The sequence below is a fragment of the Globicephala melas genome, chromosome 6 (assembly GCF_963455315.2).
Source record: "Globicephala melas chromosome 6, mGloMel1.2, whole genome shotgun sequence".
In the NCBI taxonomy this organism is placed as follows: Eukaryota; Metazoa; Chordata; class Mammalia; order Artiodactyla; family Delphinidae; genus Globicephala; species Globicephala melas.
In genome coordinates, this window is record NC_083319.1 from 37,643,807 (window position 1) to 37,710,196 (window position 66,390).

The 66,390-nt window shown below is 49.9% G+C and overlaps 6 protein-coding genes across 15 annotated transcripts; 5 read left to right on the plus strand and 1 right to left on the minus strand.

The window, feature by feature from the left end:
• The first annotated feature begins 6,795 nt into the window (after positions 1-6,795).
• ATOSB (atos homolog B) lies at positions 6,796-18,354 on the plus strand. Of its 2 annotated transcripts, none has more exons than XM_030884166.3 (9): positions 6,796-6,922; positions 14,253-14,396; positions 14,648-15,617; positions 15,777-15,835; positions 16,027-16,132; positions 16,258-16,416; positions 16,743-16,811; positions 16,895-17,070; positions 17,188-18,354. In XM_030884166.3, the coding sequence occupies exons 3-9, from the start codon at positions 14,724-14,726 to the stop codon at positions 17,339-17,341; spliced, it is 1,617 nt and encodes a 538-aa protein (XP_030740026.1). In that variant the 5' UTR covers positions 6,796-6,922; positions 14,253-14,396; positions 14,648-14,723; the 3' UTR covers positions 17,342-18,354. The 2 variants fall into 2 exon arrangements, with proteins under 2 accessions (XP_030740026.1, XP_030740027.1); XM_030884167.3 differs by lacking the exon at positions 6,796-6,922 and adding an exon at positions 11,009-11,281.
• Positions 18,355-19,343: 989 nt separating this feature from the next.
• On the plus strand, positions 19,344-22,664 carry STOML2 (stomatin like 2). 2 transcript variants are annotated; one of them, XM_030884169.2, is made up of 10 exons: positions 19,344-19,501; positions 19,741-19,946; positions 20,348-20,447; positions 20,565-20,623; positions 20,715-20,816; positions 20,962-21,096; positions 21,256-21,400; positions 21,521-21,600; positions 21,840-21,968; positions 22,390-22,664. In XM_030884169.2, the coding sequence occupies exons 4-10, from the start codon at positions 20,609-20,611 to the stop codon at positions 22,525-22,527; spliced, it is 744 nt and encodes a 247-aa protein (XP_030740029.1). In that variant the 5' UTR covers positions 19,344-19,501; positions 19,741-19,946; positions 20,348-20,447; positions 20,565-20,608; the 3' UTR covers positions 22,528-22,664. The 2 variants fall into 2 exon arrangements, with proteins under 2 accessions (XP_030740029.1, XP_030740028.2); XM_030884168.2 differs by having other exon boundaries at positions 19,741-19,878.
• A 3,930-nt stretch (positions 22,665-26,594) lies between these two features.
• On the plus strand, positions 26,595-35,280 carry PIGO (phosphatidylinositol glycan anchor biosynthesis class O). Of its 4 annotated transcripts, none has more exons than XM_030884159.2 (11): positions 26,595-26,655; positions 27,402-27,942; positions 28,548-28,691; positions 28,877-29,000; positions 29,661-29,820; positions 30,033-30,212; positions 30,439-31,963; positions 32,528-32,731; positions 32,949-33,163; positions 33,774-33,844; positions 33,998-35,280. In XM_030884159.2, the coding sequence occupies exons 2-11, from the start codon at positions 27,432-27,434 to the stop codon at positions 34,257-34,259; spliced, it is 3,396 nt and encodes a 1,131-aa protein (XP_030740019.1). In that variant the 5' UTR covers positions 26,595-26,655; positions 27,402-27,431; the 3' UTR covers positions 34,260-35,280. The 4 variants fall into 4 exon arrangements, with proteins under 4 accessions (XP_030740019.1, XP_060156776.1, XP_060156777.1 ...); XM_060300793.1 differs by having other exon boundaries at positions 26,615-26,655; positions 27,431-27,942; XM_060300794.1 differs by lacking the exon at positions 26,595-26,655 and having other exon boundaries at positions 26,662-27,942; positions 28,548-28,664.
• A 140-nt stretch (positions 35,281-35,420) lies between these two features.
• On the plus strand, positions 35,421-42,669 carry FANCG (FA complementation group G). Of its 4 annotated transcripts, XM_030884162.2 has the most exons (15): positions 35,421-35,980; positions 36,123-36,229; positions 36,415-36,505; positions 36,903-37,034; positions 37,266-37,468; positions 37,975-38,110; positions 38,288-38,418; positions 38,519-38,665; positions 38,800-38,951; positions 39,324-39,390; positions 39,650-39,939; positions 40,092-40,138; positions 40,313-40,468; positions 40,928-41,051; positions 41,181-42,669. In XM_030884162.2, exons 2-15 carry the CDS (start codon positions 36,134-36,136, stop codon positions 41,287-41,289), a joined length of 1,881 nt encoding a protein of 626 aa, XP_030740022.1. In that variant the 5' UTR covers positions 35,421-35,980; positions 36,123-36,133; the 3' UTR covers positions 41,290-42,669. The 4 variants fall into 4 exon arrangements, 3 of the variants coding, with proteins under 3 accessions (XP_030740022.1, XP_030740024.1, XP_030740025.1); XR_004045282.2 differs by having other exon boundaries at positions 35,421-36,229; positions 40,960-41,051; XM_030884164.2 differs by having other exon boundaries at positions 35,421-36,229; positions 39,884-39,939; positions 41,181-41,922.
• Positions 42,670-42,896: 227 nt separating this feature from the next.
• VCP (valosin containing protein) lies at positions 42,897-56,727 on the plus strand. Of its 2 annotated transcripts, none has more exons than XM_030884160.2 (17): positions 42,897-43,067; positions 46,261-46,372; positions 46,558-46,730; positions 47,829-47,971; positions 48,541-48,671; positions 49,381-49,512; positions 50,461-50,563; positions 51,216-51,349; positions 51,428-51,563; positions 51,922-52,034; positions 52,443-52,607; positions 52,697-52,819; positions 53,080-53,292; positions 53,480-53,788; positions 54,069-54,224; positions 55,754-55,908; positions 56,059-56,727. In XM_030884160.2, exons 1-17 carry the CDS (start codon positions 43,051-43,053, stop codon positions 56,162-56,164), a joined length of 2,421 nt encoding a protein of 806 aa, XP_030740020.1. In that variant the 5' UTR covers positions 42,897-43,050; the 3' UTR covers positions 56,165-56,727. The 2 variants fall into 2 exon arrangements, with proteins under 2 accessions (XP_030740020.1, XP_060156780.1); XM_060300797.2 differs by lacking the exon at positions 42,897-43,067 and adding an exon at positions 43,519-43,673.
• A 4,963-nt stretch (positions 56,728-61,690) lies between these two features.
• Positions 61,691-65,420, minus strand: SPATA31G1 (SPATA31 subfamily G member 1). Its single transcript, XM_060301393.1, has 3 exons — positions 65,377-65,420; positions 64,867-64,997; positions 61,691-63,207 (listed from the first exon to the last, which is right to left on the minus strand). Exons 1-3 carry the CDS (start codon positions 65,418-65,420, stop codon positions 61,691-61,693), a joined length of 1,692 nt encoding a protein of 563 aa, XP_060157376.1.
• Positions 65,421-66,390: the final 970 nt, after the last annotated feature.

A 66,390-nucleotide genomic window follows, 5' to 3' on the forward strand; every position in this document is an offset into this window, starting at 1 on the left:
CCAACCAAAAGACACAGGCTTGCTGAATGGATACAAAAACAAGACCCATATATATGCTGTCTACAAGAGACCCACTTCAGACCTAGGGACACATACAGACTGAAAGTGAGGGGATGGAAAAAGATATTCCATGCAAATGGAAGTCAAAAGAATGCTGGAGTAGCTATACCCATATCAGATAAAATAGACTTTAAAATAAAGAACGTGACAAGAGACAAGGAAGAACACTACATAATGATCAAGGGATCAATCCAAGAAGAAGATATAACAATTATAAATATATATGTACCCAACACAGGAGCACCTCAATATATAAGGCAACTGCTAACAGCTATAAAAGAGGAAATCGACAGTAACACAATAATAGTAGGGGACTTTAAACCTCACTTAACACCAGTGGACAGATCATCCAAAATGAAAATAAATAAGGAAACAGAAGCTTTAAATGACACAATAGACCACATAGATTTAATTGATATTTATAGGACATTCCATCCGAAAACAACAGATTACACTTTCTTCTCAAGTGCTCATGGAACATTCTCCAGGATAGATCACATCTTGGGTCACAAATCAAGCCTCAGTAAATTTAAGAAAATTGAAATCATATCAAGCATCTTTTCTGACCACAACGCTATGAGATTAGAAATGAATTACAGGGAAGAAAACGTAACAAACACAAACACATGGAGGCTAAACAATACATTACTAAATAACCAAGAGATCACTGAAGAAATCAAAGAGGAAATCAAAAAATACCTAGAGACAATGACAATGAAAACACGGTGATCCAAAACCTATGGGATGCAGCAAAAGCAGTTCTAAGAGGGAAGTTTATAGCTATACAAACCTACCTCAAGAAACAAGAAAAATCTCAAATAAACAATGTAACCTTACACCTAAAGGAACTAGAGAAAGAAGAATAAACAAAACCCAAAGTTAGTAGAAGGAAAGAAATCATAAATATCAGAGCAGAAATAAATGAAATAGAAACAAAGAAAACAATAGTAAAGATCAATAAAACTAAAAGCTGGTTCTTTGAGAAGATAAGCAAAATTGATGAACCTTTAGCCAGACTCATCAGGAAAAAGAGGGAGAGGATTCAAATCAATAAAACTAGAAATGAAGAAGGAGAAGTTACAACAGACACCGCACAAATACAAAGCATCCTAAGAGACTACTACAAGCAACTGTATGGCAATAAAATGGAAAACCTGGAAGAAATGGACAAATTCTTCGAAAGGTATAACCTTCCAAGATTGAACCAGGAAGAAATAGAAAATATGAACAGACAAATCACAATTAATGGAATTGAAACTGTGATTAAAAATCTTCCAACAAACAAAAGCCCAGGACCAGATGGCTTCACAGGTGAATTCTATCAAACATTTATAAAAGAGCTAACACCCATACTTCTCAAACTCTTCCAAAAAATTGCAGAGGAAGGAACACTCCCAAACTCATTCTATGAGGCCATCATCACCCTGATAGCAAAACCAGACAAAGATACTACAAAAAAAGAAAATTACAGACCAATATCACTGATGAATATAGATGAAAAAATCCTCAACAAAATACTAGCAAACAGAATCCAACAGCACATTAAAAGGATCATACACCATGATCAAGTGGGATTTATCCCAGGGATGCAAGGATTCTTCAATATACACAAATCAATCAATGTGATACACCATATTAACAAACTGAAGAATAAAAACCGTATGATCATCTCAATAGATGCAGAAAAAGCTTTGACAAAATTCAACACCCGTTTATGATAAAAACTCTCCAGAAAGTGGGCATAGAGGGAACCTACCTCAACATAATAAAGGACATATATGACAAACCCACAGCAAACATCATTCTCAATGGTGAAAAACTGAAAGCATTTCCTCTAAGATCAGGAAAAAGACAAGGTTGTCCACTCTCACCACTATTATTCAACATAGTTTTGGAAGTCCTAGCCACAGCAATCAGAGAAGAAAAAGAAATAAAAGGAATACAAATTGGAAAAGAACAAGTAAAACTGTCACTGTCTGCAGATGACATGATACTATACATAGAGAATCCTAAAGATGCCACCAGAAAACTACTAGAGCTAATTAATGAATTTCGTAAAGTTGCAGGATACAAAATTAATGAACAGAAATCTCTCGCATTCCTATACATTAATGATGAAAAATCTGAAAGATAAATTAAGGAAACACTCCCATTTGCCATTGCAACAAAAACAATAAAATACCTAGGAATAAACCTACCTAGGGAGACAAAAGACCTGTATGCAGAAAACTATAAGACACTGATGAAAGAAATTAAAGATGATACCAACAGATCAAGAGATATACCATGTTCCTGGATTGGAAGAATCAATATTGTGAAAATGACTATACTACCCAAAGCAATCTACAGATTCAATGCAATCCCTATCAAATTACCAATGGGCATTTTTCACAGAACTAGAACAAAAAATCTTCAAATTTGTATGGAGACACAAAAGACCCAGAATAGAAAAAGCAGTCTTGAGGGAAAAAAATGGAGCTGGAGGAATCAGACTCCTTGACTTCAGACTATACTACAAAGCTACAATAATCAAGACAATATGGTACTGGCACAAAAACAGAAATATAGATCAATGGAACAGGATAGAAAGCCCAGAAATAAAACCACACACCTATGGTCAACTAATCTATGACAAAGGAGGCAAGGATATACAATGGAGAAAAGACAGTCTCTTCAATAAGTGGTGCTGGGAAAACTGGATAGCTACATGTAAAAGAATGAAATTAGAACACTCTCTAATACCATACACAAAAATAAACTCAAAATGGATTAGAGACCTAAATGTAAGACTGGATGCTATAAAACTCTTAGAGGAAAACATAGGAAGATCACTCTTTGACATAAATCACAGCAAGATCTTTTTTGATCCACCTCCTAGGGTAATGGAAATAAAAACAAAAATAAGCAAATGGGAACTAATGAAACTTAAGAGCTTTTGCCAAGCAAAGGAAACTACAAGCAAGACAAAAAGACAACCCTCCGAGTGGAAGAAAATATTTGCAAATGAATCAACAGGCAAAAGATTAACCTTCAACATATATAAACAGCTCATGCAGCTCAATATTAAAAAAACAAACAACCCAATCCAAAAATGGGCAAAAGACCTAAATTGACATTTCTCCAAAGAAGACATACAGATGGCCAAGAAGCACATGAAAAGCTGGTCAACATCACTAATTTTTACAGAAATGCAAATCAAAATGACAATGATATATCACCTCACACCAGTTAGAATGGGCATCATCAGAAAATCTACAAACAACAAATGCTGGAGAGGGTGTGGAAAAAAGGGAACCCTCTTGCACTGTTGGTGGGAATGTAAATTGATACAGCCACTATGGAGAACAGTATGGAGGTTCCTTAAAAAACTAAAAACAGAACTACCATATGACCCAGCAATCCCACTACTGGACATATACCCAGAGAAAACCATTATTCAAAAAGACACATGCATCCCAATGTTCATTGCAGCACTATTTACAATAGCCAGGTCATGGAAGCAACCTAAATGCCCATCAAGAGACAAATGGCTAAAGAAGATGTGGTACATATATACAATGGAATATTACTCTTCCATAAAAAGGAACAAAATTAGGTCATTTGTAGAGACGTGGACGGATGTAGAGACTGTCATACAGAGTGAAAAGTCAGAAAGAGAAAAACAAATATCGTATATTAACGCATATATGTGGAACCTAGAAAAATGGTACAGATGAACCGGTTTGCAGGGCAGAAATAGAGACACAGATGTAGAGAACAAACATATGGACATCAGGGGGAAATGTGGCTGGGTGGGGGTGTGTGATGAGTTGGGAGTTTGGGATTGACATATATACACTAATATGTATAAAATGGATAAATAATAGGAACCTGCTGTATAAAAAATAAATAAAATAAAATTTTTAAAAAAATTGACAACCTCAAGTGTTGGCAAGGATGTAGAGAAACTAGACCTTGTTGTGGGAATGTGAACTGTTAGAATCTCTTTGGAAAAAAATGTTAGTGATGCCTACTAAAGCTGAACATAAACATGCCCTATGACTGGGCAGTTCTACTCCGAGGTATATACCCAATAGAAATTCATGTACATCAGTCAATAAATTTATTCTTAAAATTGCAGAGGAAAAATAAACACCAATTCAAGATACTGGTTACTTCTGGGAAGAGAAGATAAAGAACAAGGGAGAAACAGGAATGAGATTAGGAAGAAGTATATATAAGCTCAACTTTATCTGAAATATTAATTTCCTTAAAAGAGAATTTGAAGCAAATGTGGTGGTAAAATACTAAGATCTGATAAAGCTGTGTGAAAAGAATGTGGGTTTGTTACAGTATTCTTTACAACTTTCTGAATGCCTAAAATATTTCATAAAGAAATTTTTTAAATCTTGTAGAAGAATAAAGATTCAGAGAATGTTTACGAGCCACTAGTTTAAAAAAAAAAAAGACTGTAATAGGAAAATACAGTATAAGGCCAATGTTGTATATGTAAACATACCATAGATACATATTCACATACAGATACTAAGTGATGAAACTGACACTTTATCTCTGGGATCTTCCTCCCAGAAACCCATAACCCCAGTCTAATCATGAGAAAATCATCAGACAAATTCCAACTGAAAGACATTCTACAAAACACCTGATCAGTACTCTATAAAACTGTCAAGGTCGGGCTTCCCTGGTGGCGCAGTGGTTGAGAGTCCGCCTGCCGATGCAGGGGACACGGGTTCGTGCCCCGGTCCGAGAAGATCCCACATGCCGCGGAGCTGCTAGGCCCGTGAGCCATGGCCGCTGAGCCTGCGCGTCCAGAGCCTGTACTCCGCAACGGGAGAGGCCACAACAGTGAGAGGCCCGCGTACCGCAAACAAACAAACAAACAAAAAACAAACTGTCAAGGTCATCAAAAACAAGGAAGTCTGAGAAACTGGCACAGTCAAGAGGAGTTTAAGGAGACATGACAACTAAATGTAATGTGCTATCCTGGATGGGATCCTGGAATAGAAAAAGGACTTGAGGTAAAAACTAAGGAAATCTGAATAAAGTATGGATTTTAGTTAATAATAATGTATCAATATTATATTGATTAATTGTAGCACACAAACCATACTAATGTAAGATGTTAATGAGGGCAAATTGGGTGTGGGGTATATGGAAACTTTCTGTACTATCTTCACAAATTTTTTGTACATCTAAAATTAAAAGTTTATTTTTAAAAAGTCAAGTAATTTACCGAAATTCATACAGCTAGTAAATACTCCTTACCCAAAGTTCAGAGACCAAACCAAATGACTTCAAACTTTGAGCTTTTTCCACTACACAAAACCCTTCCAACTTTACTCTCTTGGATTATAGAGGTATTTGTATGACAATCGGAACAAGTTCCATAAGGGAAGAAAAATTTTTTTTTCTTTGTCTCTTTTTTCATTTTGCCTAGCACACCACTGGTGTTCAGTAAAGCCGCTTAAGTTAACTACTCACAGAAAGAAAGTCACAGAGATCTAAAGAATCTGAGACTTTGAGAGAACTTTAACATGTCCAGTCCATCACACAGCCATCAATACCGCTGGCTCCAGAGAGAAGCCCGCCAGGCCCCGAGCTCAGAGCCACTGAGTTCTGCAAGGGTCCTGTGCTGCCATCTACCGGTAGCTCGTAAAGCGTCGACTTCCCCTGCTGTATCTCGGGAACCCGTGGGGCTGGGGGTAGTTGGAGAGAAGATTCAAGCGCTAATTAATATACAGAATATATGTAACTGTCACATAGTTCAATCGACACTTGTACAAGGCAAAGGCTCTTCTTTTCTCCGGCGATTGCAGGCTCCCATAACTCCGTATTAATACTTAGGCTCATAAATTCACAGACTTCTTGCTGACCTACCTCCACAGGTACAGATCTGACTCGTACTGCCAGTCTCTCAAAATTCAGAATCTCCCGCAAAGCGTAGGCTGCGGAAACTGCTCATCCTCACAGTCTTGAGACCCCGCCAATCAGATTCCCGCATTTTCACAGAATCCTGAGACTCATGGCACTACTTTGCAAACCCCACAGACCTCCCCCATTAGGGCAAATAAGCGCGCTAACGCAGACGGCTTCACTAAGAGGTTCAAGTTTCGCAGGCAGCTCACACCAGCTCGAAAGCCTAGGAGGGCCCCACTCAGGCTTGGCGCCCGCAGGCTGACGCTTTGGCGCTGGTTCTGGCTCCCCACCTCTGGCTGGATCCGGTCAGCCTAGGCCGCCGACTGCGGGCCGAGGTCCCGCCCCTCTAGACCTGTCATCACAGCAGCCGCACGTGGCCGGGGTGGGACCTCAGGCGACCTGCAACCATCACTTTGTCTCCTCCGCCATCCATTGGGGCCGCCGCAGCCAATCAGAGCCAGCGGTTCCGGGCTGGAGCGCCAGCTCCAGCGTGAGGCAAGCGGGAGAAGGGGAGAGGGGGAGGAGAGGCTCCGAGATGGGAGGGGGCTAGCAGGGGAAGGGAGCCTGGCACGGGTTCTGCCAGCCTGGAATCCGAGGGGGCGGGTCCTAGTGAAAGGCGGAGAGACCAAAAGGGGGCGGGGATCAGGGGTGGGACGAGGGACAAGCAGAAATTCAATGGGGAGACGCCGAAAGGAGAAGGGGCGGAGCCAGGGAGGGGCGGGACCTGGATTACAGGGGAGGAGCCCCAGGATTAAAGAAACTGGGAGAGGGGAGGAGCCAGGGGAAGGTGGGAGGTGGGACAAGGGGGAGGGTGGGTCCCGTCGTTGCGGGGGCGGGGCTCGGACCAAAGGGGTGAGGTTTGCAGGCCGAGGCTGCAGCTAGGGCTGCTGTGTAACTGCCCCAATCCATTACCTCCCCAGGTGCAACGGGACTCGCGGAACTACAGGTGTGTGGCGGGGTGTATGTGGAAGAAGGGACAGGGACGGGGGTGCGCTTGGGCAGACATGAGGAGGTGGGGATCACGTTAGAGAAGGAGAGGATCTAGAGAAATGCTGGGTGGGGGTGGAGTGAAACAGTTGGGGGAGGAGTTGGGGGCTCAGTGTAGGGGCTAGGAGGTGCATTCTCCAGTAGCCCTTGCGGGGGCGGGGCGGGAGTGCTTTGTGAGGTGGGAAGTACAATGTGAGGGGGTCAGGTCGCTATCAGAAGAGGAGGGTTCAGACGACACTTGAGGGGGAGGGGATCTGAAGCGCTTTAAGGGAAAGGGGAGGTGTCGTGTGATGGAGACGGGCTGGTGGTCCGGAGTGTGGGAGGGGCTGTGTGGAGGAAGAAGGGATGGGACTGTGGGCACTGTGTGAGGGGAAGGGGTTGCAGGTCCCATCTGGGGAGGGAAGAACCCGTAGTGCTTTGAGAAAGTCTGGGGGCATTGTAGAGACTCCGAGAAGATGTTTGTGTACTGTGTTTCAGGAATGAGGGTGTTGGAATTAGGGGGGTGAAGAAGCCAGTCTGTGGTGTTCCCGGCTCGTCAGCTCCTAACTCCACCTTCAGGCCTGAGCACTCTCAGAGAGGATCCAGGCCCTACTTGCCACTAGGGCTTGTGTGACTCTCTCAGTCGGCTTTGGATCTGTCTGGCTGAGACAGGTTTTTTCCCCTTAGCTGGTGTCCCTGGGGACCCTTCCCCTGCTTCGGTTCCTGTTATCCCCCCACTCTAGTTCCTGTTCCTCCTAGAAGCTTGCCTTGGTCCCTGTCTTCCCCCTCCTCCCCCACTTTGCCCTGCCCTTATGCTCTGGGTGTGCTCATTTCCCACTTCCTTCCTCACCCTGGGGCCTGGCCTGGTCCTTGCCTGTCTAGGAGCTGTGCCCTGCCCCAGACTTCGTACTCCGTGGCCAGAGACCTAAGTAACCAGCAGCAAGGCCCAGACCTCGCCCTCACTACTGCAGAGGTCTCTCCCAACAGCCCTCAAGTGAATGGTAGACACCTTTTTACCACTTGCCACAAACTGATTTCCCCACACTTTTCCTTCTCCTGGGTAGGGAACCCTAGGCCCCTCGAAAATTCTGGGCTTCTGTGGGAAGGGGAAATGGTGAGAAGTGCTGAAGTTCTATGAGGCATGTTTTGAGAGGTGGGCCACTATTGTCGGCTGAACTTGGGAAGGGATGTGAGGTTCCAGTCTCTGCTGGGGGAGGGAGAGGGAATGGCTCCCCACCCTCCTGGCTTGGAAGCTATCAGAACTGAGACTAGGGCCTAGTCCTTGTGGCGGCTCCTCTGGTTCCCTGAGGGGACTTGATGTAGTGCCAGAGCTCTTTTTGCCCCTGGGCAGGCTGGGAGAGGGTGAGAAAGCCCTGTTTTCCACACAGTGGCTGAATGAGTATGACAGTGTTGCTGAAAGGGGCCCCAAGCCAGTCTCCTCTGGCTGAGAGACGGGCTGGGGAGGGAGGGGGTGCTGAAGCCAGACAAAGCCGTGGGGTAGGGTGGCGTAAAGGAGGGCAGGCTGAAACCTTTGAGGAGGAGCTGATTGCTATGGCAACACAGCTTCCCAGACTGTCTCTCTGAGAGGCGGGCTTAGGGCGGACTCACTCCAGCTTCCTCAAGACTGAGGCATTTGTGTGAGTGGGTGGAGCGTGAAGAGAAAGGGCATCAGTTTGCTGTGCAGAGACTGGAGTATATAGACTTTCTGCTTTGGTACAGGCAGCAGTGCATTCAGATGCTTGGATCCATCCTCTGAAAATGGATATGAGTGAACAGCAGCCATTAGAATTATAGCAGTATAAGGTCCGAATTGTAGAGGCCCTCAATGTCTATACAAACGCTCATTTTTACAGATTTGGAAATTAACAAAGAGACTGAGATTTTCTCCAGGTCTCACAGTGAAAGAGCAGGTGTTAGGATCCAGGTCTCCTGATTGCTCTTTACTCAGCCCAGGGCTCATTGTTTCTTTCAGCCAGTGTTTATTGAGCACCTATTATGTGCCAGGCACTGATGCTGATTCTGGGAATACCAGCATGAACAAAATGGACAAAGTTGCTGTTCTCATGGAGCTTCCATTCTAATAGGGGGAGAAATAAATGTGTGTGTGGCTGGGAAGGGAGAGAAAGGGGGGAGAGGAAGGGGGAAGGGGAAAGAGGGAGAAGTGTCAGCTGGTGATAACTGTTATGAAAAAAATAAAGCAGGGTAAGAATTTAAGGCAGCTAGGTAAAGCCTCTTGATTGTACCATGCTGCTTGCTTTCCCAGTACACACTGAGGCCTAGAACATCTTTGATCCTTCCCCCTGAACTTCTGCCCCCTGACTTTTGCAAATAACTAAGGCCTGGGCCTATGGTAGTGGCAGTTAGATAGAACAAGGTGGGGTCACCAAGGAATTACTCCTTTCCTACAGTGTTCTTTGTCTACCTGTCTTCCCAGTAAGCTTTTGCTAAGGCAAGTGGGCTTTTACGTTGGTACTCTGCAATTTTGTTCAGGGTGTTGAAAATTTCCTAAATCCCGTTCCTTAGCATTAGGGAACCAGCAAGGAAGTCAGTCCACGGCAACTGGGTTCTTTTTCAGCGTTTTTCCCCTGGTCTGAGGTAAGGAGAAAGGAGGCTAGAGGAACTGTTACTTGGTTGTCCTTCCTAAGTCTAGGGCACAGGGAGGAAGTAGGGGAGGAGAGCCTCATTTTACTGTCCAGTGACAACCTCAGGGCCCTTAGGGCCCACCACTACAAGCAAGGTAGAAACAAGGACCTTGGGGCTTCTGTGGCTTCTGAACTATAAAAGAATGCACTCCCGCTCTTCTGGAGGCACAGCCAGGGAGCCTGCCCTGGCTGATGCTAATTCTCTAGGGTCTCAGTTTGAGTCTTTCCTCTTTTGGCTCTGGTGTTTGCCTCTTGTTTTGTGGAAGACCTGAGTCTTAGAAACCTCTTAAGCTCCAAACTGTCTGAGGGAAAGGTAGGCAGGACTGTTTATTTTCTTAGCTTGCCCGTAGATCAGCCCCTCTAAAAAGTGTCTTTTAATGTCTAATCCTTGCAAAGGTTTCCATCCTGGTCATTTAAAGGATACGAGAATAAGAATTAGGAATGCTGGTTCTGCTGCCACTTAATTTGGTTGGGTCTGGGCTGGGCTTGGGGCCCAGTGACTCAGGGGGAGGGTGGGGAGTTTCGAGGGAGCTGTGAGTCATGGGGGTGAGCTCTGTCAGAAGAGTTGGGCATATTTCCCCCTACTCTGGGCAGGAGCCTTCCTATCCCACTTCTTCCCCTGGGTGCTCTGCCTCCTTGAACAGGGGCTGATGAATAGAAAGAGTGCAGAAGGGCTGAAGCAGCCTGATCTCAGAATGGAAGTTTAGAGGCACAAAGGATGATGTCTAGTTCCTGAATTAAAAGGTATCCCTATCTCGGGAGCCCTTGGGGCCCCTCTAATGAAGGCAAAAGAACATCAATATAGAGTAAGAGAGGAACAATACTATTTCTCAGTGGAAAGAGATGAGATCCCACTTCAAGACCTTTTCATCTACCCTGGCACGAAGGAAGCTTCCTGGGATTCAACAGCCCTCTGGTCTCTGGACCTCTGGTTTGCAAGGCACGGAGAGATGAACGGGAGTGGGGATATTTGGGATCTGGTGTTGAAAGAGCAAGCTGACTTTGGGGATTGTCGAACTTTGTCTGTGAACGCCCTAGGTCGTCCGACTGACCCGCCTCTGAAGAGGAAGGGAGGGGTGAAAAGTGGGAGGCCTACGTCTTTCAAAGTGTTAAAAGGCAAGGCTGAGAGCTGCTTTGGACTCCTGCAGCTGAGGGGTTAAGGAGATGGGCGGGGCGACCCTATGTAGGCCGGCCCCCCCTTGTGGACCAATGGGCTCGCGTCTCTTGGAGGGGGCGTGCCTCACGCTTGAGGTCGTGGGGAGGCTGGCCTCCTTTAGGCCAATTAGCATGGTCGCTGCCCATGGGGGCGGAGTTTGAGGGGGGCGTGGCGGCCGCGGCTGCAGCGGTGGGGGAGTGGGGGCGCTGGGCGGGGCGGGCTGCCCCATCAGCTGGTAGGAAATGGCCTGTGAGTCAGAGGGGCAGCGGAGTCGGCAGTGCGGAGCCCGGGCGCCCGCGGGGAGGGACAGTCGCGGGGAGGGGCGAGGCAGCGGCTTGGGGGCTGCGGGCGCCAGGGCCCGCTAGTGTTGCACACGAAGCTGAACAGAGAAGATCCTAGCAGAGCAGGGCTCAGGCTGAGCCACCCTTTGTCTGGGTTGGGGGCCCGTGGTGGGGAGGATCGGGCATTCGAGGGGAGGGACCGGGACGGGACGGAAGGGCCTGGAGCAGTGGCGCCGCGGCGGAGCCAGTCTGGGAACGGGGTGAGTTTGTGCTAGGGGGACATAGCAAATCTCCGCAGCTCCAGTAGGGAATGGGGCCTGTCCCAGGCTGTGGGGAGGAGGGAGGAGAGAAAGGACCTGGGAGGCTAAGGAGGGGATGGGGGGGATCGGTCAGAACAAGGAGTCCTGGAGCCGGGGTGCTGGGGTGAGTCTACTGGGCTCATTTTGGAGGAGGTGCTAAGATTTGCTTCCTCTCCACGGAGGGTGGAGGGCTCTAGGCCAGAGCGAGGCAAGGGGTTGGTGAGAGGGCAGAGGTTAACCTTTCTACCCACAGTAGTGGTCCATGGGAACAGCCCCCGTAGCTAGTGTAGACGTGTGCAGGTACAAAATGTAGAGCAGCTGGCAGCAGTTCCTTCTGAATGGCGTGAAGGTGAAAAGCACATGGAGAGGAATTCTCCTTCCGGCCACCTTCCTTGATCAGGGTAGAAATGGATATCTTTAATACTGAAGGGGAGAGTGAGCCTGGCAGCTCAACATCCACCTACCCCACCTCCCAGGCCTAGCAGGTGTCTGAGGGTACAGACCCCGTGGTATTCTGGGACTTGTTGTTTTTGCTGGCCTTGCTCCCTTGGTATGTTGGGAGCTGTAGTCCTTGCCAGCCACAGCCTGGCACAGCTGTTTGACGCCAGCTGCTGCCCACCCCCTGCACAGAGTGAGATTTGGCCTACCCTGCCCCTCCCCTGCCAAGTCCTGCCCCATGAGTCAGCTTGAAGCCATGGTCTAGAGCCAGACTGGCTGGGTGGCAGGAAAGTGAGTCTTAGAGATTTTCATTGACAGGGCAGGAACTGAGAGGGCTCTGGGGTAATGAGCAGGTGCCAGCCATGCTGGGGTCAAGTAGGGCATCATGTCATCACCTGGCTTCCCCAGGGCAAGGGCTCAAGAGGTCAACTGGGATGATGGGATGACTTAGGGGTGGGAGTGCTAAGGAAAAGGCCCTTCCTGAATCTGTATAGCATGGGTAGAGGAAAGGAGGAAAGAGATTAGTACAGGTCGTACCCTCTGACAATGCTGCCATTGGCGTTCTGCCCTTTCCAGACACCCCACCCACCACAGGGAACCAGAATTTTCTTAGGGCTTCCAGTTCTAATGAGAACGTGGTGAAATAGGATAGTGTAGGATAGTGCAGTGGTGGGAACTTGGTGTAGGAGAGTTTTCCAGTCCCTGGATGCAAAGCTCCCCTTTCTCCCTGTGTCCCACCCCCATCTTTAATTTATTTTATTTATTTATTTTTGGCGGCGCTGGGTCTTCATTGCTGCACGTGGGCTTTCTCTAGTTGCGTTGAGCGGAGGCTCGGGCTTCTCATTGCAGTGGCTTCTCTTGTTGCGGAGCACAGGCTCTAGGCACGTGGGCTTTGGTAGTTGTGGCACACGGGCTCAGTAGTTGTGGCTCGCGGGCTCTAGAGCGCAGGCTCAGTAGTTGTGGCGCACGGGCTTAGTTGCTCCGCGGCATGTGGGATCTTCCCAGACCAGGGCATGAACCTGTGTCCCTCGCATTGGTGGGCAGATTCTTAACCACTGTGCCACCAGGGAAGCCCCCCACCCCCATCTTTGTTGTTGCTGATTTTCCCTATACAGTTAATCTCCCTGCTTCTCTCATATTCTGGGAGTTTTTCTCTGCACTGTCAGGACTGCTGCCCAGATCTCTGGGACTTGCATTTTACTTTTTTGAGCCCTGCTATGTGCTTACCCCTGTGCTTGGAGTTGGGCAGAGGAGTGAAGTACAAACCTATCCTCAAGAACCCTATGGTCAGTCTACGAGATGTCTTACCCACAGGAGCAAACAAAGCTGTCACTGGGCTACAGGAGATAGTGGTACTGCTATAGGTGAGGTCTCAGAAGAGACAGACATTTATGGTCCAGGGTGGCCGTAGTAGGCTTTATGGAGAGGATGGCATTTGGCCTAGCCAAGGAAGGTTAAGACTCCAGTAGGCATAAGGGGACATTCCTTGAATGAGAAAGGGTTTTGTGGATAGCAGGCAGCACAGGCTACTGACCAAAGGATAAGCTTGATCCTGGGGGAAATGTTTTCTCCCATGAAGGAAGATGGCCTTCAACTGGACATCCCCTCACCCAATATGGACTCCTGAGGGTGGACTAGTCAGTGAAGACCATCTTGTACCCTGACAGAAAAGCAGTGGTTTTGGTTTTTGGGTGTTGGATGTGTTGGGGAGGAGTGGCGAGGTACTCCTGCTCTCTGACTGTCACTGTCTTATCACTAGTTTGCAGGGCCTAGGTAGGGGGAGGGGGAGGCCCTGGAAAGTGCCTTCTAGCAGTGCTTGCTCCCCCACCCTGCCCCCTCTAGACTTGTTTTTGGTTAGATTTGTTGCTTCCTGTTAAAGGGACAGACTGCTGGGGCCAATTGGGAGTTTAATGCTGAAGGGCCCACTTTGAGCTGACCTGAAGTTTGTACTTCTAAGGAGCGCTGTTGGGGATGTAAGTTTGAGCTGACCTGAAGTTTGTACTTCTAAGGAGCGCTGTTGGGGATGTAAGTTTCTGTAAGGCTTCTGCCCTTAGGGTTATGGGATGGCACTTGTCCCTTTAGAGATAGGTATGTGGGAAGGAGTTGTGCAACTCAGTGGCCTTGACTAGGAGAGTTGAATTCTTGCTTTGGCCACCTCTCAGTTGGCATGGTCTCTTGGATCTTGGGGTATCTCATCCCCCCTCTCATTCAGGGCAGGAGTCCCCTAGCTGGTGGCCCTGATAAGTAGTTATCCTGCCTCAACTTACTTGTCACATCCTTATTACAATGAGCTAAGACCTGCCTCTCTGTGACTCCTTGTGTAGCCCAGTTCTGCCCTCTGGGCCCTGGATCCCAAGACTGCCCCTTCTGTTTCTGAAGAGCTCCTCATACTGGAGGAGGATGTCCTGGCGTATACTCTGTTAGCTGACAGTTGGAGAGCAGCCTTACTGCTGGCTCCAGAGATCCTGGCTTATGTCTGTTTTTCTCTCCTCAGGGTCTAGCTGAGCCTAGGAGCTGCACGGAATGGTGGCAGTCACCTCGCCAGTGCAGCAGGCATGGACCAGACTGCAAGCTAGGAGAGCAAGGCATCAGTCAGGAAGAGGGAACACACAGCTAGGCTTAAGGCCTCTTTATCGGGGTGAGTGCCAAGGAGAGGGAGGGGGAGCAGGTACAGTTAGAAACCTGAGCTAAATGTGTCACCTTCTCAGAAGTTTTGCGAGTGGCCTTTATATTCCATTAGTCCATCTGAAGGTATTAGATTGGGACACCTTCACCCCCAGGAACCTCACAAGCTCACCTCTTCAGTCCAGGGGAGGATCTGAAATTCACCTGGGAGGGAGATGATTCACTGATTGCCCTGACCATCTTTTCTTCTCTTCTCTTGCACAGATGTCCCCAGGCCCCCCAGCCCAGGCCCAGCATAAAGGCTCTGGGGGGGGTCCCCCCTGACCCAAGGCGGGGCTTCATGCGCCACGTGCAGGCGGAGCCGTCTCCATCCTCAGAGCCAGAGGCTGGCCCTTCACAGCCTGCAGTCAGGCAGGGGGCCCTCCAGGGTGGCCTGCTCATGGGCTACAGCCCGGCGGGGGGGGCAACATCCCCCGGGGTCTACCAGGTATCCATCTTTTCCCCTCCAGCTGGTGCCTCCGAGCCTCATAGGGCCCTGAAACGGCCAGCCCCACCCACTGAGGGTCCCCGGGAGCTGAAGAGAGGCCCTGGGCTGGGGGCCAGAGAGGGACTACCCCCTGAAGAACCACCTACTCTGGGGCTATTGGGCCCAGAGGGACTGGGGCTGGGACTAGGCGTGGCCAGCCAACATTTCTGCCATCATGGCCTCTGTGTTGTGGAACAGGGAGGTAGTTCCACCTCACCTTGGACTTCAGGGGCCCCGAGTCCCCCCTGGCCCCCATCAAATGCTTCCTGCAGTACTTTGCACACCAGAGACTGGGTTTCCCCACATCCTGGGGGACAGGGGTCCCTGGGGGAGTCCCCAGGGCCAGCCCCTCCGGGCCAGCTGCACACACTTGACACTGATTTGCACAGTCTTGCACAAATAGGGGGTAAGAGCCTAGTGGCTGGGGTGGGCAATGGGGGCAGCCCCTGGCCTAGGGAGTCCCCTGGCACTGCCAATGGGCACAGCCCCGAGCACACACCCCCTGGCCCTGGACCTCCAGGCCCCTGTCCCACCAAGCGAAGGCTGCTTCCAGCTGGAGAAGCCCCGGATGTCAGCTCTGAGGATGAGGGGCCAGCCCCTCGGAGGCGCCGGGGAACCCTGGGCCACCCTCCTGCTGCCAACAGTTCTGATGCCAAAGCCACACCCTTCTGGAGCCACCTGCTGCCTGGGCCCAAGGAGCCTGTGCTGGTAAGCCAGGAGAGGAAGTGGTCTGCTCTTAAGTGGACATCTGTGTGAGGAAAGGTGATGGGCTTGGGAGGATGTTCCTATGAGAGCTTGTGACGAGCCCCTGCTCCAAACATACCTGGCCTCCACCCAATCTCTGTCCCTAATCTTTCCTCTCCATAGGACCCAACAGACTGCAGTCCCATGGGGCGGAGGCTGAAAGGTGCCTGTCGCCTGAAGCTGTAAGTGACCAGCTTCTCCCTCTACCCCTCCCTGAAAATGGGGCAGGTGTCTGTAATTCTTTTTCCAACCCCAGGGTGGGGGACCTCAGGGAAGGAGCCCTAGGTAGTAGCAAATTGTGGGGCCCAAGGACAGTAGCAAGCGTAGCAGAATACCTCAAGCCAACCCACTTGTGTGTCCCCTCCCCTACCAGGAGCTCCCTTCGAAGCCTCCGGAAGAGGCCAGGCCTGCTGAGCACCCCCAGTGCCTCCCCTGTTCCTACCCCCGCCATCAGCCGTACCCTGTTGGGCAACTTTGAGGTAGTTCCCCTTGGGTTCCTTGATTGGTGGATCTTGCGGGAAGGGATGGTGGTGTGTGTGGCTTGGATGGGTAAGGAAAACAGCTAGCATCTGTCTCACAATATGTTTTCCCACCCCATCCCCAGGAATCATTGCTGCGAGGACGCTTTGCACCATCTGGCCACATTGAGGGCTTCACAGCAGAGATTGGAGCTAGTGGATCCTACTGCCCTCAGCATGTCACGCTGCCTGTCACTGTCACCTTCTTTGATGTTTCTGAGCAAAATGCCCCGGCTCCCTTCCTGGTATGACCTGACCTAAACCCAAAGTTAGCTCATGAGGGGCATGAGGGGTTGGGGGCAGGGGGTATTCTTTTTTTTTTTTTTTAACTGACAAAGCAAAAGACTTTATTGGGAAGGGCACCCTGGGCAGAGAGCAGCAGAGTTAGGGAACCCAGGAGAACGGCTCTGGAAGTATTCTTTAGATGTTCTCGCCTAAGAGTCAGAGCCAGGTGGGGAGAACTCTAGTGTAGGGCAGGGGCCAGGTCCCAGAATGAGAGATTGTGGAGATGGATGAGTGTTCAGGAATCTCCCAGACCCTACTTTGTCTGATGGCTCCATGGCCTTCCCAGGGCGTCGTGGACCTGAACCCCCTGGGGAGGAAGGGTTACAGCGTGCCCAAGGTGGGCACCATCCAAGTGGTGAGTTTTCCCTGAGGGGGAGTGGGAGTGGGGACAGGAAAACATCCCCTAGACCCTACCAACCTTGCCCTTCCTGTCCCCAGACCTTATTTAACCCCAACCAGACTGTGGTGAAGATGTTCCTCGTGACCTTTGACTTCTCGGACATGCCTGCTGCCCATATGACCTTCCTGCGTCATCGCCTCTTTTTGGTGCCTGTGGGTGAGGAGGGGAATGCTAGCCCCACCCGCTGCCTCCTCTGCTACTTGTTGCACCTCAGGTGAGGACAGGGCCCTGGATATCCTTTCCACAACCCAGGCATGTCCTCCCTGAATAGCATCTCTCCTTGCTTGTCTACAGTCTGGGGTCTTACTTTGATCACCCTGTCCTCCCCCAGGTTCCGGAGCTCCCGCTCAGGCCGCTTAAGCCTGCATGGAGACATCCGCCTGCTTTTTTCCCGCCGGAGCCTGGAACTGGACACAGGGCTCCCCTACGAACTGCAGGCTGTGACTGAGGCCCCTCACAATCCACGTTATTCACCTTTGCCCTGATTGTCAGTGCCCTGAACCCATGTGGGCCAAGGACCTGCCCATCCTGCTCCATCCTGGACAGAGCAAACACGTGGAGAGGTGCGAGAGACCCTTCAGGCTTGAATTAAAGCCCTCACCACGCTCATGCCCAAACTGATTATTTGGGTGTTTAAAGCTTCTGATCTTACCACACTCTGCCCTACTCTGGGTACTCCACGTGCCTGCCCCCTCCCTTGGATTTCCCAGGCCAGCTGCGGTAGTGGGGAGGAACTGGAGCTACCCTGAGGTTGTCCTAAGTTCCCAGGCAAGTCATGCCAGCGTTGCCTCCCTGTCCTGGGCAGGGGCCACTTATTATTTTATTTATTTTAATTTATAATTTATTCAAATTGGATTGCCTTGGTAACGTCCCAAACCTGATAATTGGCATTGCCCCTCCTCCTTTCCCACTCTCAGATATTGCTCCAACCTCAGGAGTTGAAGAGGCTGATATGGGGGCTGTAGGAGAACTGCTCTCCCTCAGCTGAGAGCAGAGAAGTATTCCGGAAGGACTGAGTCACCAGCCAAAGACTCAGCTTCCCCTGTCCTTCCTTATTCCTTTCACTTCCCCGACCCTCTCACCTCTCTCTGAAGGCCAACTTGTGTGTGTGTGTGTGTGTGTGTGTGTGTGTGTGTGTGTATGTGTGTGAGAGAGAGAGCATGCGTGCAGGCACACACACACAGGTGTCAACCACACCTCATCTAGGACTTCAGACTCTGGTTGTCCCTCTCCTTCTGCCTGTGTCTCCTTGCTTTGGGGTCCTGACTGAGGAAGGTGTTCAGGGGACAGAGTCAGGGCCAAGGACTGGGGCGCCTCCTCTCACCTGGCCAGACTCTGACCCACCTACCTCAGTTGGGGTGAGGGGCACCCCTCAAACTCAGTCATGTAGTTATCAACTACCCCATTCCCCACTCTAGACTCTGACCTAGCCTTAGCCCTGATACCCGGGGCTGGGCTGAGGGGAACAAGCATTTGCTAAAACTTGAAAAAAAAAAAACAGGAAAAAATTGTACCTGGTACTTTTTTTAAAAAAAAAAAGAAAGAAAGAAAGAATAAATTCTTGTTTGAAACTTGAAGTAAGCCTTACTTTTTCTGTTCGGGAGAGCATGGGGATGGGGATGGAGAGCCTAACTAGAGCCGGGACTCTGCCCTTTCCCCAGGAAAAAGGCCTGAGGCAGGGAAGTCTTAGGGGAAGCCCCATGATTCTTAAGGTCTGGTCTTGCCCCTTTCACATAATGGGGTGGTGTGGTGGGGAAGGTTCTGCTGTAAAAGCTGAACTCTGAAGGCGGATCTGGATTCTTACACTGGTTCTGTTGATGATTTTAGCTCCTCTGAGCTTCAGTGCTCTGATATGTAAAATGAGGGTGACTGTGCAAGTCTCCTAATGCATGTGACAGAGCATCGGAGATGTGTGCAGGGTGACATGCTCCAGAGAAGGCTGAATGTTGGGGCTGTGTGCCGGACTCTGTATGAGAGGGAACCTGGCCTGATAGACCCTGACGGGGTAGAGGAAGAAAAAGCTATGATGCCTTGGGAAAAGAGGGGAGGGGGAAACCTCAGTCCAATCACCGGGCAATGTTAGGCCCAGTCACCATGGTAACGGGAATGGGGTCGGTCCCCAGTGGGAGGTCTGGGTACAGCACAGCAGGACTACCAGAGAATGTCACTATGGCAACCACGGCAATGAGTCAGCTCCAATCGCTCGTCGCTATGGTGAAAGATGGCGATTATACGCTCAGAAGGGTAAACTGAGTCTCCAGTGGGGATAAAGAATTCTGTGGGAAGCTTTTCTGGGACACCTGCACGCGAAAAGTAGCCTCCATTTGGTCACCGTGTTCGGGATCTTGGGCTTGAACAGCGAGAACAAGAAAAAGCTACAGCCTTGAGCCCTCTCTAGAAAGTCTGCGTCTCCCAGCGAGCAACTTGATGCACGCTTCTGCCGAGTAACGCTGATTGGCTGAATGTGGAAGAGGGAAGGGAAGGCCGGAAGTACATCCGGGGGAGTGGAAATACGGAAGGAAAGGCTCAGGTCCGGGCATCTAGAGCGACTGCTCTGCTCCGCGTCTCGTTGGTTCCGGAGATCGCTGTGGCAGTGGGAAATGCTGGCGCGCTCGGTGCGGGCGTCTGGGGCCCTTTTGCTGAGGGTGAGTGCAAGGCATCCTTTTCTAAGGGTCGGGCCAGAGATCACTTGGATTTTCAACTGGGAAGGGGCCAGATTCTAAGTGTGGGGAGAGAACTGGGATCGGAGGTTATGGTACTCGCCTGAGTTCCTTTCCGAGAACCCTTTAGGGTCGCGGTTTAGGGACATGCCTCCGGGACAGGCACCGAGAGGGGCGGGGTGCCCGACCGACTGGGTCTCTGCTGATCCTCGTCTTCCCTTTAGGGCTCCGTGCAGGCTTCTGGCCGTGCTGCGCGCCGCGCCTCCTCTGGATTGCCCCGAAACACCGTGGTGCTGTTTGTGCCGCAGCAGGAGGCTTGGGTGGTGGAGCGAATGGGCCGATTCCACCGCATCTTGGAGCCTGTGAGAACCTCTTCTGCCCACCCCGGGCCAGCCTGAATCCCAGTTCCCTCACGACATGGGGGAATGGGGTGAGACCTCGTTGGGGCCTGCCTTCACCTTTGGCTTCTGACACCCTAGGCCAGACCTGGCAGGGCCCAGACTGCTGACGGTCATACCCATCTTACCACCTTTTCCCATTGCGCTAGCATCCCACAGGCCCCACATTAGGAATCTCTTCTATTAATTCTCTCAGCTCCACCTGTCTGCATGGAAAAGTCTACTCTGCTGGCTCCTATCTCCTTGACTGTCCCTTCCATTCAGAGATCCAGCCTTACATTCCTATCCTTACATTCTTACGTACCGGTGACACCCCAAGCCTTCTGTTTTTCTGGGCAGAATCTATGTTGATTCCCTACCCACTCCAGGCCTAGCTTCGATCTCAACCCTACAGCCCCCCATCCTTCTGAAGACCTGTAACTCCTCTTCCCAGGGCTTGAATATCCTCATCCCTGTGTTAGACCGGATCCGATATGTGCAGAGTCTCAAGGAAATTGTCATCAACGTGCCTGAGCAGTCTGCCGTGACTCTTGGTGAGGGGTGCGGGGTGACATGGGTGCTCTGAGGCCATTAGGATGTGGTTGCAGGAGAAAGAGCTGATTGGGACCTGGAGGCCTGACCTCCTTTCTCTCCTGCTCCTGCACCTACAGACAATGTAACTCTGCAAATCGATGGAGTCCTTTACCTGCGCATCATGGACCCTTACAAGGTATCTGTTCTCTGCTTTATTCAGCTCCTGAGTTGCTCTCCTCACTAAAATCCTGCATGCAAGCTACTGACACTATCCATGCCCCTTTCAGGCAAGCTATGGTGTGGAGGACCCTGAGTATGCTGTCACCCAGCTAGCTCAGACAACCATGAGATCAGAGCTCGGCAAACTCTCTCTGGACAAAGTCTTCCGGGTAAGGGGATCTGAGCCAGAGTTAGGGTTTGAAGACACATACCTGGCACTCTCAGTCCTTTCTGGGGATCAGTTCCGGGACCTTCTCGGTTTCGCCCCCTGAAGGTTGGGTTGAGGCCATGGAGCTTACACCTCTCTTCCTCCAGGAGCGGGAGTCCCTGAATGCTAACATCGTGGATGCTATCAACCAGGCTGCTGACTGCTGGGGCATCCGCTGCCTCCGTTATGAGATCAAGGATATCCATGTGCCACCCCGGGTGAAAGAGTCCATGCAGATGCAGGTGGGGGCCAGAGAGGGATGAGGTGGAGTACTTCAGGATGCTCCAGTTGCATAGGGACCTGGACTCCCTTCCCTGTTGTGATGGGTACAGTTGCAGGTCTGTGTAAGAGTTTACTTTTACTCTGGTTTCTTGTTGATGGGGCTTGCTGGGGGCTTCTAGGTGGAGGCAGAGCGGCGGAAACGGGCCACAGTTCTAGAGTCTGAGGGGACTCGAGAGTCGGCCATCAACGTGGCAGAGGGGAAGAAGCAGGCACAGATCCTGGCCTCTGAGGCAGAAAAGGCTGAACAAATAAATCAGGCAGCAGGTCAGCAGAGGGTAGAGGCTGAGTGATGAACAGGGTATGGGTCTTTGAGGCTTGCTACTGGGACAGGAGCTTTTGGGGTACCCTGACCTCATAGGTTAAGCTCTGTCTCTTTTCTTCCAGGAGAGGCCAGTGCAGTTCTGGCCAAGGCCAAGGCTAAAGCTGAAGCTATTCGCATCCTGGCTGCAGCTCTGACACAACATGTGAGAGACCCCCTAGGTGGGATTGGGGATCAGGAATTGGCAGTAGAAGAGGTTCTCTTATCTACCCTTGGGAGAAATTCCTGCCTTTTTGGTTCCACTGAGCCACATTACATGATCTCTTGTATTGTGATCTGCATATCCTCTTTCTAGGAACCTGATTTCTCTCCACTTCCTTTCCTCCCCCCCCACCCCCCATGCAAGTCTGTGATCTCTGATTTTTATCTTCCCTGTGGCCACAGAATGGAGATGCAGCAGCCTCCCTGACTGTGGCTGAGCAGTATGTCAGCGCATTCTCTAAACTGGCCAAGGACTCCAACACTATCCTGCTGCCCTCCAACCCCGGCGACGTCACCAGTATGGTGGCTCAGGTTAGAGCGCCCTGAAGACCCAGCATAGAGCACCAATGCCAGAGACTGAGACGCTACCACCACGACCATCACTTTCCCCATCGAGTCCTCTAGAGTGCCCTGAGACCTACACCTCTCTTCATCCCCTGAACGAGACACCCCCAGTCATCCCTAGCAATAGGGAACCTCTTGAGACATCTTTCTTTTTTTTTTTCTTTTTTTTTGCAGATGCCTGTATTAGTATTTTGAGGGTGACCCTGCTCTGGTAGTTTGTAACATTCCTAGAACCGACTCCAAAGCTTTTAAGACTGAGGCTTGAGAGAGAGAAAGGAAAAACAAGCTTACTGGCCCCGGCTCTACCTTCTTCCTTTGAGCCGTTGGTGGGTTGGGCTATACCTTCTGCCATGTGTCATCATGGCTCTCTCTCTGTCCCTCTCCTCAGGCCATGGGTGTGTATGGGGCCCTCACCAAAGCCCCGGTGCCAGGAGCCCAGGACTCAGTCTCCAGCAGGAGCAGCAGAGATGTCCAGAGCACAGATGCAAGTCTTGATGAGGAACTTGATCGAGTCAAGCTGAGTTAATGGAGCTGGGCTTGGTCAGGGAGGCTGGGGACAGGGAAGCAGCGCTCCCAGATTCTGGCTCTAGCCTCCCTGCCAAGATTTTGGTTATTATTTTTTTATTTGAACTTTAATCATGTAATAAACTCACCAGTGGCAAACCAAAACTGTCCTCTTTGATTGGGGAATGAAGTTGGGAGAGTCACCGGTGTTCTCCTTGGATGACCACTGCCACCTCCAGTCCTGTCAGGTCTTGGGAACTGATTCCTCCATGAGCAAGATTAAATGTCATGTAAAGTGAAATCATCCTGCATGTCTTCAGGAGAAGCTGTGGGATACAGTGGAAGGATTAAACCACATGTCTACTGAACTGCCAGCTGGGGAGTGTAGTCCCCCCTCTTGCTAAGTGTAGGGCTGTGAATTTGAGCAGGTGTTGGTGTTTTTTTTAATGGGAAAGAGGGCCGTCCTGGTAGAGTAGTGCTCAAAGGGTCCTCAGGGACTGAGGACACTCATTCGTTCATTCAAAAACATTCAGTGCTCAGCCGTAAGAAGGAATGAAATTGGGTCATTTGTAGAGACGTGGATGGGCCTAGAGACTGTCATACAGAGTGAAGTAAGTCAGAAAGAGAAAAACAAATACAGTATATTAACGCATATATGCGGAACTTAGAAAAATGGTACAGATGAACCAGTTTGCAGGGCAGAAATAGAGACAGACGTAGAGAACAAACATATGGACATCAAGGGGGGAAAGTGGCAGGGGGCAGGTGGTGGTGTGATGAACTGGAAGATTGGGATTGACATGTATACACTAATATGTAAAAAATGGATAACTAATAAGAACTTGCTGTGTAAAAAAAAAATTTAAAAAAACCCAAAACATTCAATGATGTCTACCATGTGCCAAGCTCAGTGCTACAGAAGAACCCAAATCCTATGGTCCCTGTTTTCACAGGAAACAGAGCTACAAAGTGATAAGTGCTGAGGTGGAGGAAAGTTCTGGCTGAGTGATCCTTGGGGGAGGATCATGTCACTTTGTGGGCAGCAAGGTTACTAACTCAGACATTGGGCTCAGGCTGGAAAAATCAATGCTTTCATCAGGCTACAGTTGGGGACTGGAATATGCAAAGGCCCACAGTTCCAGAGAAGTTGGAGTATTCACAGTTGTTCTTTGTGGCTGATGGGTGGGGTGTTAGGGGGTGTGACAATGCGGCAGGGGCCAAATCTCAGGGAGATAGGGTCTTGAAAGAGTTTGGCCTTTATCTGGGGAGCAGGGAGCATGAAGGGTTTTTTCCCTTCCCATGAAGAATTTTAAGAAGATTAAGGTAATCACATCAGAGTTTCAGATGGAGCTGTCCTGCTGCGATGTGGTCAGGGGATTTGAAGGAGAGATGGGAGGCTGGAAGGACAGTAAGAAGGCTACTTCAGTGGTCCTGGAGAGGGTGGTGAGGCCTGAACATAGGTAAGGGGCTTTGGGGATGAAGGTGGAGGGATATTTCAACATATTTCTGAATTAGAATTTATTCATTTATCCATTTAATGATTTTATTGAATCCCAACTATATGCCAAGCACCGAGGATATAGTAATAAAGAAAACAAAATTCCCTACTCTCAATGAGCTTACATTCTATTTGGAAGGGACAAATCATTAATAAGATGTATAGTATTTCAGATGCTGATGAGTTGTACTAGAGAGGGAAGTAAAGAAAGGAAGGGAGGGCTTCCCTGGTGGCGCAGTGGTTGAGAGTCCGCCTGCCGGTGCAGGGGACACGGGTTCGTGCCCCGGTCCGGGAAGATCCCACATGCCGCTGAGCGGCTAGGCCCGTGAGCCATGGCCGCTGAGCCTGCGCATCCGGAGCCTGTGCTCCGCAACGGGAGAGGCCACAACAGTGAGAGGCCCGCGTACTGCAAAAAAAAAAAAAAAAAGGAAGGGAGATGGGGAACTTGAGAGGACGGGCTGTAACATTAAGTAGAGGGTTACAGGAAGCCTCACTGATAGTACATTTAAGCTTAGATATGGAGATGAGGAGGGGACGGCCCATTTGGGCATCTGGGAGTAAAGCTGACAGGAGTTGGAAATGCAAAGGTCCTGAGGCAGAGGGTGGCTTCCTTGTAATGTGAAGAGCAAAGCAACTACAGTGGATAGAACTGAGTTAAGGAAACAAGTGGCAGCTAGATGAATCAAAGAAGGAAGTGGGGAGTCAGTGTGTAGATTTGTAGGGCCATGTAGAACCACTACAAGAATTTAGGCTTTACTCTGAGATGAGGAAACCATTGGAGACGTTTTTTTGTTTTAAATGGTAGCTTTTCTGAGATATAATTCACATACAATGTGATTCACCTGCTTAAAGTGTAAATTCAATAATTTCTAGTATATTCACAGAATTGGGCAACCATCACAATTTAGAACATTTTCATCACTGCTCCCCAACCCCACCCTGCCACAAAACCCCTGTACCCATTAGTAGTCACTCCTCTCTCCCCTCAACCCTAGACAACCACTAATTTACTTTCTGTATCTTTAGATTTACATATTCATGTAAATGGAATAATACGTGCTATTTTGTGATTGGCTTCTTTCCCTTAGCATGTTTTTTTTTTAATATTTATTTATTTGGCTGTACCAGGTCTCAGTTGTGGCACCCGGGCTCCTTGTTGCCGCGTGCGGGATCTTCATTGCAGCATGCAGGATCTTTAGTTGCGGCATGTGGGATCTAGTTCTCTGACCAGGGATCGAACCTGGGCCCCACGCATCAGGAGCGTGGAATCTCAGCCACTGAACCACTACGGAAGTCCCCTAGTGAGCATGTTTTTAGGTTTCATTCATGTAGTTGCATGTAACCACTTGTAGTACGTCATCCCTTTTTTTATTGGCCAAACAATATTCTGTTGTACAGATATACCATATTTTGTTTATCCATTTATCAGTGAAGGCCATTTGGGTTGTTTCCACCTTTTGGCTATTATGATAATGCTACTATGAACCTTCATGTGCAAGTTTTTGCATGGCCACAGGTTTTTCTCTTGGGTATATACCTACAAGTGGAGTTGCTGGTCATATGGTAGCTCTACGTTTAACCTTTGGAAGAATTGCCAGACTTCTTTTCAAAAGCTGCTGCACCATTTTTCAATTCCAACAGCAGTTTATGAGGGTTCACATTTCTTCACACCCACATCAATGCTTGTTATTTATCTTTTTTATTATAGCCATCCTCCTGTGTTTAAAGTGGTATCTCTAGCATTTCCCTGATGGCTAATAATGTTGAGCATCTTCTCATGTGTTAATAGTTCATATATTTTCTTCGGGATTTCCCTGGTGGCACAGTGGTTAAGAATCCGCCTACCAATGCAAGGGACACGGGTTCGAGCTCTGGTCCAGGAAGATCCCACATGCTGCAGAGCAACTAAGCCCTTGTGCCACAACTACTGAGCCCGCATGCTGCAACTATTGAAGCCTGCATGCCTAGAGCCCGTGCTCCGCAACAAGAGAAGCCACTGCAAAGAGAAGCCTCCACACCGCAACGAAGAGTGGCCCCGCTCGCCGCAACTAGAGAAAGCCCGCACACAGCAACAAAGACCAACGCAGCCAAAACTTAAAAAAAGCCTTCTTTGGAGAAATGTCTATTCAGATCCTTTGCCCATTAAAAAAATTTTTTTTAATTGAAATATAGTTGATTTACAATGTTGTGCCTCTTTGCCCATTTTTGAATTGGATTGTCTTATTACTGAGTTGTAAGATTCATCCTTGGAAAGGATGAATAATAAAATCTATCAGTTGGAGTCAGCTTGGCAAAAAGGGGGAAATAAATATTATCCCTATTTTACAGATGAGGTAATGCCCAATAATGACAGTGAGTGGCAGGGCTAGGATTCAAGCTAAGTTTGGTTCCAGAGGCTTAGATCTTAGTCTTAACCAAGAATGGACAGTGGCTCCCTGAACTCTTCTAGTTTAGGGCCTTGCCCCCAATTCTAAATTATTATAGTCTCCCATCAAACTCCCGTCTCTGGCCAGCCTTGCGTTCCTTGCCGAACTTCCTCGGAGGCGCCAGCAGATGGCGATAGGGACTCCCGAGGGTCGCTCTAGCCGGCGCACGCACCTCTGTGGTGCCAGGCCGCAGGCGCCGACGCTGCACTTCCGGGCGCCATTCAAGGTGAGCCAGGGTCTCCCCAAATCCCCTTGCGCTCGCTTTTGCCTGAAGTTAGGGGCCCTTCCACCCCACTAAGAGCTCGCAGTCTAGCGGGCCCCGTACCCAGGTCAGGGTGCCCAGCCGGAGGCCGGGTAGCCGCCTGAGGCGGCAGAGCCATCCGGACGTCTGGGTCCCAGCGAGGCCCAACTGCCTCAAGACCTCGCACCTCTGCCCTGCTGCGCCGGGGAGGTCGCGCTTCTGGTCTCCTGGCGATCCTGGCTGTCCGGAAGCGGAGTAGGACTCCTTCCCTTCGTCCCCTGGGTCCCCACCAGGCGGCGCCATCAGCCTGGCCGGGACTCCCCTGCGGCTGCGAGCCCTGGCCACTCCAGGGGTGTTGAAATTGGCGAGGAGAGAGGAGAAACGGGCTGTCAGAAAGCAGTCTACCACTTGGAATAAGTTTACCTCGTGGGCTGTGTTTTCCATCATTAGGATCTCCTGGCGTACAAATTCCTATGCTCCACCCCCGAAGATCCTGATTCAGGGTATTTGGGGTGGCGCCTGGAAATCACCATTTTAAAACAGCTGCTTCAGGTTGATACCCATAGCCTGCGCACCTCGCCTTCAGAAACTCTGGTATAACTGGTGGAGAGGAACATTGCATTGGGTTGGCTATGGGACTGTTTATCTTCAGGAAGGCTTCCAAGAGGAAGTGATTCTAGCTGGGCTTTGTATTGAGAGACTAGACTATCTGCTGGTTCTTTGCCTCACAGTTATGAATTCCCTCCCCCGCCACCACCAGGATGCGGAAGATCTCAGTGCTGCTCTTCCTGGCCTGGGTGGGCTTCCTCTTCTACGCCGGCATTGCTCTCTTCACCAGTGGCTTCCTGCTCACCCGTTTGGAGCTCACCAACCATAGCAGCTGCCAAGAGCCCCCAGGCCCTGGGTCCCTGCCATGGGGGAGCCGAGGGGAGCCCGGGGCCTGCTGGATGGCTTCCCGATTCTCCCGACTTGTGTTGGTGCTCATAGACGCTCTGCGATTTGACTTTGCCCAGCCCCAGCTCTCACATGTTTCTGGGGAGCCTCCCACCTCCCTGCCCTTCCTGGGCAAACTGGGCTTCTTGCAGAGGATCCTGGAAATTCAGCCCCACCATGCCAGGCTCTACCAGTCCAAGGTTGACCCCCCGACCACCACCATGCAGCGCCTCAAGGCCCTCACCACCGGCTCACTGCCTACCTTTATTGACGCTGGCAGTAATTTTGCCAGCTACGCCATAGCGGAAGACAATCTCGTTAAGCAGCTTACCAGTACAGGTTAGTCAGGCCTCTTTGGTGGCCAGGAGTACCTTGGCAAATTTCTTTAGACGTCAGAGAGCCAGAACTTTGGGTGCCCAGCTGCGTGCTTGACTAGGAGGACAGGAAGGAGAAAGAGACCCTGACTCTGTATGCAGGGAGCTCAGGTCCGGGCTCTGTCCTTCTGGCGTTTGTAATCTGCATGGGGTATTGGTTTTACTTTGGGCGAGCTCTCAGTAAAGGGGCAGGGGAGAGACGAAAAGAAGATGTGGGTCTGGTATTTTCAAAAGCGTGGAGAAGAGAGCAGAGGGTCCAGGCCCCGTCCACTCACTGACTGGGAAAAAGCAATATGTACCCAGGAAAAATAGAGCAGCAGAGGTAGCCAGGGGCTGAGAAGTAGCAGAGCTTTTTATAGGAATAAGTAGTAAAAGGTCTGGGTGGAGTATGGTTACCAGGGAAAGCTTCCTGGCAGAAAATTTTAGGCCTTGAAGGATAAAGAGTTGTTTGGATGGAACTGCTGTGCCTTATAGTGCATGGTTGGGATTTCTGATAGATCTTTAAAAGGCCTTTCCTCTTCCCCGTCTCCTGACTCCTGCTCAGGCTGTGACCCACTCATGTCCCTGCAGGGAGGCGTGTGGTCTTCATGGGAGATGAAACCTGGAACGATCTTTTTCCTGGAGCTTTCTCCCAAGCTTTCTTTTTCCCGTCCTTCGATGTTAGAGACCTACACACAGTGGACAATGGTATCCTGGAACACCTCTACCCAATCAGTGAGCACGGGGCCAGAGGCAGGCCTAAGACTGGGAGCTGGGGAGGGCTATGTCAGTCCACAAATTCTGAACCTCCCATGGATGCAGTGGCCTGGGCTTGTGCCCCTGGACATAGGAGCATCAGAGCCTGGCTGGGGTTGAGGAGTGGGCCTTAGTCCCCTGTGTTCAGGTTCTCTCCTTCACAGTGGACAGTGGTGAATGGGATGTGCTGATTACTCACTTCCTGGGTGTGGATCACTGTGGCCACAAGCATGGCCCTCATCATCCTGAAATGGCCAAGAAACTTAGCCAAATGGACCAGGTGATCCAGTGAGTGTGGGATATTGGCTGGGGGAGTGGGTTTGTGTCTGAGAATCTCATAATATATGGTCCCAAGAGAAAAAAAATCTTTATTTGGAACTCTTACTTGGCTAAATTCTGTCTTCTCTAGGCCTTTTTCTGAAGCTAGGGGCCTCATCCGTTTTGAGTAACTTAGCATGTGATTTTGGGCAGTAGGGTTATGACCGAGGAAGTGTTTTTTTGCCAGAGGTCTAGGCCCTACTAGTGGAAGTTAATTGGCTGGGGGTGAATGGGCCCCTGAGAAAAATCTTTTTTAAATTTATTTATTTATTTATTTATTTTTGGCTGCGTTGGGTCTTCGTTGCTGCGCACGGGCTTTCTCTAATTGCGGCGAGCAGGGGCTACTCTTCATTGCGGTGCGCGGGATTCTCCTTGCGGTGGCTTCTCTTGTTGCAGAGCACAGGTTCTAGGCACGTGGGCTTCAGTAGTGTGGCTTGCGGGCCCTAGAGCGCAGGCTCAGCAGTTGTGGCGCACGGGCTTAGTTGCTCTGCGGCATGTGGGATCTTCCCGGACCAGGGCTCGAACCCGTGTCCCCTGCATGGGCAGGTGGATTCTTAACCACTGCGTCACCAGGGAAGTCCCTGAGAACAATCATTATCCCTACCTTCTGACACATTTCTTGGCCCCCAGGGGACTCGTGGAGCGTCTGGAGAATGACACGCTGCTGGTAGTGACTGGGGACCATGGGATGACCACGAGTGGGAACCATGGAGGGGACAGTGAGCTGGAGACCTCAGCTGCACTTTTTCTGTATAGTCCCACAGCCCTCTTCCCCAGCGCCCCACCAGAGGTGAGGCCTGAGCTGTGCTTTGTGTGGTTTCCGGCTATTCAGTCCGCATCATAATCGTAGCATCCTCGTGGATCCCTCCATTTTAAGCCCCCAAATTCATAACCCTGGGCATCCCCCATTCTTATTTCCTACCTAGGCCCCTATGTCTTCCATCCTAAACAACTGACCTCAGCTTTTTGTTGAACCCGTTGACCCCTGTCCTTGTTCTCTAGGAGCCAGAGGTAATTCCTCAAATCAGCCTTGTGCCTACGCTGGCCCTGCTGTTGGGCCTGCCCATCCCATTTGGGAACATCGGGGAGGTGATAGCTGAGGTCTTCTCGGAGGTCGAAGACTCCCAGCCTCACTCTTCTACTCTGGCCCAAGCCTCAGCTCTCCATCTCAATGCCCAGCAGGTAGGTAATGGGCTGGGCTTCAGGTGACAGCGTTAGGTTGAGCATGGGAGAAGCATAATGACCCACTCTGTTGTCCTTTGTTCAGTCTTAATATCACATTCCATAGCCAAGTACGCCCTCTCTCCCTGTCCTGGACGGAGTTTGGGTCCCTGATTTCTAGGTACCCCACATGGTAATACTTGTCCTTGTCTGTGTCCCAGTTCACGTCTCTGATCTTTTCTGCCAGGTGTCCCGATTTCTTCACACCTACTCAACTGCTGCTCAGGACCTCCAAGTTAAGGAGCTTCATCGACTGCAGAACCTCTTCTCCAAAGCTTCTGCTGACTACCAGCGGCTTCTGCAGAGCCCCCAGGGGGCTGAGGCAGCACTACAGACTGTGATTACTGAGCTGCAGCAGTTCCTGCGGGGAGTTCGGGCCATGTGCATTGAGTCTTGGGCTCGTTTTTCTCTGGTCCGCATGGCAGGGGGTGCTGCTCTCTTGGCTGCTACCTGCTTTCTTTGCCTACTGGTATCCCAGTGGGCAGCATCCCCAGGCTTCTATTTCCGCCCTCTCCTAATACCCATGGCCTGGGGTTTGACTGGAGCCTTAGTGTGTGCTGGACTCCTGGCAACTACTGGGCTGAAGCTGGATTCAGTGGTTCTAGGGGCCATGGCTGCAGTGGGCTCACTTCTGCCTTTTCTGTGGAAAGCCTGGGCTAGCTGGGGAGCTAAGAGGCCCCTGGCAGCCCTGCTTCCCATGCCTGGGCCTGTCCTGTTACTCCTGCTCATTCGCTTTGCTGGTTTCTTCTCTGATAGCTTTGTTATAGCCGAGGCCAGGGCCGCCCCCTTCCTTTTGATCTCACTTATCTTGCTCCTGGTTGCCCAGCTTCACTGGGAGGGCAAGCTGCTGCCACCTAAGCTACTCACAATACCTCGCCTTGGCTTTCTGACCCCAGCAGGCCCCCCACGTCACAATGGCACGCATGCCCTGGGGCTTGGAGTTGGGTTGCTTTTATGTATAAGGCTAGCTGGGCTTTTTCATCGCTGCCCTGAAGAGACGCCTGCTTGCAGCTCCTCTCCCTGGCTGAGTCCCCTGGCATCCATGGTGGGTGGTCGAGCCAAGAATGTGTGGTATGGAGCTTGTGTGGGGGCGCTGGCGGCCCTGTTAGCTGCCGTGCGCCTGTGGCTTCGCCGCTATGGTAATCTCAAGAGTCCTGAGCCCCCTGTGCTCTTTGTGCGCTGGGGGCTGCCGCTGATGGGACTAGGCACTGCCGCCTACTGGGCCTTGGCATCAGGGGCGGATGAAGCACCCCCACGTCTCCGGGCCCTGGTCGCTGGGGCATCAGTTATGTTACCTAGGGCTGTGGCCGGGTTGGCTGCTTCAGGGCTCATGCTGCTGCTCTGGAGGCCCGTGACGGTGCTGGTGAAAGCTGCAGCGGGTGCTCCACGGACCAGGACTGTCCTCACTCCCTTCTCAGGCCCCCCCACTTCTCAGGCTGACCTGGATTATGTGGTTCCTCAAATCTACCGACACATGCAGGAGGAGTTCCGGGGCCGGCTAGAGAGGACCAAATCTCAGGGCCCCCTGACGGTGGCCGCCTATCAGTTGGGGAGTGTCTACTCGGCTGCTATGGTCACGGCCCTCACCCTCTTGGCCTTTCCACTTCTGCTATTGCATGCAGAGCGCATTAGCCTTGTGTTCCTGCTTCTGTTTCTGCAGAGCTTCCTTCTCCTGCATCTGCTTGCTGCTGGGATACCCATCACCACCCCTGGTAAATACATATCTCAGCCCTGATTCATCCAAGGACAGTAGTGATGTGAATTCAGCCCCTCTTATTTTCAGGGAGGTGTTGCTCCTCAGGTTCTTCACCTTGATACAGGGTCTCACGCCCCAACAGTTGAGAGGGTCTTCCTGATGTCCTGTCTCTTATCTGCTGTAGCCAAGCTAATTGATCCCTCCCATTGGCTTTCAGGGCCAGCAGGGTTCATGGAGGAGGGAGACAAACAGTACTCCAAGACTCAATTCTTAATGGAAATGTTACATCCTCGTGAGCGCATTTCCTGATTCTCCAGTGATGAGAGTGGTGAATTGAGCATATTCACCACTCATAGTGAGCTGTGTGTATATGAGAGAAAGAGGCTGACCACAGATTAGAGCAGTGGGGCTTTGTGCCACGGAGGGAATAATAGAGTGTTGACTGTTAGAAGCTTGGGGTGATGGGCATGCTCGTGTGTAAGAGACAGCACTGAGGTCGTAGGTGTATATGATCTTGGGGCAGTGGGCTGTGGGTTAGGGAGTGGGATGTGACTGTAAAGAGGCATATCTCTTCCTCCAGGTCCTTTTACTGTGCCTTGGCAGGCAGTTTCTGCTTGGGCCTTCATGGCAACACAGACCTTCTATTCCACGGGTCACCAGCCCGTCTTTCCAGCTATCCATTGGCATGCTGCCTTCGTGGGAGTCCCAGAGGGCCATGACTTTACCTGGCTGTCTGCTTTGCTGGTGGGAACCAACACCTTTGCCTCCCATATCCTCTTTGCAGGTAACTCCTCATTCCTCCCTTGCTTCCATTGTTTACTCTGGCTTTGTGGAAGGAAAGGAAACCCCAGGATTTGAGTGGGGAAATGTGATTTTGTTAGATCTTTGGCACCCCTTGGCCTTTGCTAATTGGAGGCTGAGCCAACTAGGGTAGTTGGGGGCCACGGTGGCCTGGTCCCTGGGTCCTCCATTGATTCTAGCCCTGCCTTCCTCTGAGGCAGTAGGTTGCCCATTGCTCCTGCTCTGGCCCTTTCTCTGTGAGAGTCAAGGGCCCCGGAAGAGGCGGCAGCCCCCAGGGAATGAAGCTGAGGCCAGAGTCAGGCCTGAGGAGGAGGAGGAGCCACTGATGGAGATGCGGCTCCGGGACGCGCCTCACCACTTCAATGCAGCGCTGCTGCAGCTGGGCCTCAAGTACCTCTTTGTCCTTGGTATTCAGGTGGGTGCAGGGGAGAGATCATGGAGTTAGTGATCTTTTCTCATGCTGTACATCACATTCTTTCACACTTTGCCAAAACCCTAGGAGAGAGCCTTGACTGAGGTATAGATAAGTGAAGTGATTGCCCAAAGGCCAGTGGCCTCAAATGGCAGTATTAGGACTTGAACCTGGGTCTCCTTCATCCTAGTCTTGGATTGTTTCCTCTCTACAAGCTAGATCTGGACCTGATGGTTTCATCTGGGGATTACTCCATTAGTGGACAGACTGGAAAATCTGAGGTGATGGCCAGGATTCTTTCCCAATCTGTGATCATTGATCTTCCTTTCCGTCAGAGGCAGAAGGTGTGACTCTGACATTCCCTCCACCCTGGGAGGCAGAGCCTGAGTGTCAGCAGCACAGATGAATAGTGCTTGCCCAAGGTCACACTGCAAGTCGTGGCTGGGCCAGGAAAAGAATTAGGTCTCCTAATTCCTAACCCAGGGTTTTTTTCCACTGACACACACTACTTTCCTTCCCCTTCCATTCTTCACAGGGACCTGCAGCAATTCTCTATACGACCTGCTTCCTCCTCCCCTTCCTTAATAACTTGACCTCTCCTCTCTTCCCTTAGATTTTGGCCTGTGCCTTGGCAGCCTCCATCCTCCGCAGGCATCTCATGGTCTGGAAGGTGTTTGCCCCCAAGTGAGTGGATTTGCTTGAGAAGTATTGGTGTGGGGGAGGGTGAAGCTTGGAGCAAACAATGAACATTCAGAGTGGACAAGGTTTTGCCTCAGCAGGGAAAAGGCTCTAGACCTCCTGTCTGTGTCCTTTGAGATTCCCCACCTTTCTTTGCAGGTTCATTTTTGAGGCCGTGGGCTTCATTGTGAGCAGCGTGGGACTTTGCCTGGGCATAGCTTTGGTGATGCGAGTGGATGGTGCTGTGAGCTCCTGGTTCAGGCAGTTAGTTCTGGCCCAGCAGAAGGCTGGAGAACAATCAAGCCTGGTCTATACGGGTGCTGGATCATCTGCAAGAGAGGCTCAGTCACACCTCTTACCACCATGCAGCCAGGATCTACTGGCATCTGGGACTTCATTATTTTATAATTCAAAATCATAGTGGAGCCTAATCCGTAACTCCTGCTTTGGATACATCTGAGAGACTGAGGGGCTGCCTCCGAAGTGGAATGAAATAATGATGTAAATATGTGTGTCTGAGGTGTAGGGGAGCCCCCACTGTCCTGTAGGGGATATGTGGAGGGTCAGTCTCCCCTCATCCAGGCACAGATGGGATCAGCCGTCTTATGGAGACCTGGCCACATCTGAGAACTCTGGGAGGTGGTTGGAGTTGTCTGAATTCACTTCTCCCAACTCCTCCCAAATCACTACTGTTATTCCACCTGCCATTTTCCTTTGCCATGGAACATATTTTATTAAATTCTTTTGCTTTGGCTGATAACAGAGATGGCTGAAAAGACAGGCCCAGGCATCATGGAGCACACAGACTTTCACTGTCTAAAGCCCCAATAGTGCTGTATCTCCTCCTCCTCAACTGTGTCCTTTCACTTCAGAACACCCTTTGCCCTTCACGTCTGTGGAGGCTTCCCTGGTTTCCCAACCTATGCTGCCTTTTATCAGACCTACTCATCCATCTAACACACCTTGTCCCATTGATTATTCCTGACTTGAAGCCAAAATTTTATGAATCTAATGCTCCTCACACATCTCCTGTGCCCTCCATCCACCTCACTACCCCTGTGTCATGTTGAAGTGCTGGCATGAAATCCTTATGGAAACATCCATCAAAGAAGTGGGGAAGAGGTTCTGAGAAGGGTCAGGACTGGGGTTTGAGGTTTGAGGGTGCCCAGGACAGGAAGAGATGATGTATATGATTTGCAAATAATTTCTCCCACTTTGTGACTTTTCTTTGAGTTTTCTTTTATTTCTTTTTTTTAATTGAGGTATAATTGACATCTTTGAATTTTCTTTTCTTCCCAGTTTATTGAGATATAATTGACATACATCACTGTATAAGTTTAAGGTGTCCAGCATAACAGTTTAACTTACATCTTCGAATTTTCTTGACGGTGTCTTTGTAGCACAAGAGTTTTTAATTTTAATGAAGTCCAATTTATCCATTTTGAGTTGACTTTATAGATGGCAAGTGTCGCAGCTTGTTTCTTCTTTGCATACGGATCTCCAATTCTACTCCATATGTTGAAAGGACTGGGCAGGTATATTTGAGCAGGGCAGGCTGCACAGGCACAGGGCTGCGCTGCCAGCTAGTCGGACTGCATGTGGTTGAGCAGACTGTGGTGAGCGTGTTGGTGCTCCATGGTGAGCAGAGATAGGATGGGCCGATTACCGAGGGCCTCGGTCTCAGGTCAGTTCTTTTTGAAGACACTTCTGGGGCTGGACCTTTTGAGGCGGCTCCCGGCGGTACTACAACTCCCAGCGTGCATCGCGCGGGCCAGCCCTCCGCGGCGGGGGAGATCCCCGGCCGACCTGGATGTGTGGCGGCAAGGGAAGAGCTGAGCCGCGGGTTCCGGGTTTTTGAGGTTGACTTAAGGCTTTGGCCTCCGCGAGGGCTGAGCAACGGAACTGCGAGCCGTGTGACCTACCCACTCAGACACGCCCCCGGCCTCTGGCCCGCCTCTGCCTTCCCCTCTGGTCTGGCCCCGACTCGTTTCTTCTTCCAGTTTCCCGCGGGGAGTAACCCTTGACGACGACCAACCGCAGCCGAGCATTTTGCCGGCCGGGCCAATCTGAGGCGCGGGTGGAAGAGGCGGAGGTAGAAGCCCTGCCAGGCAGCCAGCGGGGTGTCCGTTTCTCCCGGAAAGGGTAGGCCGCCCCGGCTGGAACCCCGAGGGGAGCAAAAGAACCTTGGCGGGGTGCGGAAGTGCATGGGCCTCTCCGCTCTCAGTGGGGCGTCGGAGGGGCCAGGCCTACCCTTCAGCGGCACTCTTCACGTGTCTGGGCCCAGTCTCGGCCGCCATGGCTCACAGGACCCCTCCGGGCTCTTCAGCCTCACACGCCAGCTGCCTGGACCTGTGGAGGGAAAAGAATGACCAACTAGTTCAACAGGCCAAGGTAACGCGGTTGCTGGGACCCTCGCTTTGCAACCTCAAAATACCAGGAAAGGGGTATGCAGTGGATTCACGCACCCTTTAGGAGCGTGACCTCCCCTAAAGAGCCAGAAATGGCTGGTGAATGACATCCCTTGCCACAGCTGCAAGGGGAGAGGTAAGGACTGTACCCCACCCCACATTTGTTAGGTTGCTCAGGACTCAGGTCTGTCTCCGAGGCGACAGCAGTTGGCTCAAGATGCACTGGAAGGGCTCCGGGGACTCCTCCATAGTCTGCAGGGTAAGTAGCGCCCCCTCTCCAGTTGCAGCGAGTGGGGGCCACTCTTCGTTGTGGTGCGCGGGCCCCTCATTGCGGTGGCTTCTCTTGTTGTGGAGCACGGGCTCTAGGTGCGTGGGCTTCAGTGGTTGTGGCACGCAGGCTCAGTAGTTGTGGCTCGCAGGCTCTAGAGCGCAGGCTCAGCAGCTGTGGCATACAGGCCTAGTTGCTCCGCGGCATGTGGGATCCTCCCGGACCAGGGCTCGAGCCCGTGTCCCCTACATTGGCAGGCAGATTCTTAACCACTGCGCCACCAGGGAAGTCTCCAAAGGGTGGATTCTTTATTGAGGCCATTTTGGTTGGGGTGGGGTGATCTCTTTCACCTGAGAGTGGTCTGTGAGACCAGCATTTGTTGCTCCAGGGCTCCCTGCGGCTGTTTCTGTTCTCCGCTTGGAACTGACTGTCATCTGCAATTTCATTACCCTGAGGGCAAGCCTGGCCCAGGGTTTCACTGAGGACCTGGTACAGAATATCCAGCAGGGCCTAGAGAGAGGTGAGGGCCAGAGATTGCCTTCCATGCCCCTGCCAGCCTCAGGCTGGGCTTAAGTTCTTGCAAGGGGGATAGGAGGAGCAACATAATCTGTCACCTCCACGGAGATGCCCTTCCCTGATCCTCCATGTGCTCCTTGGACCAGGAGCACCTTTGTGACCTTTGGGCTCCTGCAGAGAAGAAAAGCCAGAGATGAGGCCCCACCTCAGCTGTATGTGTATGTATACTCTACAGTGCTGGAGACCCAGGAGCAGCTGAAGGCCAGGCTGGAACATGGGCTCAGGGGGCTGTGGGACTCCGTCCTCCATGTTTCCTCCCTTCTGCCGGAGCTGCTCCCTGTCCTTCACCACCTTGCTGGCCTGCAGGCTGCCCTTTGGCTGAGCACTGACCGTCTTGGGGACCTGACCTTGCTGCTGCAGACCCTGAATGTTAGCCAGGTAATTCAGGTAGTGATCTGGATCTAAGGGTCTCTTTCCTCCTCACACCCTTCCTAGCTGCAGTATCATCATTATGTGTTGGAAAGGCTGCTGGGTTGGTGTTCAGAAGACCCAGGTTCTCTCAGGGACTCTTAGGTGACCTTGCTCTGGTTTGTTCCTCATTGGAGGGATTCTCTTGGGAGCTTGATTATCTTGGGTAGAATTAGAGCTCTCATGACCTTGCTGAAGTCACCTCCCAGTCTCAGTCTTTTCATCAGTAACCCAAACATGGTCGTTGCCCTGTGTCCTTGTGGGCTTATCCCGAGTGAGGAGACTCATTAAAATAGATCATCTCTGCCCCAGGTTTTTCTTCCTCCCTTTATCCTTGCCCCACAGCTATCGATCTCTTAGAATTGAGGGAGCAAGAATCAGGAGGATCCTTAAGTTCAAAGTCCAGCCAGGGTGGACTGAGATAGGTGAAGGGGTAGTTACAGGCTTGGAACCTCTGATCATCCTTCTTTCCCCAGAGCAGAGCCTCTGAGGATCTGCTGCTGCTCCTGAAAACTTGGAGGCCCCCAGCTGAGGAGTCAGATGCTCCGTTGACCCTGCAGGATGCCCAGAACTTGAGGGGTGTCCTTCTGACAGCATTTGCTTATCGCCAAGGCCAGCTAGCAATCTGACTTGTCCCTTCCTCCCCACTCCCTGTCTTAAGGGGTCCTCTGGGCTCATGTCTTCTCTATCCTCTACCCTTCAGCTCAGTAGAGCTTCTCTGTGCTCTTCTTCCCTATCATGCCCCCTGCCCTATTGGCCTCTCTAAGCTCACACCCTGGTTGCCCACAGGCCTCCAGGAGCTGATCACAGGGAACCTGCCCAGGGCACTGAGCAGCCTGCATGAAGCGGCCTCAGGTCTGTGCCCACGGCCTGTGTTGGTCCAGGTGTACACAGCCCTGGGGACCTGTCTTCGTAAGATGGTAAAGACAGTCTTAGGGTGGGTTGGGGAACCCAGGGGTGTTAGGAGCAGCTTTCTGCTTTGTGAGGGTAGCTGAGGCTTGTGTCCTCTCACCACTCTAGGGCAGTCCACAGAGAGCTCTGCTGTACTTGGTTGCAGCCCTGAAAGGGGAATCAACCTGGGGTCCCCCGCTTCTGGAGGCCTCCAGGCTGTATCGGCAACTGGAGAACACGGCAGCAGAGATTGAGTGTCTGGAGCTGCTGGTTGAGGTAAGGAACTGTGTCGGGCGAAGATACGGGGACTGCTGAGATGCTTGTGTTGGGGTAACTAGTCAAGGTATAAGTAGGAGGAAGTATGGTTCTCAGGGATTATAGATATACGTTCTTCTTTTTGTTCTCTCTAGGCCTTGAGTGTCGCTCATATCCCTGAAGCCCCACAGCTTCTCATTGAGGTAGAGTTACTACTCCCACGACCTGACCCAGCCTCACCCCTTCACTGTGGCACACAGAGCCAGGCCAAGTACCTGCTGGCAAGCCGATGCCTACAGACGGGAAGGTGAGGTTCACCTTGCTCACCTGAGCTCCTCTTCCCACTTCTGACGCCTCCCCTGTGCTGTGACTCTGCTTCTGTTCTTACGAGTTGGGGGGAATGGACAAGTCAGGGGCAGGACATGGTTCCCCACTCTCAGCTTCCTGCCTTGCTGCTGGACCTGAACTGAGGATTCTTTACCCAGACACTAACCTTGTGTATCTTGAAAATTCTAAAGTCTTCTCCCAAATCCAGTCTGTAAGTAGTAGAGATCCATATCGAGCCCCAGTGTTGGAGTCCCCAAACCTCGCCCTCCCCACACCCCAGTGCCCTTAGCTAAAAGCCCTTGGAGTGCCCTGCTATGGCCTAAGGTGAGGCTCATGGGTTATGACTCTTCAGGGCAGAGAATGCTGCAGAACATTACCTGGACCTGCTGGCCCTGTTGCTGGATGGCTCGGAGCCAAAGGTGGGTATGTCGTGTTTCTCTGCAATGGGGTGGAAGGGTTGGAGTCTCCTTTGGAGTAGAGCAGGACTCCTTTTTTCTGACTTTTCCTCTGCTGTTCTTTCTGTCCAATCTGGGGCACCAGACTGGGAAGGTTCCCAGAGCAAGGGGGGATTTGGGCAGCAAGCAATGGGTGGTCTCTGCATGATACCAGAGCCTGGTGAAGAGGTTGGGGGTGGTGGCTCATGTCTCTTCAAGACATTGCATTCTCCTCCCACCCCAGTTCTCCCCACCCCCATGCCCCCGAGGGCCCTGTGTGCCTGAGGTGTTCTTGGAGGCAGCAGCAGCGCTGATTCAGGCAGGCCGAGCCCAGGATGCTTTGACCGTGTGTGAGGAGCTGCTTAGCCGCATGTCATCCCTGCGTCCCAAGAGGCCCCGGCTGTGGGAAGATGCCAGAAGAGGAACCAAAGAGTTACCACACTGCTCACCCTGGGTCTCTGCCACCTATTTGCTTCAGGGCCACGCTCGGGTGCAACTGGGGGCCCAAAAGGAGGCAATTAGTGAATTTAGCCGGTGAGCCCAGGAAGCCAACCAGGACCCTCCAGGAAATGTGGAGGGATAATTTTCTAATTGGGACCTGAGTTGGTGAGCTCCATTCTTATCTACTCACCCCTAGAGTTTCTGAGGTTGACTCTTCTTTACCCCTGCTCTGTGTCCCACTTCAGGTGCCTTGAGCTGCTCTTCCAGGCCACACCCACGGATAAAGAACAAGGTGATCTAGACTCTCAGTTTTCCTCTGTGGTGGTGGTGGCTTCCTTTCCATGTGTCCTAGCCCACCAGGAGATTTAAGAGAAAGGGACTCCAAACAAGAGATAGAGAGGGGACTTGAGGTGTTGGTGACAGTGTGGCTGGGAACACATGTCTTGACTTTGGGAGTGGTCTCCAGGGCCTGCTTCCAGCTGTGAGCAGGGGTGTGCATCAGATGTGGCACTACAACAGCTTCGCGCAGCCGCCCTGATTAGTCGTGGACTGGAATGGGTGGCCAGTGGCCAGGATACCAAAGCCCTACAGGACTTCCTTCTCAGTGTGCAGGTGTGCCCAGGTATGTACATGTGCAAGACATCAGCTATGCACAGGTGCATAAGGACAGAGAGGGCCGTGGGGGAGGTACTTGGGGATTAGTGTAAGAGTGATGTTCCTTGATAGGAGGGGTGAATGGGGTTGTGCCTGTATATATATAGGGATATATCCAGGTGTGTAGACATATGCAAGACATATACAAGTGTGTATGAAGGCCTCTCAGGAGTTCTCTAGGCTTCCCAGTGTCTTCAGACACAGAGACCATAACTGTGCTGAGAATGTGTTGGGCAGGAGCAGGGTCAGCTGGGCCCTTTGTCCTGGGCAGGCAGTGCCCAGGGCTAGGCATGGTTGGCAGTGATGTACCCCTGGTACCATGTAGGCAAGACACTTCCCTGTTCTAGGCCTTAGTTTTCCCTTTTATAAAATGGTGCTTAAGTCTGTGTCAAGTTCTAAGGCTCTCTACTCTGGGGTGGGGCTACAGGTAATCAAGACGCTTCCTTTCACCTGCTTCAGACTCTGAGGAGGCTGGATCGGAGGGATGAGGCCACTGCTCTCTGGCGGAGGCTGGAGGCCCAAACTAAGTTGCCACAGGAGAATGCTGCATGGTGAGGTTAAGAGGCAGCTGGCGTCCTGGAGTCCTTGGGCCTGTTGGGAGTGGTGGTGAATGAAAGGGAGGGAATGGCTGTGCAGTCTTCTGCCTGTCCTCCCTTAGACATCACCCTTTTTGTTTTCAGGTCTCTCCCCCTGTACCTAGAAACCTGTTTGGGCTGGATCCATCCCCCTGACCATGAAACCCTTCTTGAGGAATTTCGGACGTCTCTGCTGGAGACTTGTGACCTGTAGCTGCCACGTTTCAAAGAACCTGAGCTGGGGCCTCAGTGGGCCATCTGTGGGGAGGGCTTTCTGCTATACCGTCCTTGGGGAACATGGCTGGAGCTGACCATTCCAATATAAGTCTGGCATTGGAGAGGCTGGTGGTAGTTCTCCAAAATTTGGTCTGGTTATTGCTGTTCTGGTTCCAGAAGAAGCCCCCATTCCACCAACAAGGCATTGACTTTGCTCATAGCACCTTTTTTCCTGTTTGCCTTTTCATGTGTTGAGTAAAATTTCATGCCTATCTCTTGTCTGCCTACTACATACACTTGAGTGGGAAGACAAAGCTGTCTGATTCAGTTGAGTGCTGGTTGTCTATGATACCTTCTCCCAACATCATCTACCTTATGAGCCTCAGGAGAAAGGGCGACAGGAATCCTTACTCAGGTGGCAGTGCTTTTAGTCCTTCTTGTTGCCTAAAAGTAAAACCCCAAAGCCCAGGATCCTTTGTGAGGTGACAGAATGAGTGGAGTTAGGTCTGGAAGGTGGTGTCCTCAGGAGAAGGGCAAATATCTGATTCTTAGAGCAGAGAGACAAGCAGACCTGAGTCTCTCAGAATGACTCCCCACCCCCTCCCTCATTCCAGATTTGGATTTCCACTGTGTCAGTCAAATGTGACTGTGTGGATAGGGGGTGAAGGGTGAATTCAGTCAACAGGCCCCCAAAGCTGCCTATTGAATATAGTCAGGGCTAGCTGGCATTTTGGGCCCGAGGACTTCAAGTCTCAGCCTACAATTTTCTTGCTGCTTTGGGTTCTGTTGAATCTGCTGTGTGTTCTGTAGTTGCCTAGTGACTCCTCTCTCGACTTGACTGTCCTCCCTCGTTTAGCCATAAATATTAATACCTGTTGGTAAGAGGAAGCATATATCTCTAAGCCCTGAGGAACTATAAAGCCTATGGGATTAGGATTACCAAAGGGTGCAATGACAATAAAGTAGAGTGGATTAAGAGCTGGGATGCTAGTCAGAGTCCAGAATACAGATGGCTGGAGCCAGCGTATTGAAGGAGCAAGGAGAGGGGTTAGGGTGGAGACTCAGGTTTTAGGAGAAGAATGGGTGTGTAGGTTATCACTACAACAGGACTAGACTAATACAAGGGTTCAATCCATTGTGCCAGGTTTTAACAGCAGGATAAGCTCAGGAGCCAATGAACTGGAGCCAAGTGGGAGAGCCTGCCTCCCAGGGATAAAGCCTCTCCTTTCGCCAGTCGATCTGGCCCTCTTCCTTTCGTTGATTGGTCGAGAATCCCAATCCGTCGAGGAAGCGTAGCGTTGCGGCCAATTGCCGTGGCGTTACTAGGCGTGTTGCATCCCTGAGGCGGGAGCCGGGCAGCAAGCGAATTTCCTGATTGGCTCCGGTCCGCGGGTTGCTGGGGAGAGGCGCGGAGAGGCGGGAGGGAGTCCCCAGGGCAGGCGCTGATTGGCTGAGGTGAGAGCACCTCTCCTTCCGATGATTCGGCTCTTCTCGGCTCAGTCTTAGCGAAGCGTCTGCAGCCGTCGTTTGGGTGGTTGCTGCCGCTGCCCCCTCGCGGATCAGGCGTCAGCGTCTCCCGCCCGCCCGCCCACCGCCCCGGTGCCGCTGGGAGGAAGCGAGAGGGAGGCCGTCTGCGGGTTTGTCGCTCCACTCGTCCTCAGCCCGGGAGACCCAAGACCCGGCACAGTCGGTCGCCTGCCACCCCTTGTAGCCGTTACCCACGGGCCGCCACAGCCGCCGGCCGGGAGAGGCGCGCGCCATGGCCTCCGGAGCTGAGTGAGTGTGTGCGCGCGCCCGTCCGCCCACCGCGGGTGCGCGCACCGGCTGACCCGCTTCGCTGAGTAGGCCCGGCCGGGCCTGGCTGTGGGCGCGTCTAGGAGGTGGAGACAGGGAAGGAGGGAGAGGAGAGAAGAGGAAGGGGGCTAATGAGGAGCCGCGGACCCATTTGGGCCCAGCTGCGCCCCCGCGCGCCCCCTAGGCGGGGCTTGCGTTGGGCCTGGGTCGGGGCCTGGGCCAGATCGTGCTGTGTCATGCAGGCCCGGGCCGGCATGACTGGCTCCTCTGGGCGGCCGTCCCGGCCTAGTGAGGTCTGAGGGCCCACACTGCTGGCGCGGCGCCCCGGGACCTGGGGGCGCCCACCTGCGATCCGGCCTGCCACCCGCTCTAGGCCTTTGGTCCCCAGAGAGTGCAGGCCCTGCGGGCCCAACGCCCTAACTGCGCCCGGTGGGCGTGGACTTTGGGCCACGTGAAGGCCTTAGGAGCCCGGAGACCGAGGCGGAGGCCGGAGCAGGGGAAGGCCTGGCGAGCTCAGGGAAGCTCACGACGGCCACTTTAGAGCCGGCTCGGCCTGGCTTGTGGTTGGCATCGTCTACGACCTGACTGGTGAGAAGCTGTTGGGGAGAGGCGGGCCCAGCCTTTCGCATCTGGCCGCCTTCATACTTTAGGCCTGTTGTTATTCATACGAGAAGGCTTTAGTTAGTTTTCCTTGATGTTGTGAAATGAGGTTCAGTAGGTTCTTGCTAAAATTCAAACTTCAGTTCGTATTTTGTGAGCTTTCTAGATTTCAGCCTTTGAGGTGTGAGAGTTAGAGATGCCTTAACTAGTCAAAGACACGTTTCTTTCCCTAAGCAGTTATGTTGAGCAATCCTGGGCCCTCTACTAAGGAAAGCATCAGATAAAACCTGGCCACCTCTACCTATTTTAGAATTAAGAGCTTTAGATACTGGTGGGGGGGGCGGGGGGAAGACACCCTCATCCTATGGAAACCCTTCTATGCAAATCACCTTCCTGACTTGAGAGTTTAGTTTTTTTTGAGATGTGTTCCTTTTTCTCAAGTTTCTGAATTGAGGTGAAGTATTACTCAGGTGCCTATTTAAAAGGACTGCTTAATAAAGAATTAAAGTAGTCTCTTAGTCTTTAGTTTCCAAGACTAAAAGTCCAAAATTCTTGGAACCTGGCATCATAGACAGTTTCTGATCCCTAGGTCATCTTGATGACTTACCTGAACTCTGTCCAAGTCCCCTGTGGCCCATTGGGGTTCTGGAAAGGGCCTGACTCATGCATAAGACCAGTGGGATGTCCCCAGAGAGCCTCCGGGACAGCTCTTGGCCCATGATCAAACTGAATTCCCTCATTTAGAGATTACTTCCTTTGATCTCAGTAGATAGATGTGGAATTAAAGGTCCTTACTTTAAGGGAAAAGCATCCCACTCATCTCCAGTGCTGGGGTCAGGAATGGTAGGCAGATTGGAGGTTTTCCTAGGATGCAGCTTTGGGGTTAAAATACAAACTGATGACTAGAGGCATCTGGCATTTTGTTTTTCTCTAGCCCTGGTCCTATACATCAAACGGGAAGATGGGCAGCCCTTGAAGGGTATTTTAATGCATAGGGGAGACGGAGAATGGATGGATTTAAATTGCCCTCAACTCTCATATTGACCATGCTTGCTTTCTAGGGTGTTGATAAGCATTGGAAGAGTATGCAGCATTGTGATCACCACCTTGGGGTTGGGGGAGGCAAGTTTAAACCTAAGGAAACTCCACTCTTGGAAACTAGTTTAAAGGGAATGAATAAACTAGTTTAAAGCCTATGTGAGAGGCTCAGCAGAAAACTTTCAACCTTTTTAGATGAATGGGATTTGTATTTCTTTTGAGTGTATCAGGACCAAAAGATGTAAAAAATCCCGTAACTCCCTAGCTCGTATTCTAGAGCATAGGCATCTTTTTTCTTGCAAGTTGTGAAGGTATTTCCAATAGGAATACTTTTTTGTCTTCTTTTGTTGACTGATAGATGCTTAGAACGATGCCTGACGTATTTTTTATGTATATGTATACACACACACACACGTGAATTTGTTGAGTGAAGAAATAACCCGTGGAAAAGCCTCCTTTTTATTTATTTCTTGGCTTCTTCCATTGTCTGGCCCTCTTATTTTGGTTAATGCTCATGTTTTCCTGAGCCTTACTAAGAGGAGGTAGCTCTTCAGAGGGAGAGCCCACTGTGTCTAGTTAGTGAAGGCTGGAGATGAGCTAAGTGAGAAATTGGTGTCAGATGAATGATCTTAGCTTCTAGGAAATGGTAGAAACTATTTAGATAGTTTAAACTCAGTTCAGACTCAGGCAACCTTGATTTGGGTGAGAGGGATTTGGCTTTGCCCCATGTCTCAGCATTTCTCGGTTTTAACTTTTTGAACCAACCCCATGGAGTTGTGTGTCTTTGCAGAGGTTTCTGAGATTCCTTTTGAGCTTGAGCTTCTTTCTGATGAAGGTTTCAGGTGTGTTAGTGTTTTGTGTGTGTTTTTTTTTTCCAAATATGATTGTCTTTATACTTTGCATTCCTGTGGTACATAGAATGCTCTGGCGTTCAGCAGGTTTAGCCAGTAAGAAGGGTAATTCTAATGATTCTTCATTGTTCCAGGATTGCTCTGTGGGGCTTGGGGCCTCCCTGAGCCCTACGGGAGACTGTCTTGCTTGCTTCCTTCTGCAAGAAGGTTAGCAAGGAAAGAGCTTGTGCTATGTTCTGCAGTGCTAATCATTCTGGCCGTTGATACCATATGTCAGGCGTTGTGTTGAACTTGTATACATTATCTTGCTTAAGACAGTAATCCTCTGAGATGGGTGCTACTATAGTCCCCATTTTACAGAAGAGGACATCAACCTCCAGAGAGGTTAAATAACATGGCCAAGATCACAGTTAAGTGGCAGGGCTGGGATTCAGACCCAACAGGTCTGACTACAGAGCCCCTTCTCTTAATCGCTATTCTATACTGTCTGAGACTATTTTCATTTTGCTAAATACTGCTCAGTCTCCACTTTTATTTTGTTTTCTTAGTTTCCTGACCCTGGGGCAAGATCACCTGGGACCTTACAGCTAGGATACCAGTACTCAGAATACCAAGAGTTGCTGGTAGAGACTGGTGGGGCCCTTGCTGGAATATGTTTTGGAACTGACTTCATTTTCTTTTTCTAGTTCAAAAGGTGATGATTTATCAACAGCCATCCTTAAACAGAAGAACCGTCCCAATCGGTTAATTGTTGATGAAGCCATCAATGAGGACAACAGTGTGGTATCCTTGTCCCAGGTAAGTTGGGTCCACAGTCCAATCTTTGCTTATTGCACTTAACCTGAGGGCTTTTCCCAGGTTTCTTTTCTCATTTTTCTTGCAGTGACCACAGATAGAGTGGGGTTTACTGGGAATCCCAACCTCCAGGGCTGCTGCTTACCCCCTGGCCCAGTGACCCAAAGGCCTTAACCTTCTTTCCTCAGCCCAAGATGGATGAGCTGCAGTTGTTCCGAGGTGACACAGTGTTGCTGAAAGGAAAGAAGAGGCGGGAAGCTGTGTGCATTGTGCTTTCTGATGACACATGTTCTGATGAGAAGATTCGAATGAATAGAGTTGTTCGGAATAACCTTCGCGTACACCTGGGGGATGTCATCAGGTGTGTGTGGGGTTCTTGGCCCCTCAGGGATGGGAGGCCAGAGACAGCCTGCATTACAGGCAGTACCCCCACCAAGGCCTTGGCAGCTGCAGATATTGGGAGCTTGCAGGCCATGGGAAGACTTATGTTTCTAGGTTGTCTTTAGGTTTTGGTTCTGCCTCTGGGACTTTAAAGCCTGCCTTTGCATGACCCTTGGGACAAGTTGGCATTTCTATGACTTTCTTGGTACCTTTATATTTTTCTACCAGAGGTATAACTTATCACACCTTAGACCCTGGTTTAGGATGCCATTTGAGTGTTTGTATCTGCCAAGTAACCTTACAGCTGGGTTGCATTAATGGCTTTTGTTGGGGCTGGAATGAGATGGGAGTATGGGCTACGAGGTGGACTCGTAGCAGGTTTGTATAAAGATCCAAGTTAATCTAGGAGAGAGGCATAGTTTGAGCCACACCTAGGATAGCACCAGTCTGAGTGATTTTAGACTTAACTTTAGGCAAGAGGCTTCCCCATCTTGGAGTCATCTCTAGCCACTGCTACCCAACCATCTGTCACTTGGCCAGGAGCATCTCAGACTTCTGATTCTTTTCCATGGATTCTAGGTTTCATGTAGCCTTCTTCCTGGAGGTGCTTAGTCACTTTCTCAAGGTGCTCTGACCACCTGACTGAGATTATTTTTTCACTTCTATTTCTCTGACCCTGACACTTGTCAGACTAAGGTCTCCCTTTGTAACATTGGGTTACCAATACTGACCAGAATGGGTCATCGTTGGATATCTCTCACTGAAGACCTTCCCTCTTGTGTCTTTGTGAGGGTTCCAGATGTGTGGGTCTTCCTTTTGGCTCACTGATGGGGAGTGGGCCACCCCAGCATCTTCTTCTAGAGGCTCCCCCTACTACCCCACCCTGCGTGTGACCTGTTCTGCTTGGCTGTTTCTTTGCCCTCACTCCCACCCTACCCTCCTGCCTCTCTTCACCTAAAGCCATTCCCTGCCTTTTCTCTTTTGCTTGCCATCGGCTGTCTATGCCAGGCCCTTTTGGACACCCAGTGCTTGGGGCTGCAGTTTGGTTGGTAACGTGGAGTCTGCTTGTCATCCTCAGCATCCAGCCATGCCCTGATGTGAAGTACGGCAAACGTATCCATGTACTACCCATCGATGACACGGTGGAAGGCATCACTGGCAATCTCTTTGAGGTTTACCTTAAGCCGTACTTCCTGGAAGCTTATCGACCCATCCGGAAAGGTGAGAAATAATTCTAGGGACTGAACTTAAGGGTGATTGTTTGTAGGGATACCCAAGAGTAAACCTTGGGATATCTTTGTCTCATTCTCATATGTGTGTCTATACACACACATTCTGTACATATGCTCATGTGTACTCTCTCCTTCCCCACTTCCTTCCACTCCCCCATTTCCCCATTCCCACTCCTTGCTCCAGTAGAGTAAGCTGTCTTCTCTTTTATCTCTGAAGGAAGAGGTGGGCCATTTTGGCTGTCCAAAGTGTACTTAATATTTAGCACAGTTCTACCATTGGTGGTTGTCGTGAAAGCCTGGGTTATCTATACCCCAGAAGTCAAAAACCTTATGGGCTTCTTTCTGACACGTCAGGTTTTGTTCACTATCTTGAGTGGCAGAGGGACTCTTCACAGTTTACTTTCTATTTTTGCCTAATGCTTAATGAGATGTGGATGGGAAGGAGAAAGGGCAATATCTAGTGAACTTGGCATTCTAGATTCTAGGTTTTGATGAGGAATTCTCACTTGGTCTGGTAATAGATACCTCTAACTGCTCTTGTGCTGATTGCTCTCACAGGAGACATTTTCCTTGTCCGGGGTGGAATGCGTGCCGTAGAGTTCAAAGTAGTGGAGACAGATCCCAGTCCTTACTGTATTGTTGCTCCAGACACAGTGATTCACTGTGAAGGGGAGCCTATCAAACGAGAGGTGAGTTCTCTCCCTGATCCCGGTACCCTACTTCGTGATTACTTAGTGGGACAGTTGTGTGGTAGTTCCAAAGAATATCCAGACTTGATAGCTAAGCTTCTTCCCAGAGGTGGAAAACCTAGGTATTCATTTCTGGGCCTAGGTGTTTCTTGGAAGTATCTGATACCAATAATTTTTAAAAACCTAGATTGAACCTAAAAGGTCTAAGTGGTTGGAATAATTTTTGAGGAAGTGGTGCTGATGCTGGCATCTAGACCCCTGTGCATTTCCCACAGTTTCTAGCTTCAGGTCTTAGGGAAGCCCATCCCAGTAAGACTAAGGACAGTGTGATAGGGAAAGGCTATGCTAGAAATCTTTGCCTTGGCATAAATAAATAAGTAAGTAAATAAAACAAAAGCAAAAATTGGGAATTCCCTGGCGGTCCAGTGGTTAGGACTCTGCACTCTCACTGCTGAGGGTGCAGGTTCGATCCCTGGTCAGGGAACTTAAGATCCCACAAGCTGCACAGCACGGCCAAATAAATAAAAATAAAAACAAAACAAAAGAAATCTTTTCTTTGGGATTTTTAGAGTTTTCCTTTGAGGCATGATCCCCTTAGAGGAGAATCTTCTCATACAGCAGATTTCTCTACATCAGATTTGGAGAAACTCACCTTTTGCTGATAGTAGTATTCCTGCCTTCTCCTTTTCTTTGTCTCTTCCATATTCAGGATGAGGAAGAGTCTTTGAATGAAGTGGGCTATGATGACATTGGTGGCTGCCGGAAGCAGCTAGCTCAGATAAAGGAGATGGTGGAGCTGCCCCTGAGACATCCTGCTCTCTTTAAGGCAATTGGTGTGAAGGTGAGCATCCTGGGCTCTGTAGGATATAGTCTAGGGTGGTGATTAACAGCTACTTGCTGTCTAATTCTAGGACGTCTTCATACATGTGTTTCATCATTGCCTTGGATTAGAGAGGAAGTATTGTATTTGAGTTTATAGAGGGCTCTAAATTCATTCATGCTACTAATGATCTACAACAGAGTGGGCCAGTTAAGTTCTCTGTTGTTTTTTTTTTTCTTAATTACAACCCTTTGAGAGGTAAAAACCATTTTCAACTAATGGACCCTGTAAATAAAATCTCACCATAGTTTGCCAACCTGTGTAGAACAGTGCTGCCCAGTAGAAGTAGAAGTTAAGGAAATTTGCAGAGTGTGAAGGATCCTGAGTCCAAAATATTTGCGAACTGCTGGTCTGAAATGTAACATCCCAATCATTCCCATATCATGGGACACCCTGAAGATGAAAGACAACTTCAAAGAGGAATACTTGTGGTAGTTGGTAAGGGAAGGCATTCCAACATGATAATAAATCCTGGAGGGTTGGGATAACTGGAGTGAGTGAGCCTCTGGCCGACACTCTTAAATGTCTAAGCTAGTCCTTGGTTCTTGTCTGTCTAAATTCAGGCCCTTGGCCTAATGGCCTCTTGCTTTTCCTAGTCCCTTCAGACTTCAGACTCAGTCACACTAAGAGTCTCTTGGTGTGGTTTCTCTGCTCTTTGTCTCCTATGCATTCATAAGTATTGTCAGCTTTCTAGCAGTATTTTCTCTGCTGCTAAGAGGAGTGAGTATGGTCTGAAGTAAACTGTCTTCCTAGCAGCTGCTGCTTGAGGGCTCACTCTTACTGGTGTCAGAGTTGAGCTCTGATTCTCACCCTCTCTAGATGGAGCCCTTGTCAAGCCATTTTAGGGTGGCTGGGGTTGGGAGAAGGCAGGAGTCTGAACCTAATCACACCTTCTGTACTGGTCCTCAGCCTCCTCGGGGAATCCTGCTCTATGGACCTCCAGGGACTGGAAAGACCCTGATTGCTCGAGCTGTGGCGAATGAGACTGGCGCCTTCTTCTTTTTGATCAATGGTAGGAGCCTTGGTTCACTTTGTGTTTGGCTGGACTCAACTCTGAGCTGAGCGTGACCCAGTCTCATGAGCTGGAGAACTCATGGACATGTTCATTTGTATACCTATGCTTGTGTATACTTCAGTAACTTTATTCTAAAGTACATTGCAGACAGATAAGCAACAAGGGGATGGTATTCTACTCTGGTGCCGCCTGATCTGTCCCCACCTTGAGAAAGATTGTGGACAGACTGAAGACATTTAAGAGGAGTAAGTTAGAATGAGAACTCAAAATGTCCATGCTTACTTATTTGAGAGGGTTTGGGGGAAGACTGGCTGAGATCAGCTATCTCTTTGAGAATGAAATTTAGCTGGTAGAGGTCCAACTGGTGTGCTGCTTCTGCTCTGGCCAGAGGTCTCATAGCATCTGCTGTGATCATTTCATACTTCCAGCTCAACTGTTCGATAAGTGTATTGAGCTCCTTGACTTTTTATCCTGGCTTGGTGGCTACCCTGGGATAATGGTTGGTAGGGGCTGTGAGAAAGTAAGTAGAGGTTATTACCATATTCTCACCTAGGACCTGTCTCTGGACTGGGCGAACAAGATAGCTGATTTCCTTTGAGATTGAGAAAGGATATAGTTTTGTCATTGTATCCATTCTATATGCTTTCAGGTCCTGAGATCATGAGCAAGTTGGCTGGTGAGTCTGAGAGCAACCTTCGTAAAGCCTTTGAAGAGGCTGAGAAGAATGCTCCTGCTATTATTTTCATTGATGAGTTGGATGCCATTGCTCCCAAAAGAGAAAAAGTAGGAACTTACCCGAGGGGATAGTGGGGTGTTGAAAGGTCCTGACTTCACTTCTGACCAGACATTCTGTCCCGACAGACCCATGGGGAGGTGGAGCGGCGTATCGTATCACAGTTGTTGACCCTCATGGATGGCCTAAAGCAGAGAGCCCATGTCATTGTTATGGCAGCAACCAATAGACCCAACAGCATTGACCCAGCCCTACGACGATTTGGTAAGGACCCCAAATTTCTTTTTTTGCTGTCCTTGCTCTTGGGGAGATTGTGGCTCTACTGGCCTTAATCCCATTGATCCCACATCTGTCCTTCATCTAAGTCACCTATTCCTGAGGATTTCTTGAAGCTCTTTGTAGTGTTAGGGCCCAGGGTTCCTTTCCCTTTTTCCATGTCATGTCTAGGGTGACCACCCATCCTGGTTTGCCTGAGACCAAGGGATTTCCCAGAATATGGGGCCTTCAGTGCTAACTTCAGGACATTCCTGGGCAAACTGGGATGGGTGGTCACCTTAGGCCTGCCCTTTCTTCCCTCTGCACCAGAAATGATTCCTGTCTATGTTTACGCACTGTCTCACAGGTCGCTTTGACAGGGAGGTGGATATTGGAATCCCTGATGCTACAGGACGCTTGGAAATTCTTCAGATCCACACCAAGAACATGAAGCTGGCAGATGATGTGGACCTTGAGCAGGTGGAGTGATGATGAGGGCTGGCCAGAAGTTAGGATATCTGTTTCCAGGCAGTTGAAGGGAACTGACTAGGGACATAAGCTTCAGATGTGAGGCAATTGATTTTGATTCTTGTGCAGGGGAAGGGAAGTGATCTCAGATTGAATCCAGGAAACTAGGGTTGGCATGTTTCTCGGTTGACACTGAATTAGAGTGAACCAGAATTTGGGGGGCAGCTTTATTTCCAGGCCCCGAGTCCAGGCTTGAATACTTAAAACCCAGCCGATGAAAGGGCCACTAGTATGTGTTCAGGGAAATGGAAGGACCCAGAGATAGAAGTCAGGGGAAGGGACCAGGATTCTGTTGTCTCTGAGCTTCCTAAGGCAGCTAGGTCTCAGAGACAGCATAGTAAGAAGATCTTCTCTCTGCAGGTAGCCAATGAAACTCATGGGCATGTGGGCGCTGACTTAGCAGCCCTGTGCTCGGAGGCTGCTCTGCAAGCCATCCGCAAGAAGATGGACCTCATTGACCTAGAGGACGAGACCATCGATGCTGAGGTCATGAACTCCCTGGCAGTTACTATGGATGACTTCCGAGTAAGGGCCTCTCCCATATCTCAGGTACACACACATGCACTTTGATCTCCCCTGGCAAGTCTCATCCCCAGTTTTTCTTCCCTTTTTAGTGGGCCCTGAGCCAGAGCAACCCGTCAGCACTGCGGGAAACTGTGGTAGAGGTACCACAGGTGACCTGGGAGGACATTGGGGGCCTGGAGGATGTCAAACGTGAGCTTCAGGAGCTGGTCCAGGTAGGGTGCTTGGTCCAGGGTGAGTCACTGCGTCAGTACATTGTAATTGAGCTGGGTGATATTGGGGTGTTGTCACATTCATTGCAGAAATTGTGAGCATAATTCGGGAACCTGCTATTCTCTGGTTGGAGGCACTAAGGAGCCTGCTTTTAGGGAACCTGGGTCTTCACCATGGGATGGTGTGGGAGGATGCTTCTGTTTGGTTAGGTTTCTTTCAAACTATGGAGGTATCCCTGAACCCTCTTTGCTTTTCCTCCTAGTATCCTGTGGAGCACCCAGACAAATTCCTCAAGTTTGGTATGACACCTTCCAAGGGAGTACTGTTCTATGGACCTCCTGGTTGTGGGAAAACCTTGCTGGCCAAAGCCATTGCTAATGAGTGCCAGGCCAACTTCATCTCCATCAAGGGTCCTGAGCTGCTCACCATGTGGTTTGGGGAGTCTGAGGCCAACGTCAGAGAAATCTTTGACAAGGTGAGCTATAGGTGGCTGGGCTATCAATTCACTTGCTTGGGGACAAGTTAAGGGTGGAGGCTATTCTTTGGGAGAGTAAACACCATCTCATTCTGGCAGCTCAGCTAGGGCAGTGAAGGTCACTTTATCTTCCGATCTGAGAGATCCGATTGTGCTAATGCTTGAGTCCATCTGTCCCCTCACACAGGCCCGCCAAGCTGCCCCCTGTGTACTGTTCTTTGATGAGCTGGATTCGATTGCCAAGGCCCGTGGTGGCAACATTGGAGATGGTGGTGGGGCTGCTGACCGAGTCATCAACCAGATCCTGACAGAAATGGATGGCATGTCCACAAAAAAAAATGTGTTTATCATTGGCGCTACCAACCGGCCTGACATCATTGATCCTGCCATTCTGCGACCTGGCCGCCTTGATCAGCTCATCTACATCCCACTTCCTGATGAGAAGTCCCGTGTTGCCATTCTCAAGGCCAACCTGCGCAAGTCCCCAGTTGCCAAGGCAGGTGCAAGGTCTTGGGGTCGTGGTGACTTCTGTGAATCTGCAGGCTGTGTGGAGTGGTGTTTGGTTCCTGGACAGGATTCCGTTGGGGATTCCTGGGGTTATGGTTGAAAAGGGAATATGGAAAATTTGGGGGTATTAGGGTAATCTAGAATAAGGAATAAAACGGGGTGGCAGAAGATGGGACAAACTGGAATTGGGAGTGTTTGGATGGTCAAAGATCCATGTATCACAGGGGAGGAGAGACTGAATGCTAAGATAGATATGTTGCTTCTTTTAGGATGTGGATTTGGAGTTCCTGGCTAAGATGACTAATGGCTTCTCTGGAGCTGACTTGACAGAGATTTGCCAACGTGCTTGCAAGCTGGCCATCCGTGAATCGATCGAGAGTGAGATCAGGCGAGAACGGGAGAGGCAGACCAACCCATCAGCCATGGTGGGTCTGCATCCTTTCCCCAGATGTGCCAGTTTTGGGAAGCCAGGGGACAGTCTCCACAATGCCCTAGAGTTAAGAGTATAAGATTTTGGAAAGATCACCTGACTGAGATGTTTAGCAGGGCATCAAAGAGAAAATGCTGAGCATATAACCTCTTCAATCAGGAATTATAAAGGCTGAGAAGAGATCAGCAGAGAAACACATAGAGCAGGGCTAAGAACCTAGTGTCTGTGGACCTATCCTTGGTGTTCCATGGACCCCTTGAATTAAATGCACAGTTTGGTGGAGTGTGTGTGTAAGCTCAATAAAGATAGGGACTCTATATCATCTTGCTTGTTTCCCATTGTATCATGGCACAGTGTTAGAGACTGACTTCGCGAATAAAGAAATAAATGGCTTTCTTTACCTTTTAGAGGGGGCCTGTGACATCTCTCCTTCCTCTCATCAAAGCTTATAAACTAGGGCTTCCCTGATGGCGCAGTGGTTGAGAGTCCGCCTGCCGATGCAGGGGACACGGGTTCGTGCCCCGGTCCGGGAAGATCCCACGTGCCGCGGAGCGGCTAGGCCCGTGAGCCATGGCCGCTGAGCCTGTGCGTCCGGAGCCTGTGCTCCGCAACGGGAGAGGCCACAACAGTGAGAGGCCCGCGTACCACAAAAAAAAAAAAAAAAAAAAAGCTTATAAACTACTGATACACTGATCCGAGGGCAGTCTCATAAATCATAGCAATTGAGTGGCTTCTCAGTAGAAGAGATAGGGTGTGAGCCTGGGCTGTGAAGAGAGAGAATTTGGGTAAAGGAAATAAGGCGCCCAAATAACCCGCTTGAGAAGTAGGATTACGGGAACTGGGAAAACCTGGGTAGAATTGAAGACATCATATGTTGCTGGAAGTGAGGCCAGTAGGTAAGGTGTAATCTAGATGTGATAAGCACTTTGACATTTTCTTTTTAAAAGTTTATGTTTTTGAGGTATAATTTACATATTGTAAAATTCGCCCTTTTTAGGTGTACTATTTCTGTGCTTTTTGACAAAATATATAAGTTCTATAACTACAGTTGAGATAGACAAATTTCCATCATCCCCAAAAGTTCCCTCGTGCCACTTTTTAAATTTTTTTTTATTTTTTGGCCGTGCCTTGCAGCACACGGAGTCTTAGTTCTCCAACCAGGGGTCAAACCCCTGCAGTGGAAGCGCGGAGTCTCAACCACTGGACCGCCAGGGGAGTCCCTCTCATACCACTTTAATCAGCTTCTTTTTCCCACCCTAAGCCCTTGGTAACCACTGATAAGAATTCTGTCCCTACAGTTTTACCTTTTCCAGAATGCATTGACAGGTTTTTAAGCAGGGCAGTGACTCGGTTTTAGGAAGATTGGCCTGGCAACCTGTTCAGGAGAGGCCCAACTTATTGGAGAGGCCCAATCCTCTAAGCCTCTGCCATAAGCTACTGCAGTAATGGGGTCAGGAAGGCCAGGGAAGGAATGCAGGCTGAGCCTTAACTAGCCCCGGTGGTCTGTGTTTACCTTTCCTGCAGGAGGTAGAAGAGGATGATCCAGTGCCTGAGATCCGCCGAGATCACTTTGAGGAAGCCATGCGCTTTGCCCGCCGTTCTGTCAGTGATAATGACATCAGGAAGTATGAGATGTTTGCTCAGACCCTTCAACAGAGTCGGGGCTTTGGCAGCTTCAGGTAACTAGGTTTCAGTGGGCAGTGCTTAATTTGTCTTGGATAACTCTACAGCCAAGGTAGTTGGAGCCCTAAGGAGGCTAGAATGGGTAGTTGTGAAAATCCTAAACAAGCCCTGCCCTAACCCTCTTTTTTGCCTCTGCTCTCGTGCAGATTCCCTTCAGGAAACCAAGGTGGAGCTGGCCCCAGTCAGGGCAGTGGTGCTGGCACAGGTGGCAGTGTGTACACGGAAGATAACGACGATGACCTGTATGGCTAAGTGGTGGTGGCCAGCGCGCAGTGAGCTGGCCTGGCTGGACCTTGTTCCCTGAGGGTGGGGGCGCTTGCCCAGGAGGGACCAGGGTGCGCCCACGGCCTGCTCCGCTCCTCGGTCTGAACAGTTCAGCCGCAGCCAGATTCTGGACCGGGGCTTGCTGTTGCAAAAAAATACAAAACAAAAGCGATAAAATAAAAGTGATTTTCCATTTGGGAGGCGGAGAATGAATTACCATCAAGAAATTGGGCCTTGGGCCCATGCTCTTTCTGTTGTAGTTTGGGGCAGTGCAGGGGACCTCTATGGGTGTGAACAAAGGCATTATCGCCATTCCCCACGGTAAAGCATCTGCACTTCACTCAATGCTGCCCAAGCCCTCCCTTCTTCCCCCTACCCAACCTGGGTAGGAGGGTGAAGGGCTACAGTTGCTGAGTGTTTATATAGAGAGTAGGTTGGTTCTTATTTTACATGCTTTTGAGTTAATGTTGGAAAACTAATCACAAGCAGTTTCTAAACCAAAATGACATGTTGTAAAAGGACAATAAACATTGGGTCAAAATGGAGCCTGAGTCCTGACCCCTGTGCCTGCTTCTTTTCCTGGGAAGGGCCTTGGGCTACTCCAAGAGTGCCAAGGCACTCTTCCAAATGTGAAATTCTAGAATTAAGATTGCACCCTCTTCCCCTACTGATAAACATTGGTATACTGCTGCCTCGCCCAGTGTCTGCAGTATCACTGGATAGGACTGCAGTGGAGGGAGAGCAGCCTGATGGAGCTCCAGATGTGGTGAATGTGGGATCCTCTACCTGTATTTGATGTGGATGGTGAGATTAGGCCTGCAGAGTCCCCTTTTCCTGACCAAGGCTGAATTGGGGTGTCCTCCAAAAATCTAAAAGTTGTAGAAAGATACAGTTTCTGTCTGGAGATGGATGTTCTCTTGATGCATCTAAAAATTTCAAATATTCATGTTCTGGTTGAGGATCACTTACAGTTATATCCACCTTTATGTAATTTGTATTATGAAAACATAGCTTTTTTTCTAATATAAAATTCTAGTATTGGATGTGTTTCTTTCTAAACGAAACATCCTCCCCTGCTCCTCGTTTTTCAGATGATTGCTTGCATAGTGTTGTCCAGGTATAGAGTATCCTCTTCGTTCAGCAAGTACTAATGTAATCACTTCGTGCTTCTGGGATCAATACCTCGATGCCTTATCGAAGAAGGAGTATGGTGCAGAGAAAATAATCCACTGAGTCAAATTAGTCATTCTAGTACTTATACCAGCCTCTGGTTTGATCTACATAGGTAGGTAAACTACAAGGACTCAAGATAGTCTGATTAAACTAGGGGTGATTAAACTAGGGCATCTTGAACTCATGTGCTGTGAAATAGATATTCTTGCACTTTTGTGATTTGCATTGACTGTCCCTTGTGACACTTCCTCCACTGGATCCTGTCTTTGGTCCTCCTTTGGTTTTCCTACCATTTTAGGTATCCTGACGGCTTAGCTTTCAGTCTTCCTACTCTGGACATTGTCACTCTATCTCATCCCTGTGGCAACCTAACCTCAGTAAGACCAAAGACAAGGTCTTTTGTGGTAAAGACATTTGGTACCTCTGCATCAAGCTATGGGAACAGAACAGAAGGCAAGATCCCACAAAATAGGTAGAGGTACTGGTTGATATGTGATAGAAATTTGTGTTGGAATGATTGCTTTGCACTCACTTATAACACGAACTGTGTCTATAGGGAAGGTGGTTGGAGCTTTATAGATTCTTTAGGAAAAAAATAAGACTAGACTTGTGAGAGGCTTGGTTTTGCTTCTCACACTTGTGCATATAGCAGTATAGCGTCACACAAGGCACGGAGCTCTTCTGGGGCCTCGAGATTTCTTAGTCTGATAAAATGATTGACAGTGCTTCGTAAACTGTAGAAAGCAGTGTGAGGGACTGTTTATTGTCAAAATGCACCTGCAGAAGCCTGCATACTTAAACCAAGAGGCAAATTGTATAGGCAGTTCATCTTTCTCCCCACAGGGTTCCCAGAAAGAAATTGGAATGTGATCTTACTATAGCCATCTTCCCACAGGATAAGTGCTGTGATTAGAAGATGGGTTTCTAACCAAAAATATGGCATCAAATTAGATCATGGAAGACCAACAGTTCACCACAGAGGCGAAAGCAAAGATGGAACTATCAATCTAAAATCTTGAAATATATTGGGGTCCAAGACACTGATCCTGCAAGTAGCCCTGAGAGTAGTGGTTACATGGTGCCCAGGATGCCAGTCATTAGTTTGACCGAACTGAACAAATGTTAAATGGTTTGTTAATCTTGCCCGGCCCTACAACCTACTGAGGGCTTAAAAAGACTTAAGAATATAGGACTTGGATGTTTCATAAAGCTATTCAGAGTTGCATAGACTCATTAAATGGCCCTATGTCAAGTGGAAATTCAGAATTGCATTGTCTTTGAGACTATGAGACTATTTTTCTGGGGGTGGATAGGTGGGGAGAAGGAAAGTACCTTCAGTTCCACTCCTGGCCAGCAGGTGGTAAGTTGGGCTCAGACCCTATAGACAAGTTAGGGCTAAATAAAACTTTGGAACAGAATAGTAACATTAGTGAGAGGAGGCAGAGGGAAGCATGTACCTTCTGACTGTTTTTCTCAACCAACTATACAGAGTAGAGCGAATGTTATGATTGGGAAGAGCACTGGTTTGGGAGTGTGAACTTGACCTCACAGAACCTCACTGTCTTTGAAGGACTTGATAGCCATAATATCAGGAAAGCAGTGCTATCAACAAGACATAAATTGTTATGGGGCTGCAAAGAAGGGGAAACCGTACTAAGATAGGAGAATCTGAGAAGGCTGTGGAGGCAGTCTGAGCTGGGGGTTAAAGGAAGATGGGAGGCTTGACATGGGGTCAGAGCATGCTTAAGAAGCATCAGGTTGACTAGCAAGGGAGTGAATTCTGAGAGGCCAAACCACATTGTGAAGAACCTCAAATGCCAGGTGTGAACTTTATTTTAATGATCTTGTGGGTCCTCTGGGGGTTTAGGCAGGAAAGTAACCGTCAGATTTCAGGGCTAGAGAACTTTTTTCTTCTTTTTTTGTTGTGGCAAAATAACATAAAATTCATGCAAAAATTTCCAAGTGTACAGTACAGTATTGTCAACTACATGTGCATTGTTGTGTATAGACGATTCACTTTTTTTTCATTGACAGTTCACTTTTTTTTTTTTTTTTTTTGCCTCACAGTGCGGCTTGTGGGATCTTAGTTCTCCGACCAGGGATTGAACCCAGGTCCCCGCAGTGAAAGCACTGAATCCTATCTGCTGGACTGCCAGGGAGTTTCCAACAATTCACGTTTTTTTTTTTTGTTTTTCTTCAGTACACGGGCCTCTCACTGTTGTGGCCTCTCCCATTGCGGAGCACAGGCTCCGGACGCGCAGGCTCAGCGGCCATGGCTCACGGGCCCAGCCGCTCCACGGCATGTGGGATCTTCCCGGACCGGGGCACGAACCCGTGTCCCCTGCATCAGCAGGCGGACTCTCAACCACTGCGCCACCAGGGAAGCCCAACAATTCACTTTTTAAAAAACTTTTATTTTTGGGAATTTCCTGGTGGCCCAGTGGTTAGGACTTGGTGCTTTCACTGCCATGGGCTCGGGTTCAATCCCTGATTGGGGAACTAAGATCTGTAATGCAGCCAAAAATTATATAGTATTCCCAATAACCAGAGATAATCATTTTTTTTTTTTCTTTTTTAGATTGGGGCGTGAGGTTAAAGGAGGAGTCAGGAGCAGGCTTCTGGCTTCAGTACTGGGGTGGATGTTGTACACCCCTTCAATAGGAATTCGCACATTGGAGGACAGGGTTAAAGGGAAAATGAGTAAGTTTTAGACAGGTTGTATATGAGACAATACTAGTAGGTGGTAAGATAGGTGGATCCTGAAGCCTAGAGATGGTTAAAAAATGACCCATGTTTTGAAATATCGCACTTAATGGAATGGGTTCAAGACACTATGTTTTTAATGGTATTGGTAAAATTGGATATCTTTTTTGGGGGTTGGGGGAGTTAGATTCTCTCCTCATACTGTACTCAAAAATTAGATTAACAATCTAAACATAACATCTATGGGAATTCCCTGGTGGTCCAGTGGTTAGTGCTCTGCCCTTCCACTGCAGGGGACACGGGTTCAGTCCCTGGTTGGGGAACTAAAATCCCACATGCTGCACGGCATGGCCAAAAATAAATAAACAAATGTCCATGAGGGTGCTAGAAGAAAGTGTCTTAGAATCCATAAGGGAACATGTTGGTAGATTTAAACTTTGGCATGGTAAAATCGCTTTAAAATTAGAAAATAAGCTACAGATTGGGAGAAACTATTTGCAGCATATTAACAGGTTGAGTTAATATCTGTGACAGACAGGATAATGCCATTCCCAAACCCCCTGACCAATGCCCACGTCCTAATCCTTGGCACCTGTGAATATATTGTGCTACATGGCAAAAGGGAATTAAAGTTGCAGATGGAAGTAAGGTTGCTAGCTAACTTACTTTAAGATAGGAAGAGTATCTTGGATTATTGAGGTGGGTCCAATGTAATTAAAAGTGTCCTGAAAAGTGGGAGAGGGAGGAAAAAGTGATGTGAGAAGAACTTGACTTGCCTTTGCTAGCTTTGAAGATGGAGGAGGAGGGCTAATAGCCAAGGAATGTGGGCAGCTTCTAGAAGCTGGGAAAGACCAGGAACGAATCCTACCCAGTGCCTACAGAAAGGAATGCGGCCCTGCCAACCTCTTGATTTTAGCCCTGTGAGACTTCTAATAAAATTAATTTATGTTGTTTTGTGATAATTTGTTATGGCAGCAGTAGAAAAGTAATAAAATACCCAGCAAACAATGCAGTAGAAAAATGGGTATACGATATGAACAGGCAATTATAGAAGAAATTCAGCGATCGCTAAACATATGAAAAGGGACTTGTTTTTGTGGCCTTGGAGGTGCATGAGCTAAACTAGAGAGAGAAAAGAGCAGAGGGCTGACAAGAATTGGCTAGAAATATATGTGGGGAACTTGTGTATCAAGTATGTGAAGAAGGGGACCATACCCAGGACCAAGAGCAGCTGCCTAGACCCAGACCAATTGTGCTCGTGTGAATGGATGTATTTTTCTTCTGTTGACTTGCTGTGAAGTTTTTCTCAAGGGCAGCATTGGTCTGTGCTCCCCTGGCCTTAACAGCTTCACCCTGTAGAGTGAGGACTCCAGGTTGTAGACTCCAGGTTGATCATCTGTGAACAGCTTGAAAAGAAAGTTAAGCCTATAGAATCCTGAGCTCTCTACTTCTGGGACCTGATCCTGAGGAGATACAGCTGCAGCAGAATAGGGAACCGTCATTTCCAGTACCCCAGACTCCAAAAAAGACATGAGTGGGGTTTGTCTAGTTCAGCTAGTTTATTAGGATTTCCTTTGTGTCTCCACCCCCCAACTGGTTTGGCTTCAGGTCTTGGGGTACTTATATTGGGTGCCAGTACTACCAGCCTTTTCTCTGCTGACTGGATTTGGTGGGCAGGGGTCCATGGGTACCCAGAAATTTGGCTAACATCCTTTGGAGACCCCTGGTAAGGGGAGCCTGAGGTGTGGGGGAGGAAAGATGCTTCTGGGCCCAAGGGCAGTGCTTACAGTGCCGAGGGGCTAGGATGTCACCAGCTCCCAGCCTTGCCCCTCTCTGACCTTGGGAACCTGAAGCCTTGGAGTGAGGCTGCAGGGAGGGAGCAGTGTGTCGAGAGCTCTGGTCCCTGTGCTGAGATCTTTGCAAAAGTCTGCTTACAGGGACCTCTGCTAGTCTGGCCTGGGCTAGGTGGCTTTTCCCTGTAACTGTGGTTGAGCCCAATTTTGCATCCCCTTCTCTGTGGTCTCCTTTGGGTTTCCTGGGGCGCTCTCTCTTTTTGGCTGAAGATAGGGCTGAAGCCTTGTCCTGTCTCTTGCCTGAGGCTGGAACCTCAGGGTATGAGGGCTCTTCCAGGCCTGGGCAGTGAACACATGACCCCTGGGATGACATCTTCACATTCATTCTTTGCTCTTTCTGAGGCTCTTGTTCTGCCCTGCCAGACTTCCATAGCTGAGGTTGGATAGAGGAGTGGGAGTGATAACAGTGGGGGACCTGGATAGGCTGAGTTACTGTGCTCTGAGGTTTAGGGGGATGACAGCTTGAAGAGTTGGGGCACAGACTGAGGGGATGAATCTGCTGTGGTGGGCAAGAAGAGAGTCTCCGGGTGGCTTGAGTTGTGGAGCTCAGGGCAGGGGAGCTGCCAAATGATTGACTTGGGCCAAGAGATCTGGAAGCAGGGCTCTGCTCTAGTTTCTTCAGCCTGAGTTCCAACTCTTTACTCCAGTGCCAGGCCTGGACCCCAGAGTGGGTGGGCATCTTTGGGACAGCCTCACCCTGGGAGGATGGAGTCTCTGCCTTAGCCCCTGGGAACAGCTCTCCCTTGGGTAGGCCAGGCTGGTTGGACTCAATCTTCAGAGCTTCAGCTTGGGTGGGAGGCCAGGGTATTGGCTGTAGGGGATCCACTGCTGGAAGGCTGGGGTCCTGGGGGATCCCTCTTTGTTGCACATTCCTCCACACAAACTCAAGGTCAATGTGTGGATCTGGTAGAGGAGCAGAGAGTGACCTGGGGGTTGGGGCTGGGAGTTCAGTGGTGCAGCAGTTCCCTCTCTGCTCTACTGTTTCCCCCTCAGGTTTACAGTTGCATTGGTCTCCAATAGGCTCACTTGTGTGAGACTTTGACATAGAGTTTGGGCATGGGCTGGGACCCCACAATGGGGACACAGGAACACAACAGGTTTCTTTCTGCTCCATGTCCCCCGCAGTAGGCTCAGAGTCAGATTGGACTCCCAAGGGGTTGGCTCCACGTGGGTCTTGGGGTAAGCTGCAAGCCAGGAGCTCAGAGGCCCAGGAGTTCTTTCTCCTTTCTATGTCCCCACATGTAGCTTCAGAATCAAACAGGACCCCCGTAGGGCTAACTCTGAGGGAATCCAGTACAAGAACTGCGGGTGGGCTGAAGGCCAGAGATAGTGATTCAAAAGCCCAGGAATTCCGGGAATGATCAGTGTCCTTCCATGCAGTTTCTGACCCAGTAAGCCCTCCCACAGGATTGATTCTGTGGGGTTCTAGAATAGGAGCTAGAGATGGGCTGTGGCCAGGGCCTGGAGATTCTGAGGTCCAGAGGTTGTCTGTCTGCCTCATGGCCTCCCACAAAGCTTTGGACTCAGACAAGACTGCCTGGGCACCCGTTCCTAGGGACTCCAGCAGAGAGGCTGAGGGAAGGCTGGGAGATGAAACTGGGTCTGCAGAGACCCAAAGATTTTCTCTACTCTGCGTGCCCTTCCACGGAGTCTCAGATCCTGATGGGACACATGCAGGCATGGTTCCATGGAGTCCTGGGTCGACGTCCAAGGCTGAGGGCTCAAAGGCCCAAAGGTTTGTTGAATTTTCTCTGCATCTCCACTGGGGCTCATATCCAGATGGATCTCCCAGGGGACTGCCTCCCTGGAGTTCTGGCAGGGGATGTGGGGGAGGGCAGGGGGCTGGCGTTGGGGGCTGAAAGGCTTGAGTACTCTCTTTATGTCCTGTGGTTCCCCACTGAGTCTCATATACAGGTGGAACTTCCAGGGTGCTGGTTCCTTGGGGCTCTGTCATGGGGGCTACAGATTGGCAAGGGACTGAGGTCGGAGGCTCAGAGATCTGAGGATTCTCTCTTCGCCTTGTGGTTTCCCAGAGGGCTTCAGGTCCAGAGAGGCCTCCTATAGGGCTGGCTCCTTGGCATTCTGGCAGAGAAGTTGGGGTTAGGCTGGGAGTTGGCACTGCTGGCTCAGGGGTTTTGGGGTCCTCATTTTGCCCCGTGGTCCTCCATGGGGCCTCAGACCTAGTTAGGGCTCCCAGAAGGCTAGCAGGATTTTCTGCTAGGGAGGCACAGAGTGAGTCTGGAATGTGTTGTTGGAGGCCAGGATCCCATGGCACCTTCCACCAGACCTCAGATGAATGGAAGAGTTTGGAGGGCCTGGTTCTTTGGAGGTTAGGCTGTGGGTGCAGGGCTTGATCCTCAGAGACCCAAGGGACCTCTCTCTGCTGTGTAAGCCACTGTGTGTTTGCCTCAGTGCCAGATAGGACTCTCTTATGGTCCATGGGAAAGAATTTAAGTTGGAGGGGAAGTGATGGGACAGGAGGGGAAGATGGGGAGGGAAGTTGCTGAGGGTCAGAGGCCGTTCCTTCCAGATCTTCTGTAGTATGGACTTCATGTGTAGGAAGTGGGGTTGGGGAGCAATACTGGGGAAGCAGCAATACTGGGGTTCTAGGCAGGAAGGCAAACTTGTTAAAGAAGACAGAAGGACTGACAGACAACTTCAGGGGAGAGAGGCCACCTGAGCTCAGGAAGATGGCCTCCAAGGACTCACTGTGCAGAGAGGGGAGACCCCAGAAGAGCTGGCTTTCTCTCTGCTGTAGGTGGCTCCCTGATGCTGTCTTGTGCCTCACAGGCAGGTTGGTCAAGATCTGAAAGGTGGGGAAGGATCTGGAAGGGTTTGGGGTCTGTGTGAGTACTTGCTCTAGTGTCCCTATGGACTTGTGGAGGCCCTCAGAATCACAGGATGGCTGGGATGGGGCTGTGGTGGCCTGTTCTCCAATAGGAGCTTCTTTGGGAAGAGAACATGGCTTCAGTGGATCCAGAGATACCTCCTCTTCTTCTTCCTCCCCTGACTTCTGCTTCCACAGGCGATCAAGGAAAGCCACGCGGTACAGAAGTGGTAGGCCCTGGGGAGTGGAGAAAGATACAATCTTTCTGGGGAGTGGAGAAAGATACAATCAGGCATGAAGCCTTTTTCAGAGACACAAGATGTACTGTTAAGCCCTCAGTCTTTGTTCTACAGTGAGTGAACAGTTACTGGGGCCCGCATCTGTGGACAATAGTCACTTACCCATCTGGTGTTAATGGCCATTACCCAACTACATTTGGAGATCGGCATTCCCTTACATAACCCCACATCTAGGGTCAATGATCATTCAGCTGGCTTGAAATCTAGTGTTAATGGTCACTCACCCAGCCTCACATTTAAGGCTTATAGTCACTCTTTTGAGCCCACATTGATGTCAATGATTCCTTACCTGAACTCATGTGGTGAGTCATTTACCCAGCTGCACACCTATGTCACCCACCTTGCCTTGCATCTTGTCCCCAGAGTACCAGGGCTGAAGCTGTCGCCATCTCCCAAGCTGCCACCACCTCTGGATCTGCCAAACCACGAACAAGAATAGTGTTACCAGGTTCCCTGGACTCAGAAGGCAGCTGCTGCCACAGTGTCTGCAGGCCAGGCCATGGGTCAACTGGCCCCAGAGAAGCCCCATGTCCCCCTCAGCCCCAAGCAGGCCCTCTGGCAGCCATTCCATTTTTCCTCAGCCTAGTGGCAGTTTACCCTGAGGTCATCACTGCATCACAGAACAAAGAACTCCCATCCCCCACATACCTAACAGCAGTCTCTGTGAATTTAGAGCCCCAAAATTGCACCCACCAGACAACTCATACTTTATTCAGTGAAAGCTTAGTGATCCCCTTTTGTCTTGATTAACAAGGTCAGAATTATCTTCAGGCATTGTGGTTGAGGACATGGATTCTAGCATCAAACTACCTTATTCAAATCCTAGCTCTGCCACTTCCTACCTGTGAAATCTCAAACTACTTTATCTTTCAGTGCCTCAGTTATACACATAGGGTTGTTTTGAGGGTTAAATGAAAACATTTATATGCTTAGAGTAGTACATAGTATATGCTATGTTAAAACATTATTTCTTTTTTTGCCATAAATGATCAATAACCAATCTATAACAAGAATAGAATAGAGGAGAGTTTTATTTGAGCCAAGCTGAAGACTGTAGCCCAGGAGACAGCCTCTCAGATAGCTCTGAGGAACTGCTCCCAAGAAGCTTGTTTTCCAGCACAGCTTTATATCTTGTCAGAACAAAGGACATCAAACATGACAGGGGTACATTCCTTCAACGTTTCAAAAAAGACAGATTAGCTCGTACACAGCAAGTCAGTATGACCTTGGTGCCTGGGAAGGGAGCCTTATCGTCAAAGGAGTACTAGCATTGACATCCCAGGAAGGAAGGCATTTATCTCTAATTTCATAACAGATATTCTTTACTTCTGGACAATGCACACTTTTTTTTTTTGCACG

Excerpts from the sequence above, each read along its gene's own strand:
- ATOSB (XM_030884166.3), top strand. The coding sequence starts at position 14,724 with ATGCGCCACGTGCAGGCGGAGCCGTCTCCATCCTCAGAGCCAGAGGCT. Across the intron at positions 15,618-15,776 it reads GGCCCAAGGAGCCTGTGCTG|GACCCAACAGACTGCAGTCC; the intron begins GTAAGCCAGGAG and ends TCCTCTCCATAG. Across the intron at positions 16,417-16,742 it reads ATGCCCCGGCTCCCTTCCTG|GGCGTCGTGGACCTGAACCC; the intron begins GTATGACCTGAC and ends TGGCCTTCCCAG.
- STOML2 (XM_030884168.2), top strand. The coding sequence starts at position 19,457 with ATGCTGGCGCGCTCGGTGCGGGCGTCTGGGGCCCTTTTGCTGAGG. Across the intron at positions 20,624-20,714 it reads GCATCATGGACCCTTACAAG|GCAAGCTATGGTGTGGAGGA; the intron begins GTATCTGTTCTC and ends TGCCCCTTTCAG. Across the intron at positions 21,401-21,520 it reads ACAAATAAATCAGGCAGCAG|GAGAGGCCAGTGCAGTTCTG; the intron begins GTCAGCAGAGGG and ends CTTTTCTTCCAG.
- PIGO (XM_030884159.2), top strand. The coding sequence starts at position 27,432 with ATGCGGAAGATCTCAGTGCTGCTCTTCCTGGCCTGGGTGGGCTTCCTC. Across the intron at positions 29,821-30,032 it reads TCCCCAGCGCCCCACCAGAG|GAGCCAGAGGTAATTCCTCA; the intron begins GTGAGGCCTGAG and ends CTTGTTCTCTAG. Across the intron at positions 30,213-30,438 it reads TCCATCTCAATGCCCAGCAG|GTGTCCCGATTTCTTCACAC; the intron begins GTAGGTAATGGG and ends CTTTTCTGCCAG.
- FANCG (XM_030884162.2), top strand. The coding sequence starts at position 36,134 with ATGGCTCACAGGACCCCTCCGGGCTCTTCAGCCTCACACGCCAGCTGC. Across the intron at positions 37,035-37,265 it reads CCAGCAGGGCCTAGAGAGAG|TGCTGGAGACCCAGGAGCAG; the intron begins GTGAGGGCCAGA and ends TATACTCTACAG. Across the intron at positions 38,666-38,799 it reads GTCTGGAGCTGCTGGTTGAG|GCCTTGAGTGTCGCTCATAT; the intron begins GTAAGGAACTGT and ends TGTTCTCTCTAG.
- VCP (XM_030884160.2), top strand. Across the intron at positions 52,608-52,696 it reads TTACTATGGATGACTTCCGA|TGGGCCCTGAGCCAGAGCAA; the intron begins GTAAGGGCCTCT and ends TTCCCTTTTTAG. Across the intron at positions 54,225-55,753 it reads AGACCAACCCATCAGCCATG|GAGGTAGAAGAGGATGATCC; the intron begins GTGGGTCTGCAT and ends CCTTTCCTGCAG.
- SPATA31G1 (XM_060301393.1), bottom strand. The coding sequence starts at position 65,420 with ATGGCGACAGCTTCAGCCCTGGTACTCTGGGGACAAGATGCAAG. Across the intron at positions 64,998-65,376 it reads CTCTGGGGACAAGATGCAAG|AAAGATTGTATCTTTCTCCA; the intron begins GCAAGGTGGGTG and ends TCCACTCCCCAG. Across the intron at positions 63,208-64,866 it reads TCTGGATCCACTGAAGCCAT|TTCTTGTACTGGATTCCCTC; the intron begins GTTCTCTTCCCA and ends GCCCACCCGCAG.